The sequence below is a fragment of the Salvelinus alpinus genome, chromosome 8, assembly GCF_045679555.1.
Source record: "Salvelinus alpinus chromosome 8, SLU_Salpinus.1, whole genome shotgun sequence".
NCBI lineage: Eukaryota > Metazoa > Chordata > Actinopteri > Salmoniformes > Salmonidae > Salvelinus > Salvelinus alpinus.
In genome coordinates, this window is record NC_092093.1 from 56,856,900 (window position 1) to 56,928,694 (window position 71,795).

The 71,795-nt window shown below is 44.4% G+C and overlaps 2 protein-coding genes and 1 long non-coding RNA gene across 8 annotated transcripts; all 3 read left to right on the forward strand.

Annotated features, from left to right (window-relative positions):
• The first annotated feature begins 9,173 nt into the window (after positions 1 to 9,173).
• Positions 9,174 to 15,737, forward strand: LOC139583324 (uncharacterized). The gene is made up of 2 exons (XR_011676525.1): positions 9,174 to 9,222; positions 15,305 to 15,737. It is a non-coding gene; the product is annotated as an uncharacterized lncRNA (long non-coding RNA).
• A 2,058-nt stretch (positions 15,738 to 17,795) lies between these two features.
• pdcd6 (programmed cell death 6) lies at positions 17,796 to 29,930 on the forward strand. Of its 2 annotated transcripts, XM_071414281.1 has the most exons (6): positions 17,796 to 18,002; positions 20,408 to 20,469; positions 25,540 to 25,584; positions 26,609 to 26,767; positions 27,274 to 27,383; positions 28,881 to 29,930. In XM_071414281.1, the coding sequence occupies exons 1-6, from the start codon at positions 17,893 to 17,895 to the stop codon at positions 28,977 to 28,979; spliced, it is 585 nt and encodes a 194-aa protein (XP_071270382.1). In that variant the 5' UTR covers positions 17,796 to 17,892; the 3' UTR covers positions 28,980 to 29,930. The 2 variants fall into 2 exon arrangements, with proteins under 2 accessions (XP_071270382.1, XP_071270384.1); XM_071414283.1 differs by lacking the exon at positions 20,408 to 20,469 and having other exon boundaries at positions 17,821 to 18,002.
• A 2,330-nt stretch (positions 29,931 to 32,260) lies between these two features.
• Positions 32,261 to 35,364, forward strand: LOC139583323 (putative nuclease HARBI1). Of its 5 annotated transcripts, none has more exons than XM_071414280.1 (10): positions 32,261 to 32,379; positions 32,467 to 32,643; positions 32,734 to 32,795; positions 32,878 to 32,964; positions 33,052 to 33,093; positions 33,162 to 33,335; positions 33,415 to 33,451; positions 33,550 to 34,104; positions 34,386 to 34,497; positions 34,592 to 35,364. In XM_071414280.1, the coding sequence occupies exons 1-8, from the start codon at positions 32,316 to 32,318 to the stop codon at positions 33,576 to 33,578; spliced, it is 672 nt and encodes a 223-aa protein (XP_071270381.1). In that variant the 5' UTR covers positions 32,261 to 32,315; the 3' UTR covers positions 33,579 to 34,104; positions 34,386 to 34,497; positions 34,592 to 35,364. The 5 variants fall into 5 exon arrangements, with proteins under 5 accessions (XP_071270381.1, XP_071270378.1, XP_071270379.1 ...); XM_071414277.1 differs by adding an exon at positions 34,174 to 34,289 and having other exon boundaries at positions 32,265 to 32,379; positions 33,052 to 33,335; XM_071414278.1 differs by adding an exon at positions 34,174 to 34,289 and having other exon boundaries at positions 32,265 to 32,379; positions 33,162 to 33,451.
• Positions 35,365 to 71,795: the final 36,431 nt, after the last annotated feature.

Below are 71,795 nucleotides of genomic sequence, written 5' to 3' on the forward strand. Positions count from 1 at the left end.
AGATAGAGCAGTACAGTAATAGATCAGAGATAGATATAGAATAGATGGAGCAGTACATTAATGGGCGAGATAGATATAGAATAGATAGAGCAGTACAGTAATAGATGAGAGATAGATATAGAATAGATGGAGCAGTACAGTAATGGGCGAGATAGATATAGAATAGATAGAGCAGTACAGTAATAGATGAGAGATAGATATAGAATAGATAGAGCAGTACAGTAATAGATGAGAGATAGATATAGAATAGATGGAGCAGTACAGCAATGGGTGAGATAGATAGATATAGAATAGATGGAGCAGTACAGTAATGGGTGAGATAGATAGATATAGAATAGATGGAGCAGTAAAGTAATGGGTGAGTTAGATAGATATAGAATAGATAGAGCAGTAAAGTAATGGGTGAGATAGATATAGAATGGATGGAGCAGTACAGTAATGGGTGAGTTAGATAGATATAGAATAGATAGAGCAGTAAAGTAATGGGTGAGATAGATAGATATAGAGCAGATAGTAATTCAGTGACTAGAGGGGTAATTATAAACACCTTATCTCAACAGCCCCTCAGCAGTGACCTCTCTAGTCGGTCTCCTGTTCTCTGTCTGGTAGAGCCACATGTTCCTCCACTATAGCCTCCACAGGCACTGGGGCTTCTTCCATATGAGACTTGAAAAGAGCAGACACTGAGCTATCTAACCAAGACAACTACTACTACAAACAGTTATACAAATATATCTTCTTCTTCTCTTCCTCCCACTTTCTGTCCCTCTTTCCGTGTCTCTGCTTTGATCTTGGGAGAGATTCCCAGCATCTGTTTCTCTCTTTTTCTCTCTATTCCTCACAGTCTGCTCACAGGAGAGATCTGCTCTAGGGATCTGTCCTCTTTGGACATGTCCAGAAGAACCTCAGTTGAAAACAGAGAACACATAACAGATGCAATGGTGTCATCATAGAAATCAAATCTAATTCTAGTTCTTTTGGTGTCATCATAGAAATCAAACTTCCGGCGCCGAAAAGAGATGGCTGCCTCGCTTCGTGTTCCTTGGAAAATATGCAGTATTTTGTTTTTTTACGTGTTATTTCTTACATCGGTACCCCGGGTAATCTTAGGTTTCATTACATACAGTCGGGAGGAACTACTGAACATACGATTAACGTCAACTCATCATCGTTCCTACCAGGAATATGACTTTCCCGAAACGGATCCAGTGTTTTGCCTTCCACACAATACAATGGATCTGATCCCAGCCGGCGACCCTGTGCGACGCCGAAAAAGGGGAAAACGTGGCGGTCTCGTGGTCAGGCTTCGGAGACGGGCACATCGCGCTCCACTCCCTAGCATACTACTCGCCAATGTCCAGTCTCTTGACAATAAGGTTGATGAAATCCGAGCACGGGTAGCATTCCAGAGAGACATCAGGGATTGCAACGTGCTCTGCTTCACGGAAACATGGCTAACTCAAGGGACGCTAACGGAGTCGGTGCAGCCAGCTGGTTTCTTCATGCATCGCGCCGACAGAAACAAACATCTTTCCGGTAAGAAGAGGGGCGGGGGGGTATGCCTTATGATTAACGAGAAGTGGTGTGATCATCATAACAACACACAAGAACTCAAGTCGTTCTGTTCACCTGATCTAGAACTCCTCACAATCAAATGTCGACCGCATTATCTACCAAGGGAATTCTCGTCAATCATAATCACAGCCGTATACATTCCCCCCCAAGCAGACACATCGATGGCCCTGAACGAACTTTATCTGACTCTTTGTAAACTGGAAACCACACACCCTGAGGCTGCATTCATCGTAGCTGGGGATTTTAACAAGGCTAATCTAAAAACAAAACTCCCTAAATTCTATCAGCATATCGATTGTGCTACCAGGGCTGGAAAAACACTAGACCATTGTTATACTAATTTCCGCGACGCTTATAAGGCCCTCCCCCGCCCCCCTTTCGGAAAAGCTGACCACGACTCCATTTTGTTGATTCCAGCCTACAAACAAAAACTCAAACAACAAGCTCCCGCGCTCAGGTCTGTTCAACGCTGGTCCGACCAATCTGAATCCACGCTTCAAGACTGCTTCGATCACGCGGATTGGAATATGTTCCGCATCGCGTCCAACAACAATATTGACGAATATGCTGATTCGGTGAGCGAGTTCATTAGGAAGTGCATTGACGATGTCGTACCCACAGCAACGATAAAAACATTCCCAAACCAGAAACCGTGGATTGACGGCAGCATTCGCGTGAAACTGAAAGCGCGAACCACTGCTTTTAACCAGGGCAAGGTGACCGGAAGCATGACCGAATACAAACAGTGTAGCTATTCTCTCCGCAAGGCAATCAAACAGGCTAAGTCTCAGTACAGAGACAAAATCGAGTCGAAATTCAACAGCTCAGACACAAGAGGTATGTGGCAGGGTCTACAGTCAATCACGGATTACAAAAAGAAAACCAGCCCCGTCGAGGACCAGGATGTCTTGCTCCCAGACAGGCTAAACAACTTTTTTGCCCGCTTTGAGGACAATACAGTGCCACTGACACGGCCCCCTACCAAAACCTGCGGGCTCTCCTTCACTGCAGCCGAGGTGAGTAAAACATTTAAACGTGTTAACCCTCGCAAGGCTGCAGGCCCAGACGGCATTCCCAGCCGCGTCCTCAGAGCATGCGCAGACCAGCTGGCTGGTGTGTTTACGGACATATTCAATCAATCCTTATCCCAGTCTGCTGTTCCCACATGCTTCAAGAGGGCCACCATTGTTCCTGTTCCCAAGAAAGCTAAGGTAACTGAGCTAAACGACTACCGCCCCGTAGCACTCACTTCCGTCATCATGAAGTGCTTTGAGAGACTAGTCAAGGACCATATCACCTCCACCCTACCGGACACCCTAGACCCACTCCAATTTGCTTACCGACCCAATAGGTCCACAGACGACGCAATCGCAACCACACTGCACACTGCCCTAACCCATCTGGACAAGAGGAATACCCATGTGAGAATGCTGTTCATCGATTACAGCTCAGCATTTAACACCATAGTACCCTCCAAACTCGTCATCAAGCTCGAGACCCTGGGTCTCGACCCCGCCCTGTGCAACTGGGTCCTGGACTTCCTGACGGGCCGCCCCCAGGTGGTGAGGGTAGGTAACAACATCTCCACCCCGCTGATCCTCAACACTGGGGCCCCACAAGGGTGCGTTCTGAGCCCTCTCCTGTACTCCCTGTTCACCCACGACTGCGTGGCCATGCACGCCTCCAACTCAATCATCAAGTTTGCGGATGACACTACAGTGGTAGGCTTGATCACCAACAACGACGAGACGGCCTACAGGGAGGAGGTGAGGGCCCTCGGAGTGTGGTGTCAGGAAAATAACCTCATACTCAACGTCAACAAAACAAAGGAGATGATTGTGGACTTCAGGAAACAGCAGAGGGAGCACCCCCCTATCCACATTGACGGGTCAGTAGTGGAGAAGGTGGAAAGTTTTAAGTTCCTCGGTGTACACATCACGGACAAACTGAACTGGTCCACCCACACAGACAGCGTTGTGAAGAAGGCGCAGCAGCGCCTCTTCAACCTCAGGAGGCTGAAGAAATTCGGCTTGTCACCAAAAGCACTCACAAACTTCTACAGATGCACAATCGAGAGCATCCTGTCGGGCTGTATCACCGCCTGGTACGGCAACTGCTCCGCCCACAACCGTAAGGCTCTCCAGAGGGTAGTGAGGTCTGCAGAACGCATCACCAGGGGCAAACTACCTGCCCTCCAGGACACCTACACCACCCGATGTCACAGGAAGGCCATAAAGATCATCAAGGACAACAACCACCCAAGCCACTGCCTGTTCACCCCGCTATCATCCAGAAGGCGAGGTCAGTACAGGTGCATCAAAGCAGGGACCGAGAGACTGAAAAACAGCTTCTATCTCAAGGCCATCAGACTGTTAAACAGCCACCACTAACATTTAGCGGCCGCTGCCAACATACTGACCCAACTCCAGCCACTTTAAAAATGGGAATTGATGGAAATTATGTAAAAATGTACCACTAGCCACTTTAAGCAATGCCACTTAATACAATGTTTACATACCCTACATTACCCATCTCATATGTATATATACTGTACTCTATATCATCTACTGCATCTTGCCATCTTTATGCAATACATGTACCACTAGCCACTTTAAACTATGCCACTTATGTTTACATACCCTACAGTACTCATCTCATATGTATATACCGTACTCTATACCATCTACTGCATCTGCCATGCCGTTCTGTACCACCACTCATTCATATATCTTTATGTACATATTCTTTATCCCTTTACACTTGTGTGTGTGTGTAAGGTAGTAGTGTGGAATTGTTAGGTTAGATTACTGTTGGTTATTACTGCATTGTCGGAACTAGAAGCACAAGCATTTCGCTACACTCGCATTAACATCTGCTAACCATGTGTATGTGACTAATAAAATTTGATTTGATTTGATTTGAAATCTAATTCTAGTTCTGTTGATGTCATTCTAGAAATCAAATCTAATTCTAGTTCCGTGGGTGTCATTCTAGAAATCAAATCTAATTCTAGTTCCGTTGGTGTCATTCTAGAAATCAAATCTAATTCTAGTTCTGTGGGTGTCATTCTAGAAATCAAATCGAATTCTAGTTCCGCGGGTGTCATTCTAGAAATAAAATCGAATTCTAGTTCCGTGGGTGTCATTCTAGAAATAAAATCGAATTCTAGTTCCGCGGGTGTCATTCTAGAAATAAAATCTAATTCTAGTTCCGTGGGTGTCATTCTAGAAATAAAATCTAATTCTAGTTCCGCGGGTGTCATTCTAGAAATAAAAGCTCATTCTAGTTCCACGGGTGTCATTCTAGAAATAAAATCGAATTCTAGTTCCGCGGGTGTCATTCTAGAAATAAAATTGAATTCTAGTTCCGCGGGTGTCATTCTAGAAATAAAATCGCATTCTAGTTCCGCGGGTGTCATTCTAGAAATAAAATCGAATTCTAGTTCCGTGGGTGTCATTCTAGAAATCGAATTCTAGTTCCGTTGGTGTCATTCTAGAAATCAAATCAAATTCTGGTTCCGTGGGTGTCATTCTAGAAATAAAATCTAATTCTGGTTCCGTGGGTGTCATTCTAGAAATAAAATGTATTTCTAGTTCCGTTGGTGTCATTCTAGAAATAAAATGTAATTCTAGTTCCGTTGGTGTCATTCTAGAAATAAAATCGAATTCTAGTTCCGCGGGTGTCATTATATAAATATAATCTAATTCTGGTTCCGTGGGTGTCATTCTAGAAATAAATTATAATTCTAGTTCTGTGGGTGTCATTCTAGAAATCAAATCTAATTCTAGTTCCGTGAGTGTCATTCTAGAAATCAAATTCTAGTTCCGTCGGTGTCATTCTAGAAATCAAATCTAATTCTAGTTCCGTCGGTGTCATTCTAGAAATAAAATCTAATTCTAGTACCGTTGGTGTCTTTCTAGAAATAAAATCTAATTCTAGTTTCGCGGGTGTCATTCTATAAATAAAATCTAATTCTAGTTCCGTGGGTGTCATTCTAGAATTTGAAGTAACTGTGACAGTGAAACAATGTCCGACCTGATGCTTCAGATGGAGGGGCTGCTGCTGACTCCAGCAACTGTTCTGGGATCTGGGGATACAGGAGAGAAAGACTTCAGACATCTACAGTGTCAGTATGACAAACTAAGCAGTGTAGACTAGATGCTGTATTAATATGTGAATATCCATCATCCATTTCATATGATATGTTACAAATTGCAATTCGTACAATATGGTTAGGGTTAGCTAACATGTTAAGTAGTTGCTAATTAGCTAAAATACTAAAGTTGTCAATGATGAAATTTGAACACACAACCTTTGGGTTGCTAGACGTTCACGTTATACGCCCACTCATCCACCCCGATAACATATACTAATTTGAGTGTCCCGGATTTTCGATTACTATGTTACGTCTAGTCTATGAGACCAGGCTGGAGCTATATGAACATTATCAGTATGCCTTGTCCTTCTGTTCAACTCCTCCCTTGGGTATGTTAGAATTCCCCGTCAAGTCTTTATTATGTAAACTAATGTTTACAAATTCCTGCACAAGTGTCCCCTGGTGGCATTGGTAATATAGAGAACACGGTGTCAAATTACCTCATTTGTTTTAAAGGACACGGAATATGTTACAGCTTCAATTGTTTTATTGTTCATCGATTGATAACCAGAATGAAAACAAATGCAGAAAGTTACATAGCAAATATAGACCTGTTCACCTCTTGCATGCCAGAGTCCCTCTTCTTCCTCTCCATCTCTCTGTCCAGCTCGGAGCTTCCCTCCTCCTCCGTTTCCTCTCCTTTGCGTCTCTCCCCGGAGCGAGTGAGGATTGTGAGGGCAGCGCACTGTTTCCGTAGCGACAAGAGGTCAGGGTACAGGAGAGCTGCGTTGGGGCAAAGAGTTAGAAAAAATACTCACTGTGATATCTTCATCATGCTCACGGTGTGGCAGTTCTGAGGTGGCTCAGTTGGTTGGAGCACGGTGCTGACAACATCAGGGTTATGGGTTTGATTCCCAGATGGAGCACGGTGCTGACAACATCAGGGTTATGGGTTTGAATCCCAGATGGAGCACGGTGCTGACAACATCAGGGTTATGGGTTTGATTCCCAGATGGAGCACGGTGCAGACAACATCAGGGTTATGGGTTTGATTCCCAGATGGAGCACGGTGCAGACAACATCAGGGTTATGGGTTTGAATCCCAGATGGAGCACGGTGCTGACAACATCAGGGTTATGGGTTTGATTCCCACGTGGAGCACGGTACTGACAACATCAGGGTTATAGGTTTGATTCCCAGATGGAGCACAGTGCTGACAACATTAGGGTTATGGGTTTGATTCCCAGATGGACCACGGTGCTGACAACATCAGATTTATGGTGCTTCTACACTGTGCTTCTACACCTGCATTGCTTGCTAGCCAAGCTAGTTAACATTACATTTAGTTGTTTTGTGCAATATGGTTAAGAGCAGGTCTCTTACCGTGTAAATACGGCCTACAGTACTCTAGGTAGTTTGTGTAGTTTGTCCTTCTACACCTGCATTGCTAGCTGTTTGGGGTTTTAGGCTGGGTTTCTGTACAGCACTTTGAGATATCAGCTGATGTAAGAAGGGCTATATAAATACATTTGATTTGATTTATGGGCTTGATTCCCACGTGGAGCACAGTGCTGACAACATTAGGGTTATGGGTTTGATTCCCACGTGGAGCAAGGTGCTGACAACATCAGGGTTATGGGTTTGATTCCCACGTGGAGCAAGGTGCTGACAACATCAGGGTTATGGGTTTGATTCCCACGTGGAGCAAGGTGCTGACAACATCAGGGTTATGGGTTTGATTCCCACGTGGAGCAAGGTGCTGACAACATCAGGGTTATGGGTTTGATTCCCACGTGGAGCAAGGTGCTGACAACATTAGGGTTATGGGTTTGATTCCCACGTGGAGCACACATACAATACTACGATATAAGAACTATGAGCTGTTTAGAATTAAAGCATATTACAGTATTACTACTATCTGCAGAGGAGCTATAATACTCACAGCCAGAGGGGGTGCTGTAGAGAGGAGCTATAATACTCACAGCCAGAGGGGGCACTGTAGAGAGGAGCTATAAAACTCACAGCCAGAGGGGGTGCTGTAGAGAGGAGCTATAATACTCACAGCCAGAGGGGGCACTGTAGAGAGGAGCTATAATACCCACCGCCAGAGGGGGTGCTGTAGAGAGGAGCTATAATACTCACAGCCAGAGGGGGCGCTGTAGAGAGGAGCTATAATACTCACAGCCAGAGGGGGCACTGTAGCGAGGAGCTATAATACTCACAGCCAGAGGGGGCACTGTAGAGAGGAGCTATAATACCCACCGCCAGAGGGGGTGCTGTAGAGAGGAGCTATAATACTCACAGCCAGAGGGGGTGCTGTAGAGAGGAGCTATAATACTCACAGGCGAGGGGGTGCTGTAGAGAGGAGTTTCTGGGTAGGGAGATTTATCAACACCTGAGGCTGAAGAAGAGGCACAGACAAGGCAATGAGAACAGAGACTGTCCTGTTCCAACACTTGTAACGTATCCTCCCTTCCTTCTTAGAAGTAATCACTAATCTCTTCGCTCTCAGTGAAGTAGTGGAAAACTTGAGTCCTACCAAGGAGAGGGAAGGAGAGAGGGATAGAGAGAGGTAAATGAGCAGATGAGGAAGTTACAGATAGATAAGTCCGGGGAGGCTGTTCTGTGACTGTATATACTGTGTCTGTACATACTGTGACTGTACATACCCACACACATTTGTCAGAAGAAAATATAGGACCCAAATATCTTGGAATTCATGCGGATAGTTGGATTCGTAGTTCCTCATGAGTCAAACACAGAACAGCGTGAACACACAGACACCTTTCCACAGGAGCTTTCCAGTGCTTTCTCCGTGCCCCTCTCGGACTGACTCCCTGACTCCCCCTCTCTCTCGGAGACGTCTGGGACACACACCAGTTTACACAAACCTATATTTACTGGCTTATTTCCGTTTCTATAGCTTTTATTATCTGTCCTAACTCTTTACTCTCCCTCTTCTCTCACCATCGTGGAATTGGTCCTGCTGCTCCAGAAGCATGTCAATCTCTTTGCCTGTGGCTTAAGGAAGCCCAGCTTCTTCAAACTGATGGTGAGGGAGACGGAGAGGAAGTTAATAATGAACGACTGAAAGCTCAGGAAAGATCCTTTTGGTTTCACACAGTTGGCTTGGTACGTGTTCACGTGGTTGAATGTCTCTTATTAGGCAAAGTGAGTAACATTCTCAGTTTGTCTAATCCCAACTGTGGTTTCTGTAGAAATATAGCCTTTCTAGGTTTAAACAAATGAGTGAGGTCACCTCTACTGCACTGATGACAAGATGCTCCTTCTCTTTGAGGGTAATGGCATCAGGAGAGGATTTGAAACCTACGAGAGAGAGAGGGAGACAAAGAGCAAGCATTAGTAATGCAGATTTCTTGCTGAGGATTTTCCAACACAAATCGTTCCCTCACCCAGTCTCACCTACGTCCTCTGGTGCGTTTCTAGGACTGGTCCCTAGAGGGCACTCTGGAGTCATTCTCTATATCAGCTGCCATGGCTGTAAGAGAACGAGACACACAGAAGAGTGAGACACATTATCAACTCACAAGGTGATTCAATGAGGGTAAAGTTAAAATTGTGTCGTGAAAAGGCATTTTGTGTGCTATGTGTACATTGGAATTAACTGCGGTTGTTTGGGGGTTATAAATATTTGACGTGACATTACCGTTGAAAATGTGTTAACACGGTTGGTAGAAATGGTTTTACTGTGTTTGTATTATTGACATTGCCTGAGGAATCCTATAGGGATTGGGCAGCTCGTGCTCAAAATGAAAAACACTACATTAATCCAATCCATTAACATTGCCAATATACAATATGTCTGATAGTTATATCGGACAACTCAAGAGGACGTTTGTGTGTGTGTGTGGGAAATACGGGAGACCGTGTGTGTTCTGACATGTCAGGCTCGGCCAGGGCGATGCGTATGTGTCGTGGAGCGCGCCATGCGCTCTATGGCCTGCTGGATCTCCTCTGGAAGAGAGGGGTAAGGTCGCGATGACGTCAAGGAATACATACAATATACTGTACATCTTCCTGATTGGACAGTTGTGGTTCTGTAAAGAAATTCAATAAATCAAATTTAATTTAATTTGTCACATGCACAGAATACAACATGCTTATTTATAAGCCCTTAACCAACAATGCAGTTTTAAGAAAAATAACAGTTATGAACGATATTTACTAAATAAACTAAAGTAAAAAAATAAAATAAGAGAAACAATAAAATAACAATAACGAGGCTATATACAGGGGGTACAGGTTAGTCGAGGTAATATGTACATGTAGGTAGGGGTAAAGTGACTATGCATAGATAATAGATAATAAACAGCGAGTAGAAGCAGCTTTAAAAAAAAGGGGGGGGGGGGTCAATGCAAATAGTCTGGGTAGACATTTGATTAGCTGTTCAGCAGTCTTATGGCTTGGGGGTAGAAGCTGTTAAGAAGCCTTTTAGACCTAGACTTGGCGCTCCAGTGCTGCTTGCCGTGCGATAGCAGAGAGAACAGTCTAGGACTAGGGTGGCTGGAGTGTTTGGCCATTTTTAGGGCCTTCCTCTGACACCGCCTGGTATAGAGGTCCTGGATGGCAGGAAGCTTGGCCCCAGTGATGTACTGGGCCGTACGCATTACCCCCTGTAGCACCTTGCGGTCGGAGACCGAGCAATTGCCATACCAGGCGGTGAAGCAACCAGTTAGGAAGCTCTCATTGGTGCAGCTGTATAACTTTTTGAGGATCTGAAAAACTATGCCAAATCTTTTCATTCTCTTGAGGGGGAATAAGCGTTGTCGTGCCCTCTTCACGACTGTCTTGGTGTGTTTAGACTAGGGTTGCACATTTTGGGGAATATTCAGAGGTGGAAACTTCCCGTGGGAATTAACGGGACTATATGGGAATTAACGGAAATATATGCAAATTAATATTAATACCATTTAAATGTAGATGTTTTTTGCATTGGATATATTTACCATATCATATGGAGACAGAAACATAAACCTTTTACCTTATCATAAGTAGACATAATTGCAAATTATCAAATCCTTCCAATAGAATTTTTTTTAAATAATGTAGTTACGAATTGAACTTTAATTAAATGAGTTGACTCTTCACGTGGGATGATTTCACTGAACAACAAAAGGGAATATTGTATGATCCCCAATGATCCATCGTATCTCCCAAAAACGTTTTCAACATACATCTGTAAAATTATAGTTTATAAACTAAAGTTTATAATATTGAATGATCCCCAATGATCCATCGTATCTCCCAAAAACGTTTTCAACATACATCTGTAAAATTATAGTTTATAAACTAAAGCTTTGGTTGTCTTCCTCTTAGGCTTTCATGTCTTCTCTCTGGACCTCATCAATGTCCACCTCTTGAACATCAGACTCTGAGGCCTCATCTTCACAGTCACTTTCCAACCTTGTTGAGGATGGCTCATTGTAAGGCTCAAAAAGCCTAAAATTTGCCCAGATGGCCACCAATTTTTCAACCATTGTATTGGTCAGCTTGTTGAGTGCTTTGGTGTGTATGTTCCAAAACAAGGACCAGTTGTGCTCTAAGGTGGCTGATGTTGGTGGGATTTGGAGGATGATGGAGGCAACAGGGGAAAGAGCCTCAGATCCACAAAGTCCCTTCCACCAGGTGGCTGATGAGATATGTTGGCAAGTCTGCCATATTGCATCTCCATCCCAAAGCCCTTGCTTGTAAGTGTACTTCGCCAGACTGCCAAGAACCTTGCCCTCATCCAGGCCAAGGTGGTGAGACACGGTAGTGATGACACCATAGGCCTTGTTGATCTCTGCACCAGACAGGATGCTCTTGCCAGCATACTTGGGGTCCAACATGTACACTGCTGCGTGTTTGGGCTTCAGGCAGAAGTCTTCACGCATTTTTATGTATTTCAGTACTGCAGTTTCCTCTGCTTGGAGCAACAGTGAAGTGGGCAGGGCAGTACAGATTTCTTCATCAGACAGGATGGCATTGTCTCCCTCAATCCGTGCAATGGCTACTGCTATAGGTTTCAGGAGTTTCAGGTTGCTTACCACTCTCTCCCAAAATACATCATCCAGGAGGGTCCTCTTGATGGGGCTGTCCATATCGGCAGACTGTGATATGGCCATTTCTTGGAGCGACTCCTTCCCCTCCAGGAGACTGTAAACATGATGAGCGCTGAGGGAACCTTATGCACTTGGCCAGATGATTCTGCATCTTTGTTGCATTCTTCACATATGATTTGTCACAGTATTTGCAAATGTACACAGCTTTTCCTTCTACATTAGCTGCAGTGAAATGTCTCCACACATCAGATAGTGTCAGTGGCAAAATTAGTTTAAAAAATATATATACAATTCCATGTACAGATAAATAGTTAAGCAGTTAGATTAAACAACTCCTTGTAATATAAATGTTTTAAAATTAAACGTATGGAAACAGGTGAATTAACACTCTTCAGTTAGCAGGCTCAAGCAAGCTAAAACCCACATGGTAGCAAAAACTTACTAGAAGAAATTGTTAACAAGTTAGAAATGATTTAAACACACTGATGTAGGCTACTATTTACTAGTTAACAAAAAAATTATGTATGTCATATAAAATATATTCACCCCACCCAGTATTGTAATCAAAACTTATCAGAAAGCATGTAGTCCTTGGCTCAGAAAGTGTAGTAGTGTGGGCTCAATAGCATCTCAGTAGTGTGCAAGATCTTGAGAATCAGCTGTACATGTGATGGACGAATGCACTGTGCATGCAGAGGGTTGCAATTCCATTGAATTGGGGATAGTTTAACCAAAATATGCCACAAGACCTAGAATTGCCTTATGTGTATCCCACAAAAAAAGGTTCACTGTTATTAGCTAACTTTTTTGATGAATTTAAGCAGGCTTAACTTCCCATGGAAAATTTCCAGAAAATTTCCGGAAATTTCCCGGAAAGTTTCCAACCCTAGTTTGGACCATGATAGTTTGTTGGTGATGTGAACACCAAGGAACTTGAAGCTCTCAACCTGCTCCACTACAGCCCCGTCGATGAGAATGGGGGTGTGCTCGGCCCTCCATTTCCTGTAGTCCACGATCATCTCCTTTGTCTTGATCGCGTTGAGGGAGAGGTTGTTGTCCTGGCACCACACTTCCAGGTCTCTGACCTCCTCCCTATAGGTTGTCTCATCTATGTCGGTGATCAGGCCTACCACCGTTTTGTCGTCGGAAAACTTAAAGATGCTATTGGAGTCGTGCTAGGCCACGCAGTCGTAGGTGAACAGGGAGTACAGGAGGGGACTAAACACGCACCCCTGAGGGCCCCCGTGTTGAGGATCAGCATGGCAGATGTGTTGTTGCCTATCCTTACCACCTGGGGGCGGCCCGTCAGGAAGTCCAGAATCCAGTTGCAGAGGGAGGTGTTTAGTCCCAGGGTCCTTAGCTTAGTGATGAGCTTTGAGAGCACTATGGTGTTGAACGCTGAGCTGTAGTCAATGAACAGCATTCTCACGTAGGTGTTCCTTCTGTCCAGGTGGGAAAGGGCAGTGTCGAGTGCGATTGAGATTGCGTCATCTGTGGATCTGTTGGGGCAGTATGATGCTTCAGTGTTTCTTGCCTCGAAGCGTGCATATAAGTAATTTCGCTCGTCTGGTAGGCTTGTGTAACTGGCCAGCTCGTGGCTGGGCTTCCCTTTGTAGTCCGTAATAGTTTACAAGCCTTGCCACATCCGAAGAGCATCGGAGCCGGTGTAGTAGGATTCAATCTTAGTCCTGTATTTACGCTTTGCCTGTTTGATGGTTCGTCTGAGGGCATAGCGGGATTTCTAATAAGCGTCCGGGTTAGAGTCCCGCTCCTTGAAAGCGGCAGATCTACCCTTTAGCTCAGTGCGGATGTTGCCTGTAACCCATGGCTTCTGGGTGGGGTATGTACGTACGGTTACTGTGGGGACAACATTATCGATGCACTTATTGATGAAGCCGGTGACTGATGTGGTATACTCCTCAATGCCATTGGATGAGTCCCGGAACATATTCCAGTCTGTGCTAGTAAAACAGCCCTGTAGCTTAGCATCTGTGTCATCTGACCACTTCTGTATTGATTGAGTCACTGGTACTTCCTGCTTTAGTTTTTGCTTGTAAGCAGGAATCAGGAGAATATAATTATGGTCAGATTTGCCAAATGGAGGGCGAGGGAGAGCTTTGTACGTATCTCTGTGTGTGGAGTAAAGGTGGTCTAGAGTTTTTTTCTCCTCTTGTTGCACATGTAACATGCTGGTAGAAATGAGGTAAAATGGATTTAAGTTTCCCTGCATTAAAGTCCCCGGCCACTAGGAGTGCCGCCTCTGGATGAGCATTTTCTTGTTTGCTTATGGCTTTATACAGCTCGTTGAGTACGGTCTTAGTGCCAGCATCGGTTTGTGGTGGTAAATAGACAGCTATGAAAAATATAGATGAAAACTCTCTTGGTAAATAGTGTGGTCTACAGCTTGAGATAATCTACTTCAGTAGAGCAAAACCTTGAGTCTTCTTTAATATTAGATTTTGCGCACCAGCTGTTATTGACAAACAGACACAGACCGCCATCCCTTGTCTTACCGGAGGCAGCTGTTCTGTCTTGTCGATACACAGAAAACCCAGCCAACTGTACATTATCCATGTCGTCGTTCAGTCACGACTCAGTGAAACACAAGATATTACAGTTTTTAATGTCCCATTGGTAGGATCGTCTTGAGCGGACCTCATCCAGTTTATTCTCCAATGATTGCACGTTGGCCAATAGGATGGATGGTAGAGGCAGGTTACCCACTGGCCGAGAAATTCTCACAAGGCACCCGGACCTGCGTCACCTGTATCGGCGTCTTCTTTTAATGGGAATGACAAGGATTTGGGCCTGGTCGGGTATCTGGAGTAAATCCTTTGCGCCCGACTCGCTAAAGAAAAAATCTTTGTACAGTTCGAGGTAAGTAATCGCCGTTCTGATATCCAGAAGCTATTTTTGGTCATAACAGACGGGGGCAGAAAGATTATGTACAAAATAAGTTACCAACAATGGCACAAAAACACACAAAATAGCATAATTGGTTAGGAGCCCATAAAACGGCAGCCATCTTCTCCTGCACCATTCTCCTCCGGTCAAGCGGTTGACCCTGAACATCTGGTCCTGGATCTGTTAGTCTCCTAAGCAGCCAGACATAAATCATCCTATCAGACTATCAAGCTGCCTGTTATGATAAGCGAGTACATGTCTGAGCATAATCATTCATATAGACCTCTAACTACAATGCGGTTGGTTGTATGGTGTATTGTCTCAGGTTGTATCAATGAGTGTGTGTGGATGGAGAGTATCTGTTATGGCTTTGGCTATGTTTATTTCAGTTCAGTGTCCATTGTTCCTGTGGCCTGTCTTCACATTATACCTGATATATTGTGTCTCTTAATTACGGCTAGGGTTGCAAAGTTTCCAGGTTTTTCAGAAATCCTGGAAAAATTGGTAATTTTGGGAAAGTTACTGGAATTTTGCAACCCGAATTACGACCTTTATCTACAAGCATCTCTTTACATGGTGTTAGTCTGAATGCCATTCATTGTATCTAGTGTCTGAAATGAAGTGTCTGAAATGACCCTTTCCTCTCTCTCCTCTCTTTCTCATCCAGAAGGAAGCTACACTGGCGGTGGTAGACGATGCCCACCCCGTACTGCAGCTGGGAAGACAGATAGAGGGAGAAGCGAGGCCGGGGGAGACCAGGGCAGGACTGAGCCACCTGGACCGTCACGTAGTCCATGATGTCCTCACTGCAAAAGATACACACACACACACACACATACACAACAACTAGCTATGATCAGAGCCATGACACAATACATCTAACTTAGCTAGCTATCCATGTTTCGTCTCGAAGTTTAGGGACCATATAGGTTGGTTAGCATAACATATTCCCCTCTGTCTCTCAGACATAGAAATGAGAGAGGAAGGGTTGTTGTCACCATGTCTGCCCAACGTTGCCCCTCAGAAGCTCTCTGCATGTTATCCTGATCCCTTTGGTTGCTGTCAAAAAGCATGATAATAAATACCAGAATTTGTCTAAATTGAAGGCCTCGGATGATGATGATGACCAATACACACATTACATTGACTGAGATTGACAAGATACAAAATATTAAACTCTGCCAAAGAGAATGTTAGCCTAGCTAAGCTAGCCCACGACTCTCCAAATAGTGGAAAAGGAGCTGGTGTGCCTCTGAAGACTGTTTGGATAGTGTTGATAAAACAAGTTTACTGGAGAACTGAGACGAAGTAGAGACTCTGGACAGGGTGGATTAGGTTTAATTAAAAGCAATTTATTCAGAGGTAAAAATATCTGAAATAGCGTGCACGGACCCTTTCATCAAGCTCAAATGGAACTCTCTGAAAGAAGCCCAGATAACAGAGTGCATATACATTTTATACAGTACAGAAAGTAGGTTGAGTCTGGAAGTTCTGGTCCTCTGGTTGGTTCTGATGAGTTGGGCGAGGTCTCCTTCAGGCCAGTATCACTGTCCCATTGGCTCTGAGTAGAGTTCTTTGTCTTCAGAAATGTTCAGCTAAAACAGGAGATTAGGTGTGTGCGTAGATGTTCCTATTTTGACATTTCTGTGTGTCTCTGTAAAATGTTCATACTGAAGAGGAGTTTTTGTGTGTGCGTAAATGTTCCTGTCTTATCTGTGTTTATGAAAGGTTTACGTCAGCCCTCTGTCCTTGGGTATGTGTGTGTCTCAGTTTCTCGTGATATGCAGTACCAGGCACCCCTTTTCTTATCAGTCTTTATGAAAAGGCCTGTGTCAGCCATCTGTCTCTGGGTGTGTGTGGGTCTCCGTATCTGCTATGAGTTTGTGAGAAACCCTGTTTGGAAAGAAGTTAGTTATAACAATGTATTAGCAAATATGCTTGTGTTATAATAAATGATATTTATTACAATAGTAAAACATATTTCCTCAATTCTTGCAGAATTTTCTTTCTTAGTTTGGTGTCTAGAACTTGCGTATAAGGTAAACAGATCTTGATTAGCTAGCTAGATCAAGAAAAGGGTCATTGTCAGCTGCTAGCTTCAGATTCTCCACAGAGAGCAGCATTGAGCATGACCGAAATTCGCGCCAAACTTAGACTGACAGCGTTTAGGCTTTTGACCAATCACAGAGAGTGATTGCAAATACATAAAAGCAAATACAGGTCAACAGCATTTTGGATCTAAACAGCTGTTTTAGTTCTTAGAAGTGAAAATCATATTTATCATATTGGAAATCATTTAAATCTTAAACGTTTAATTATGTTGCTACTTTCAGATGACTTTACTTTTGTTTTTGGTGTTAAAAAGATTTGTCAAAGTTTAAAACAGCATGGTGTTTTGCTTTTTGTGCTTCTCCAGCAAAAAGGGATTTTGAAATTCACACGAGAATGCATTAAAGGGATTTGAGTTTTTAGTGCATGAAAAGTGTTTGCATTTGTTTTGGAACTGGGCTACCTTCCGAGCGTGAGCCAGGGGCCCCAGCGAAGTTGGCTCAAAACAAAAGTGAGGTAGGTTACACGTGGATTAATGAGAAGGATTTTATTTTCACATGCAAAAGTGATTTATTATGATAAAAATATTTTATCTGGGGCTAGGGCTCCCGAGTGGTGCAGCGGTCTAAGGCACTGCATCTCAGTGCTAGAGGAGGTGTCACTACAGACCTTGGTTCAATTCCAGGCTGTATCACAACCTTCCGTGATTGGGAGTCCTATAGGGCGGCTCACAATTGTCCCAGCGTCGTCCGGGTTAGGGTTTGGCCGGGGTAAATCACTGGACCGGGCAGAAGACCAATCAAAACGTTTTAAAGTAGAGTAATTTCCGAGTAACCCACTCAGGATGGAGCTCTATGGCGTGTCCACGTTTTTTATGGGAAGTGGTTACATGCCACGCCTCTGCGCGAGGAATGTCAGGTTGTCACTAGTTACCACAGCCACAAAGTCAAAATTGGCTCTATTGTAAAATGCCATGAAAACCAACATGTGCTTTTCGGTCTTAATTTATGTTTAGGGTTAGGCATAATGTTAGTAGTGTGGTTAAGGTTAGGTTTACAATCCGATTTTAAGAAGATAAATTGTAGAAATGGGCGGGGTTTAGCCATAGTTATGACTTTGTGGCTGTGGTAATATGTGACGACCGAACGTCAGTGTCAGATTAAAACGAGTATAGGGTAGTGTAGCACAAATTATAAAGGTTTTAAAATGGCATATAATTCCGGTAGTCCGTATAGAGGAGCTCCACAACAACAACAACAATACAACAACGCAGCGCCGGGACCGGATCAAGGTTTTCTTTGGAATATATTTCAGAGGTGAGGGAAAAGACGTCTTTCGTGGCTATCGAAATACTCCGCTTTGGTTTGAGCTTCATTTTGAAAACTGCTGCCACGGCGCATAATTGGCAGAGATAATAATAGCACAATATATGTTCGGTTCGCATACAAAGTTATTGTTTTCATATTACAACCATGGTTCGATGAGGACATGTATTTGACAGACTGGTTTTAGTTTCTTTTTAAAAAATTTGCACAAAAAAATAATATTTTAATGGGATATATTATGCCTGTCATTTGGCTCTAGTAAGCACGTTTTTTTTCTCTCTTCCTATTTTACTCTAACATTATGACATTTTCTTGACACACACATACAAGGCCTTAATGTTGTTCAATGGACTTCTTGGAGTTGATTTAGGCAATGGCATCACATTAAAATAATCGAATAATTTACTATCGGTTTCTATTGTGTCGGGCAGTTATCCGAGGAGAATGGCTTTGAAGGAACTTTATTTTACAAGAACTGACAAGAGAGCGGGCTTGACAACTTGCATACAGTAATAACTGGAAAGAGCTTGGCATAAGGTTGTAGTAGAAAAATAGGAAGTTGCTCTTGTCCCTGGTGGTAGTATTGCGTTATGTAATACTGCAGAGGACCCATGGTGCTTTGCTTTCTCTCAACATTAAAATGCTGGAGGCACGCAAGACCTGAAACACCTTGTTGAATAATTTATAACAGCCAGATAAGACCTAGTTCTCGTTATCTGTATTCCACCACACACTCCACATCCAAGCAACTCACTGTGGCTGGAACTCCCTCCCTAGGTCATATGACTTGAGTGGTCACAGTGTAAATGCATGAGTCACTAGCAAGTTGGTCCTTTCATAGCATATTTTGTTTGGCTTGTGTCATAGAATGTTCCTTTTCCACTCTCCACCTATATGATCATCAGTTTCCATAACACTGGCATGTCAAAAATGTGGGCCACAAAGACAGCCTAGAATAGAACAGCAAAGGATCAGTCTAGGATCTAGGCCCAGGTCAACATCTCTGATATGTGACGATAAAAACGATAAGCTATGGTTTAGGGTCATGTCGGCTGAAAACCGGTCTCCTATTCAGAAGGGCTACTCCTTCCCCCTACCATGAGAGCCAGCATGACATAAGCTGCTAAACCATTTGATTGGAAGACTATGCTCTGCCAGGCCTGTCATAACTTGAATCGCTTCATAGGAAAAACTGAGAAATGTTAAAATTCCAATGGCTGCTGTGCTGTGTACAGATCATTTTTAGGATCTGTACTGAACACCATTCAGCAAATGGGCAGATGGTTCCAACCTCCGCTTCAGGCCAGGAAAATGAATCATAATGATGCTCTCCCACTTCACCTCATTTTATGTAAAACCCAGTGAGGTAAGTTAACCTGAGGTAGAGAGAGGAAAAACAAGAAGTAGACAGTGTGTAGTTGGACACAGCACAGACCCTACTCTAAAAGGGTTTAATGTTAGGTACCCCCTCTGACCAACCTTTTATCTTTTTACAGTCTGTAGGAAGTCACAGCGTGCCTTCATGGAAACAGGTTTTGTCCCGTCTTGCTACGCAAAGACTGCGGTTTAGTTGGTGTGTTGGGTTTGAGAGGTTGCTATGTGAGTCATTCAGGATGGGATGATTGCCCTTCATTTCACAGAGGAGAAGGTTATTCCAGAACTGGAAGGCAAAGCCTCTTATTTCTGTTAATGTTCAACCCACAAAACGTCTCTCACGTCTAAATAGAACGCTTGTACCATTCTTATACTGTTCAATTGGAACACGATTTTACAAATTAGGCTAATTAGTTTGTGATGCAACACTTCTGTGACAGATAGCGCATGGGTATTGTGCTGAAAGGCGCCGGGTTCTGAGATTCTACAATAGAATACGATATTTGTGTTTATTGTAAATTCAAAACGAAAACGTTCCGTGCATCTCATCTATTTTCCCTTAATGAAAAAGCCTCCTTTCTTTGGCATTGCACTCAAAATATAAGAGCTAGCCTGATCCCAGATCTGTTTATGCTACACTGTACCCAACTCCTATGCTTGTTGTCATGCCAAACATTGCTGGCAAGACTGCACAAACAGACCATAATAACCCTCTTGCCAACAATCTGGCTATTACATCACACAGGAGTATAGCACTTGTGTCATCGTGCTGTTTGTATGCTGTTGGTTATTTCTGGTTTCACCTTTCACTGATCTGTGATGGTGGCACGGGCGTCCCTGTAAAACGACACTCGTCACCATCTCCCACAAGCCGTCGTCCCTCCTGTCCCGAGACCAGCCCACACACACTCTCATTGAATGGAGTGTTGAGATTCTGACAAGGGCCTTACAGTGTAGCGTGGCTGTAGGTTTTCAACAGGGCTCTACTGTGTGTTAATACCGTCTGTCTTATTTCCCCCCAGAGTGGACAAGGACAGGAGCGCCGTGATATCAGACACAGAGCTGCAGCAGGCCTTATCGAACGGTACGTTCTTTCTCCTCTCGACCTCAACACTGCTTCCTGCTCTCATTTTAACACCTGGTTAAGGACTGAGAGGTGAGGAAAGTTGGTGGTCTGGACTTGAAATGGACACGCATGTTTTGTTTTTACCTCAAAATGGCCGACCCATCAGGGGAAAAGTTCATCTGATGACACAGGGAGAGTACTTCCTGTATGAGGCAGGAAGTGTCTGACGACAGCTACCACCTGATAATCAACTCAACACCCTCTTGTTGTCGAGATATGACAGAGAGTGGCTTAGCCAACGCCATGAGTGCAACATGACATTAATCTTCCCACCAGGCTGGATGGCAAATATATGCTCAGGATTGAGTCAGTGACATGAATGAACATCGTGTTTACCTTTGGGCACTTGTTCCAGCAAAGCAAACTTTGAGACCATGTTAATAATAACAATTTATTCTGAAACTCAACATTTTGAATCGATCGAGGACTTTGAAAAGGATTGAATGGGTATTCTTCTCTGACTGTTTTTGGACACTGAAAAATAGTCTCAGGAGCGATGAAAGAAGCTGTTATCTGGCAGTAGCCCTGGTTCAGAATACTGATGACTAGGCTGCGTGGAAGGCAGGCAGGAGCTGTGTTCACACAGTCAGTCCAGTTCATTTAGTAGGGCTGTGTCATGATGAGGCTGTGCCAGTGAGACTGTGTGTGACTGTGACCAAGCTGCTGACTTAATGCAAGCTGTGCCCCGTGCTCGGCCGTGCGCTTCACTGACCATGCCCATGGTGTTGTCACTGTCACTCTGATATTCACTCAGACCTCACTGTCAATCTGACCCTCACCCAAACCTCACTGTTCTCTTCCTCGTTCTCTTTTCTTCTTGTAAACTGCTCTTTTCACCTCTTCTCTTATCGATCCTCCCCTCTTTCGACTCCTCTCCTCAATTCTCATCATCCCCTTCCCCCTCGTCTTCCCTTGTTTCCGCTCATCTTCCTCCTTTCCTTTCTTCTTATCGATCCTCTTCTCTTGGCGCCTCTCCCCACTCTCATCGTCCCCTTCCCCCTTGTTTCCTCTTCTCTTCTCAGTGCAACTCCCTGATGAGAAAGTGATAGCCACCCCGCCGTACATCACCAGTCTTTCATTAAAGGGATTATTTTATAGGTGCCGGGGCCTTTTAGCTAGGTCTTCATATTTAACTATCCTCTTAGCACCTGCTCTGTCTGCACCAAGCACATGCTCTGTCTGCACCAAGCATCTGCCAAAATGCACCCAGACTGATATTTATGTTCTTTGATAAATTTTTGTGTTTCGGAACCCACCACTCTAGTAGTTACTGAAATCGGCAGCATTGCATTCACTGTGCTGTGTAGTTTGAATGGCAGGTCTACCTACGTGCCAAGGAAATCTAGACCATCTACTAATAACTAACTCCTGCATTGACTCGTCCTGAATCGCCCCATGAACAGACTGAATAATAACACAGAACAATTAAGTCTGGCTTTGACAGGAAACATGCACAATTAGGCTAAGTCCCATGTGGCTCAATAGGTAGAGCATGGCGCACGCAATGCCAGGGTTGTGGGTTCGATTCCCACGGGGGACCAGTATGAAAGAGTAGGATAAATGTATGCACACTAAGTCGTTCTGGATAAGAGCATCTGCTGAATGACTAAAATGAAATGTTTGGCTAGGGGCAGATTGTCTGGCTTCTGTGGCTCCGTGCTCAGCCCCCTGCCTCCACTAGGTGTCCGAGAGGAAAAGGGGTGACGGGTGATTTGTCTGTCTCAAGGTCGAGCTCAACCTTGCACATGCTGTTTTTAGCCTGCCTAGAGCAGTTCCTAGTAAGTGAGAGTGTTACTATGTTTCAATTCAAACATGTGTGAGTGTCTTTTGATGGGTTTATTATAGAGCTCTCTCACCGATTCTCTCCCGTGGGGAGCTGTTCTCTCACGAGTCTCTCCCGTGGGGAGCTGTTCTCTCACCGAGTCTCTCCCGTGGGGAGCTGTGTTGCAGTCACCCTGTTTTTTTTCTTTTTTTCTTCCATGTCCCTGCTCCTTCTTCATGAGTGAGCACCAGCCAACACAGTGAGAAGGCCCAGTGTTTGTGCTGCACAGAGGAAGCTTTGTCTCACAGGCTGTAAAACCAGTCCAGACCTAGACACAGTCCCTGTCCCACCCAGCTGTAAAACCAGTCCAGACCCAGTCCCTGTCCCAGCCAGTCCCACCCAGCTGTAAAACCAGTCCAGACCCAGTCCCTGTCCCACCCAGCTGTAAAACCAGTCCAGACCCAGTCCCTGTCCCAGCCAGTCACACCCAGCTGTAAAACCAGTCCAGAACCAGTCCCACCCAGCTGTAAAACCAGAGTGGTCCCAGCCCAGACCCAGTCCAGCTGCATTACCAGACTGGTCACTGACCCAGTCCAGCTGTTTTACCAGACTGGTCCCTGATCCAGACCCAATCCAGCTGTTTTACCAGACTGGTCCCTGATCCAGACCCAATCCAGCTGTATTACCAGACTGGTCCCTGATCCAGCCCCAGTCCAGCTGTATTACCAGACTGGTCCCTGATCCAGACCCAATCCAGCTGTATTACCAGACTGGTCCCAGCCCAGACCCAGTCCAGCTGTATTACCAGACTGGTCACTGACCCAATCCAGCTGTATTACCAGACTGGTCCCTGATCCAGACCCAGTCCAGCTATATTACCAGACTGGTCCCTGATCCAGACCCAGTTCAGCTGTATTACCAGACTGGTCCCAGACCCAATCCAGCTGTATTACCAGACTGGTCCCTGACCCAGTCCAGCTGTATTACCAGACTGGTCACTGACCCAGTCCAGCTCTATTACCTGACTGGTCCCTGATCCAGCCCCAGTCCAGCTGTATTACCAGACTGGTCCCTGATCCAGACCCAGTCCAGCTGTATTACCAGACTGGTCCCTGATCCAGACCCAGTTCAGCTGTATTACCAGACTGGTCCCTGATCCAGCCCCAGTCCAGCTGCATTACCAGACTGGTCACTGACCCAGTCCAGCTGTTTTACCAGACTGGTCCCTGATCCAGACCCAATCCAGCTGTTTTACCAGACTGGTCCCTGATCCAGACCCAATCCAGCTGTATTACCAGACTGGTCCCTGATCCAGCCCCAGTCCAGCTGTATTACCAGACTGGTCCCTGATCCAGACCCAATCCAGCTGTATTACTAGACTGGTCCCTGATCCTGACCCAGTCCCTGTCCCAGCCAGTCCCACCCAGCTGTAAAACCAATCCAGACCCAGTCCCCATCCCACCCAGCTGTAAAACCAGTCCAGACCCAGTCCCTGTCCCAGCCAGTCCCACCCAGCTGTAAAACCAGAGTGGTCGCTGCCCAGACCAGCTGTATTACCAGACTGGTCACTGACCCAGTCCAGCTCTATTACCTGACTGGTCCCTGATCCAGCCCCAGTCCAGCTGTATTACCAGACTGGTCCCTGATCCAGACCCAGTCCAGCTGTATTACCAGACTGGTCCCTGATCCAGCCCCAGTCCAGCTCTATTACCTGACTGGTCCCTGATCCAGCCCCAGTCCAGCTGTATTACCAGACTGGTCCCTGATCCAGACCCAATCCAGCTGTATTACCAGACTGGTCCCTGATCCAGACCCAGTCCCTGTCCCAGCCAGCTGTAAAACCAGTCCAGACCCAGTCCCTGTCCCAACCAGTCCCACCCAGCTGTAAAACCAGAGTGGTCCCTGCCCAGACCAGCTGTATTACCAGACTGGTCACTGACCCAGTCCAGCTCTATTACCTGACTGGTCCCTGATCCAGCCCCAGTCCAGCTGTATTAACAGACTGGTCCCTGATCCAGACCCAATCCAGCTGTATTACCAGACTGGTCCCAGCCCAGACCCAGTCCAGCTGTATTACCAGACTGGTCACTGACCCAATCCAGCTGTATTACCAGACTGGTCCCTGATCCAGACCCAGTCCAGCTATATTACCAGACTGGTCCCTGATCCAGACCCAGTTCAGCTGTATTACCAGACTGGTCCCAGACCCAATCCAGCTGTATTACCAGACTGGTCCCTGACCCAGTCCAGCTGTATTACCAGACTGGTCACTGACCCAGTCCAGCTCTATTACCTGACTGGTCCCTGATCCAGCCCCAGTCCAGCTGTATTACCAGACTGGTCCCTGATCCAGACCCAGTCCAGCTGTATTACCAGACTGGTCCCTGATCCAGACCCAGTCCAGCTGTATTACCAGACTGGTCCCTGATCCAGACCCAGTTCAGCTGTATTACCAGACTGGTCCCTGATCCAGCCCCAGTCCAGCTGTATTACCAGACTGGTCACTGACCCAGTCCAGCTCTATTACCTGACTGGTCCCTGATCCAGCCCCAGTCCAGCTGTATTACCTGACTGGTCCCTGACCCAGTCCAGCTGTATTACCAGACTGGTCCCTGATCCAGACCCAGTCCAGCTGTATTACCAGACTGGTCCCTGATCCAGCCCCAGTCCAGCTGTATTACCAGACTGGTCCCTGATCCAGACCCAGTCCAGCTGTATTACCAGACTGGTCCCTGATCCAGACCCAGTCCAGCTGTATTACCAGACTGGTCCCTGATCCAGACCAGCTGTATTACCCGACTGGTCCTTGTCGTTGCAGAGGAAAGGCTTAATGAGAAGCTGTTCAGTTTACTTCACTGCAAAGCTTTCTCTCTCTTTAAACTATTTAAAAGCTGTGAACTCTTTGGCTTGTCTAAATCCTGGTGAGGACCTGGGATGATCTTTCCTCTCTCTCTCTCTCTCTCTGAGCAGTGAGGGTGAGGCAGCAAGCTTTAGGGAACCCTGATAAATCTCCAGCTCTTTCTCCGGGGTAGCAGTTCTGCTGTTACCCAAAGCATACCCAAGATAAGAACATAACGGTTGCTTAATAAGCCACCAGAGTTCTCCACTACTAACTCTTGGCCTAATTCCCTCTTCTGGTTGTTCTGTTATGAATGGCCTGGTTGATTGAAGTCCAAAGCTATTAACCTGGCAGTCATCCTGTACGATTTAACTCTTAGTGGCCGAATGTCCTCATTTGTTTCACCTATCTTATCTTCTCTCTCTAGGTACATGGACACCGTTCAACCCAGTGACGGTCCGATCAATCATATGTGAGTAGTTGTCTCTCATTGACCCTTGACACACAAACAAACTTGCACAACGACAAGCCTATATTGTCCTGTTGGACTAGCATTGTTGATATGTTTTGCCCATAGCAACCAACAAACCTTAACGTTTATGTGCAGTGACATATTTCAACCCAGCTCCCCAGTTAATTGGACGCATGCAGCCAGTGGAGGCTGCTGGGGGGAGAACGGCTCATAATAAGGGCGGGAACGGAGTGAATGGAATGGCATCAAATACATGGAAACCATGGAAACCATGTGTTTGTCTTTGATACCATTCTGCTCCAGCCATTACCACGAGCCCATCCTCCCCAATTAAGGTGCCACCAACCTCCTGTGCATGCAACCATCAGCAAAAGGGAGTATTTCCTTCCCACAAACAGGAGGTGTTTGTTTGTCTCAAAAGGCATATCCGTCTATAATCACCCACTGACCGTTTTGATTGGTTAACAAACTTGATTACACCTTCACCAACTGGATCATTCTGGAGTCTGAGAAGTGTAGCGGAATGTGAATTTTATATGTACTAAGAAAATACAACTAGTTTTCTATTAAGTTATTTTAAAGCTCACAATCTCCCACTGTACTGGAGCCTACTGTGTAAATCTGTTGTATTCAAATGGCCACCCCAGACCTTCCATGTGATGAAGCTCTTTGTTAGGATGTAATTGGATTAAACCGCAGGGGAGAGTTCAAACAGGCAAGATTTCTATAACTCTGTGTCATAATACATCATGCGAAACCTTAGTCCATTGTGTTAGTGTTCCAGCATTGAACTACACTTCCCAGCTGCTCTTTTTTAGTTGTAGTTCTCAGGGGTCTAGACCTATTCAGGATGTTTTAGATAGAAATGTAATGAATAAAGATGACATGGTGCCTGATTCTATAAGACAGAAAAAAAACTATTCTACAAAGTGCATTTCTATCAGAATGTTATTTTATAACGTTGCACTGTACTGACCCCTACTTGCTGTCACTCATGTCTCCTCTATTGGCTTCCCTCTCACAGCCATGTTTGACAGGGAGAACAAAGGAGGGGTGAACTTCAATGAGTTTGCGGGCGTGTGGAAGTACATCACGGACTGGCAGAACATCTTCCGCACCTACGACAGAGACAACTCAGGCTTCATCGACAAGAACGAGCTGAAGCAGGCACTGACTGGATTCGGTGAGCAGTATGCTTTCCCTATTTGACCATACTGATGGAGGGCCTACCGCTGCATGTATGTGGTTCACAAGGTCAGCCCCGATATTCTAATGCCCTTCCGTAAGGTCAACATGCATGAGTCTGGATAAAGCTACTGTATGTGCCAAAATAGTTGTGTAGATCAGTGGCGGCCTGCTGAGGGGAGAACGGCTCATAAAAATGTCTGGAACGGAGAGAATAGAAGGGTATCATCACATGGAAACCATGAGTTTCATGTATTTGATATCATCCCACTGATTCCGCTCCAGCCATTACCACAAGCCTGTCCTCCCTAATTAAGATGCCACCAACCTCCTGTGGTGTAGATATTAGACATGCATTGTTATTCTTTTGTCCTTGTATTATTAAAATGAAGTAGTGCTCTGTGAAATGAGCAGGATAAAGCCCTATGGATGTTACACATTGGGTAAGGGTTGTTGAACAAGGATGTGTTTCTGTGATGTTGACTGTTCTGTCCTCCTCCCCAGGGTATCGTCTCTCAGACCAGTTCTACAACACTCTCATAGAGAAGTTTGATCGGCAGAGGAAGGGACAAGTGGCCTTCGATGACTTCATCCAGTGTTGTATTGTTCTACAGGTAACCGTTTTAATGGGCTTACTGTGCACATACCACAGGTTGTGTAGCGCTGTAGAATGTACCGCTGGTTGTGTAGCGCCCCGTAGAATGGACCGCTGGTTGTGTAGCACCCCGTAGAATGGACCGCTGGGGTTTTAGCAGTCTGGAATGTACCGCTGGTTGTGTATCGCCCCGGAATGTACCACTGGTTGCGTAGCGCCCTGTAGAATGTACCGCTGGGGGTTTAGCAGTCCGGAATGGACCGCTGGTTGTGTAGCGCCCTGGAATGGACCGCTGGTTGTGTAGCGCCCTGGAATGGACCGCTGGTTGTGTAGCGCCCTGGAATGGACCGCTGGTTGTGTAGCGCCCTGGAATGGACCGCTGGTTGTGTAGCGCCCTGGAATGGACCGCTGGTTGTGTAGCGCCCTGGAATGGACCGCTGGTTGTGTAGCGCTCCGCTGGGGGTTTAGCGCTCCGCTGGAGGTTTAGCGCTCCGCTGGGGGTTTAGCGCTCCGCTGGGGGTTTAGCGCTCCGCTGGGGGTTTAGCGCTCCGCTGGGGGTTTAGCGCTCCGCTGGGGGTTTAGCGCTCCGCTGGAGGTTTAGCGCTCCGCTGGGGGTTTAGCGCTCCGCTGGGGGTTTAGCGCTCCGCTGGGGGTTTAGCCCTCCGCTGGGGGTTTAACCCTCCGCTGGGGGTTTAGCGCTCCGCTGGGGGTTTAACCCCGCTGGGGGTTTAGCGCTCCGCTGGAGGTTTAGCGCTCCGCTGGAGGTTTAGCGCTCCGCTGGGGGTTTAGCGCTCCGCTGGAGGTTTAGCGCTCCGCTAGGGGTTTAGCGCTCCGCTGGAGGTTTAGCGCTCCGCTGGAGGTTTAGCGCTCCGCTGGGGGTTTAGCGCTCCGCTGGGGGTTTAGCGCTCCGCTGGAGGTTTAGCGCTCCGCTGGAGGTTTAGCGCTCCGCTGGGGGTTTAGCGCTCCGCTGGGGGTTTAGCGCTCCGCTGGGGGTTTAGCGCTCCGCTGGGGGTTTAGCGCTCCGCTGGGGGTTTAGTGCTCCGCTGGAGGTTTAGCGCTTCAGAATGTACCACTGGGTGTGTAGTCTACATTGTTTTGTCAGCCCAGTATATACAGCCCATATTGAGATTGGACTTTGGGTTGGTTCAACATGGCATCTGTTCATTTATGTACATGACATTTTCGAGACTCTTTTCAAATTAGATTTCTAACCTTGGTCAGTGGTTTTTCCTGGCCATACTGTTGTCTGTAAATGAAAATAAGATGTTTTTGGCTGGTTTCCCAGACACAGATTAAGCCTAGTCCTGGACTAAACTCTTTCAATGGATAATCTCCATTTTGAATGTTTTTTTAGTTCTGGACTCAGCTTAATCTGTCTGGGAAAGGTTTATTAACAGAAATGGCATCTGTACTCGCTAGTATGTTAAAAGTCAAGATCTACGGCTCTCTAGATCCACTGTAATATTATCTTAAATTACTATTTTTTTTATTATTCTTTTTCATTTGTCACTTTCAGAGGTTGACCGATGTGTTCAGGAGGTACGACACGGACCAAGACGGCTGGATCCAGGTTTCCTATGAACAGTATCTATCCATGGTTTTCAACGTTGTATAGTAAAGCCAAGAGCACAACTGGACACAATTGTGCCAAAGCCAAATCCTTCCCACCTCCACAACATGTCTTCCTGGATAAAGATGACCAAAACACAAGTGGACTGGGACTCTGGGTTAGGATATAACAACATTACGTACTGTCTGTCATTGTTCATAATGTTTGTTTAATATCTGAATCTTATCTTGATAATCGTTAAAGGCCTGAATATCTGTGTTAAGGTAAACCTGCATTGTACATATCATTTAGGACAAATAACTGCATGCTTCCGGGGGAATCCTGCCAATGTTCAAAGCATGCCCTCTATCTCAGATCTATTTTGCTGAAGCCATGTTTACAAACACTGTGACAGCAGGTTATGGTGGGGCACAAAGCCTGCTTTTAGATTCACTGACATGCCAGCTAACGCCATATTTCTATAGTCTTATTTTTAACCAGCAAATCCATTTAAAAAAAAGTTAGCCTATTAGGATTTTAGGTAAAATAAGCGTATGCTTTTGTATCGCTTTTTTGTGTGTACATGATGCCTTAAACTGTATAAATGCAAGATTAACATCTTTTGTTAAAAAAGAAACCTGAAAAAAGTTGTGAGCTCTGAATTGAATGTGTGGTGGACAAAAACAGTATAACTTATTACTGTATACAATTATTGACGGAAGATGGTCAATATAGTCCTCTGTAGCTCGGGTTAGCAGAGCGTGGTGCTTGCAACGCCAGGATGTGAGTTTGATTCCCGGGACCACCTATACAATATGTTAAATATATGCATGACTAAGTTTCTTTGGATGAAAGCCTGTTCTAAACGGCATATTATAAGATGCATAGATAAAATTGTCATGATTTATCGTATGGTACAAATCTTTGAAAGATTTGTGAAGAGGTAGATTTAGTCTGAGAGGAGTAGAGCGCCACAGTGTTGTAATAGCCATAAAACCTAATGGTGAAACAGGGAAATGGTTCCAATCGTTTTTCCACCATTCATTTTTCCCCATAGGGGATTTTAAGAAACTGGTACATTTAGCTAACATTAGATAGTTAATCCACAGATTCTTACCTTTGCCTAGATTCGGCAGTCTCGTCCAGATCGTCATGGCATCATCATGGGCTCCCGAGTGGTGCAGCGGTCTAAGGCACTGCATCTCAGTGCAAGAGGCATCCAGGTTGAATCACATCCGGCTGTGATTGGGAGTCCCATAGGGCGGCGCACAATTGGCTCAGCATCATCCGGGTTAGGGTTTGGCCGGGGTAGGCAGTCATTGTAAAAAATGATTTGTTCTTAACTGATTTGGCTAGTTAAATAAAAAACAAAAAAATACATTTGTAGTTCTTTATGATAGCCACATTAGCAGCTAATTAGCATTTCATTTGTTGGGGGAAAATCCAGATGAATATATTGATAAAAGTCACCATGTCCGAGAGAGATTTAGAAGGTTATCAAAACATCACACCAGGGTAAGCCTACATGAAACAAAGCCCTTATTTTAAGTGCTTCTAAAATCCCCTATGGGAGAAATGAATGGTGGAGCAACAATTGGAACCATTTCCCTGTTTGACTGCTAGGTTTTATGGGTATTGTTGTACTCTATAGGTGGTTAAGCCAAAAGTACTTATAACGCCTATTCACGTGTGGTTATTCACTTCATTTTTCTACAGAAAATGAACCTCTGTACAGCAATGTGCACTGCAGTGCAAGAAATGGCGCAACTTTGCCCTCTCTTGTCTGCTTTGGTGTACTTACACCAGTGCATGCTCCAATTATGTGCAGTACCTTCCTTCCACGTTTGCGAAGTTTCTGGGGGAACTTGCGAGGTGTTGCACATTATTAGTAAACATTTGAAAGTTTGCCATTTTAATATCTTTTGTTTGTAGATATGCACAAGGAACATTAACTTTAAATGAATTTAGCTTCTGTGAGCTCAGCAGTTTGAGTTTTAATTTTTGCTTATCAAGCACATTTGGGGCGGCAGGTAGCCTAGTGGTTAGAGCGTTGGACTAGTAACAAAAAGGTGGCTAGATCGAATCCCCGAGCTGACAAGGTAAAAATGTCGTTCTGCCCCTGAATAAGGCAGTTAACCCACTGTTCCTAGGCATTCATTGAAAATAAGAATGTGTTCTTAACGGACTTGCCTAGTTAAATAAATAAAAATGTATGGACCGTTAGCGTGTCAGAGAACGACACGTGTTTTATCAGCTAGAAATCTGAGCTGTCAAGCTGCAACTGCCCTAGGCTGGTTACTTGGCAAGAAGTCTTCTGAGACACTTCAACCGGAGAGGAATCAGGGAAAGGTAGCTACGTTGAACAACACAGCTGTCTCATATATGCAATGACATGTCTCTGGCAGAAGAGGGCAGCAAATACTTGCTTTCAGACCAGATGACATGGGGCAGTGGCATGTTTGTTCATTGCGCTGACTAAGGAGCCTAGTATAATATTTTAGACATCCTCAAAATAGCTGCCACTATGTATCACAACATGCATATTAGATATGATGTGGGTTGAGTTCTGCACTCAATTTACTGACCCTGACTTGGAATATGAAATTGCAGTCAATATTGAACAACAACAGACATGTAGTCTTCTACTTCAAATCCTATACAACACTACATGATTGTATTATGTGGAAATGTGTTTTGGCTCAAACTTTTTTATTTTACCAGGGGCCTGTTGCACAAAAGTAGAATTAAGACATCCGGGATAAATGACTCAGCTGAGCTCAATGAAGCCAAAACATGTGCGTCCAGGCTTAATTGGTTGCACAAAGACCAAGCCAGGATGAGCAGACACGGATTCATTAAGCCAGGTGAAACCAATCCTGGATAGGTGCGCGCTCACGGCTCACTCAAATAGACCCCGCCACAGATCACAGATTAACTGATTTACCATGGCAACTAGAGCCGCGTACTTTTCCCCGTCGGAAGCACAAATCCTCATGGAGGCATACGAGGAGGTAAAAGATATAATTAAGAAGAAAGGCAACACCGCCACAGTGATAAAGCAAAGAGAAAAAGCGTGGCAAAGTATTGCAGACCGCCTGAATGCGTAAGTAGTGCAGAATTACACACTCACCGCTCCGCTGAAACATCACAATTACAATTCAAATATTTAATTCACATCTCCAAAAATGCAGTTGTACTGTAATTATGAAACGGTTAAATTTTTAATTGAAATGCACTGCAGATATGAGTGAAATTGTGTAAAGTAACTCCATCACACTGTATAAAGCTATGATAAATTTTTTGATATCTCTACTGAAAACAAGACAAAAAGACCAAGTAATTTTTTGCAGTGTGACTCCATTAAATGTGTGGTGTGTGTGTGTGTGTGTGTGTAGATTAAACATGAACGGGCCAAAACGGACATGGCAGCAGGTCAAAATCAAATACAAGAACATTCTGCAGAATGGTATGGTCCCTGACTAATATTTAACAAAGCACAAGCATATATTGTACCCAGAAGGTGCCTGCTCACACATTGTCTGTACTGTTTTAGCAGTGAAAAAGAATACCCACAGACAAGGCACGGGTGGTGGGTCACCAAAGGCTGACCTTACCCCAGCAGAGGACATGGCCTTGGAGCTAAATAAAGGCAGGCCCGTCTTAGAGGGGATCCCTGGGGGGAAAGAGACGAGCATAGGTTCCTCCCAAGATGCCACCCGCTTCATTCAAGGTATGTCCTTCCATCTCTACATGGGATACAACCACATTCATATTGAATCAATTTGGACTGTCTGACTTTGGTTTACCTATTGCCTTGCAGTGTCTGGCAGCACTGTGTTCCTGTTAGAGCCACCAGCACAAGCACCAGACGATGCTGATCCAGTGAGTACTCCATCAAAGGCATACTGTAGGCCTGGCATGTCTTGTCTACTAGCTTCAATATGAATCCGATTAAATGTGATAGGGTGAAGGCCCCAGTGCAGCAGCAACAGCACATGATGGAGACGATGATGAGGAGGAGACCATCTCTCTGGATTCCAGAAGGCATGAGGTATCATGTTAAGACTGTGAAAGTACTATTTACTCTACAATGGTGAGGAGTCCTCATCAAAATCAAAAAATCTAATTTCTTTTACAGGACCCAGATGCTATACAGTGGGAAAACCAGCCTGGCAACATAGTGCGTATTAATAAAAGGACACCACATCCTGCCAAATTCCAGCTGCGCTAATTGTATTGTGTTCACAGAGCTCACAAGCTATCAGAAAGTTGTATGGCAATCACCTCCGGCGCCAAATAGAACTGGCAGACATAGACATTCAGTACAAGAAGAAAAAGATGGAAAATCTTGCACTGGAGTCCGAAATAAAAAAGAGGACAATTAGGAAACTGGACCTTGAAATAAAAAAACTTGAGAGGGAGGTGAGATATGCCTTCAATGTACACTGTATGCTAACTGTAACACAAATGTATTAATCATTATTTTTCTTTCCTCCCCCAGCTCCAAGAAGATGACACAGCTCAAAATAAAAAATTAGGTATATTCTCGTAAAGTCAAGTGAGCCATGACATATGAGCTCTTATTGTGAGCACACAGGACGGTGGCATCTTTCTAAGTTTTTTTTTATTTTCCCAGCAATCAGTACAACCAAGTCATCGTTATAAGGCATCGCCCTCTTTTGCCCACCCCCCCAGCACCAGGTGTGGCCACTAGCCTATATGAAGGCCCAAAATTGTGTGTTCCTTTCTGCTCTGACAATGGCATGCCCATTCGTGCGAGATGTGGTGGATGAAGAAGCACTTGTGCTGAGGAGAGCCTTCAGGCGAGAAAGGGTCTTCAGGGACCGGTTGGACCCACTGGCCTTCCCTGATGACCATCTATATGAAAGATACAGGTTTTCTGCAGATGGCATCAGGTATCTATGCAGACTACTGGGTCCCAGGATTAAGCACCGCACTGCACGGAGCCATGCACTGAGTGTGGAGCAAATGGTTTGTGTGGCCTTGCGCTTTTTTGCTAGTGGAGCCTTCCTGTACTCAGTGGGGGATGCAGAACAGCTGAACAAGGCCACAATTTGCCGCACAATAAGGAGTGTGTGTCTGGCTATCAAAGCATTAGCAGATGTCTTCATCTCCTTCCCTGGCCACAGAAGACTCTGTGACATCAAAGAGGAGTTCTATAGGATTGCAGGTAAGAGGATCTACAAATTACAGGACAACTGTTAACACATAGTAGGATACTCATTACTTTGTGTGACAGGTTTCCCCAATGTCATTGGTGCAGTGGACTGCACACACATAAGGATAAAAGCCCCCTCAGGTGCCCATGAGGCCGATTTTGTGAATAGGAAATCCTTTCACAGCATTAATGTTCAGGTGAACATAACTTTTTGATATTGTCCATTGACGAACACTCTGCATTGCCAGTGATGTGCATTGATTGGTGTAATATTCCTCATCTTATGATTTCAGATGGTCTGCAATGCTGACTGTGTGATCAGCAATGTTGTGGCAAAATGGCCTGGCTCAGTCCATGACTCCAGAATCTTTCGGGCCTCTGAAATCTATCAGTGCCTATCACAAGGTAAGCCACACAACCCCTATTTATAACCATCATGGCTGTGTCAAGAATATCACTGTGTTTATGAGGTAGTAATGATGAGATTTTGTGTTGACAGGTGAATTCTCTGGTGTGTTGCTGGGAGACAGGGGGTATGGCTGCCAGCCTTTTCTCCTGACACCTTTCACAGACCCCCAGGAAGCACAGCAGGCCTACAACCATGCCCATGCCAGGACCAGGGCCAGAGTTGAAATGACCTTTGGCCTCCTGAAGGCACGCTTTCACTGCCTTCACAAATTAAGGGTCAGCCCTGTTAGGGCATGTGATATTACTGTGGCTTGTGCTGTCCTCCACAATGTGGCCTGCCTGAGGAAGGAGAGGGCCCCCAGAGTGCCACCAGCCATGGACTGGGACAATCCGGCAATCTTCCCTGATGACGACAGTGGTCGGCTGCTGAGGGACCAATATGTGTTGAATTATTTTAGTTAGTATGTGTGCTTTCAATTTTGGTTAAATATGTCCTGCGGTGGCAGAGGAATTTGGGTTTTTTTGGGGTCGTTTTTTGACGAATTTGGCCTCTTATGATGTTTGTGCGGTATACTGTGTGTAATACAAGGCTGCAGGGAGGCTACTGCATCCATTCATTTGTCTGTTCAGTTGATGTGTATGGATTTGTCCTGCATTTATTTTAGTGTGCAGACATGCAGGGTGTGTTATATACAGACCTTTGAATGTGTATGTATCATTTTGTATAATATGCTTGGATTCTGTGCTTTCCATCTTGTAGAGTCACTGTGACTTCAGTTTCGAAAGGAGCTGATGGTTTACCTGCTTTGTTTTGTCCTTATTCAATAAAGGAACATAATGTTACACATTGTGTTTTTATATTCATATGGAATGTGTATTTGTTTATATGACAGAGTACTAGGGCCACATTGTGTTTTTATATTCATATGGAATGTGTATTTGTTTATATGACAGAGTACTAGGGCCACACTGAAGAAAAAGGATAAAGTCATAAATTTATGAGGCTGGTTCTTTCTGCAGAAAAGCTACATATTGTTTTTACAGTTTTGATACTTATGACAATGTGATACTTAATATTCTGGCACATCAGCATGTCTTTGTTTATGAAACCATACTGAAGTACAATTTCACGAAATGCCCCACATCTGTCATTTTAACAACTGTCCTCCTTTAAAACAACTGGTTACAATATTATGACTTGTGTTTTTTCCCCCTCTGTGGCCCTAATATTCTATCATTTTATATATAGCCTTATAGTCTATGGGAAACTGTAAATTATCTAATGATAGCAACATCATCTAAAAATCATTTTTTATCCAAAATCATTGAAATTAATGATCACAAACGTTTAAATAATAACAGTGGGTCTAGTTATATGTGATAACAATGTATAGTGAGCAGTGAAATAACTATTGGTTTCCATTTGTGGTGACTGCTGACTGACATTAGGGATGAGATTAAATAGATCCTGGAATTTAGCCTGGTCTGGAGCAGGCTAGATCCACAGAATAAATCTCCATGGTAATTTATACCATAACATATCCTCCTGCCCCCTATCCATCTTTAGTGCAACCGGATTACGGATCAATTGAGCCAGGATCACCAAGATATCCTGGCTTAATCCCTTATCCTAGTTTTGTGCAACAGGCCCCAGGTAAGTTGACTGAGAACACATTCTCATTTACAGCAACAACCTGGGGAATAGTTACAGGGGAGAGGGATGAATGAGCCAATTGTACGCTGGGGATGATTAGGTGACTGTGATGGTATGAAGGCCAGATTGGGAGTTTAGCCAGGACATTGGAGTTAACACCCCTACTCTTACAATAAGTGCCATGGGATCTTTAGTGACCACAGAGAGTCAGGACACCTGTTTAACATCCCATCTGAAAGACAGCACCCTACACAGAGCAATGTCCCCAATCACTACCCTGAGGCATTGGGATATTTTTTTAGACCAGAGGAAAGGGGGCCTCCTACTGGCCTCCCAACACCACTTCTAGCAGCATCTGGTCTCCCCTCCACAGACCAACCAGAACCAACTCTGCTTAGCTTTAGAAGTAAGCCAGCAGTGGGATGCAGGGTGGTATGCTGCTGGCTAACTGTTGAGGTTATGATTGTTGTGCAGTGGCCGTGTGGACTGTGATGGCAGAGGGGTTCAGTGGTCACCGTGGCGATCGACCGGCCCATAACACTGCTGGACGAGCTGACGGCCTTCGACAGCGACACCAACCTGACTGTAGCTGTGCTCCATGGCAACGGTGAGACACCCTGGACCCTGCACAGACAGGAGACTACAGACAGGAGATCAACTAATTCTGACAGAGGGTCAGCAGGTCAGTAATCTGATCTAATTGCTCAAAAGACCAATTACATTTACATTTACATTTAAGTCATTTAGCAGACTATCTTATCCAGAGCGACTTACAAATTGGTGCATTCACCTTATGATATCCAGTGGAACAACCACTTTACAATAGTGCATCTAACTCTTTTAAGGGGGGGGGGGGGTTAGAAGGATTACTTTATCCTATCCTAGGTATTCCTTAAAGAGGTGGGGTTTCAGGTGTCTCCGGAAGGTGGTGATTGACTCCGCTGACCTGGCGTCGTGAGGGAGTTTGTTCCACCATTGGGGTGCCAGAGCAGCGAACAGTTTTGACTGGGCTGAGCGGGAACTGTACTTCCTCAGAGGTAGGGAGGCGAGCAGGCCAGAGGTGGATGAACGCAGTGCCCTTGTTTGGGTGTAGGGCCTGATCAGAGCCTGAAGGTACGGAGGTGCCGTTCCCCTCACAGCTCCGTAGGCAAGCACCATGGTCTTGTAGCGGATGCGAGCTTCAACTGGAAGCCAGTGGAGAGAGCGGAGGAGCGGGGTGACGTGAGAGAACTTGGGAAGGTTGAACACCAGACGGGCTGCGGCGTTCTGGATGAGTTGTAGGGGTTTAATGGCACAGGCAGGGAGCCCAGCCAACAGCGAGTTGCAGTAATCCAGACGGGAGATGACAAGTGCCTGGATTAGGACCTGCGCCGCTTCCTGTGTGAGGCAGGGTCGTACTCTGCGAATGTTGTAGAGCATGAACCTACAGGAACGGGTCACCGCCTTGATGTTAGTTGAGAACGACAGGGTGTTGTCCAGGATCACGCCAAGGTTCTTAGCACTCTGGGAGGAGGACACAATGGAGTTGTCAACCGTGATGGCGAGATCATGGAACGGGCAGTCCTTCCCCGGGAGGAAGAGCAGCTCTGTCTTGCCGAGGTTCAGCTTGAGGTGGTGATCCGTCATCCACACTGATATGTCTGCCAGACATGCAGAGATGCGATTCGCCACCTGGTTATCAGAAGGGGGAAAGGAGAAGATTAATTGTGTGTCGTCTGCATAGCAATGATAGGAGAGACCATGTGAGGATATGACAGAGCCAAGTGACTTGGTGTATAGCGAGAATAGGAGAGGGCCTAGAACAGAGCCCTGGGGGACACCAGTGGTGAGAGCACGTGGTGCGGAGACAGATTCTCGCCACGCCACCTGGTAGGAGCGACCTGTCAGGTAGGACGCAATCCAAGCGTGGGCCGCGCCGGAGATGCCCAACTCGGAGAGGGTGGAGAGGAGGATCTGATGGTTCACAGTATCAAAGGCAGCCGATAGGTCTAGAAGGATGAGAGCAGAGGAGAGAGAGTTAGCTTTAGCAGTGCGGAGCGCCTCCGTGACACAGAGAAGAGCAGTCTCAGTTGAATGACTAGTCTTGAAACCTGACTGATTTGGATCAAGAAGGTCATTCTGAGAGAGATAGCAGGAGAGCTGGCCAAGGACGGCACGTTCAAGAGTTTTGGAGAGAAAAGAAAGAAGGGATACTGGTCTGTAGTTGTTGACATCAGAGGGATCGAGTGTAGGTTTTTTCAGAAGGGGTGCAACTCTCGCTCTCTTGAAGACGGAAGGGACGTAGCCAGCGGTCAAGGATGAGTTGATGAGCGAGGTGAGGTAAGGGAGAAGGTCTCCGGAAATGGTCTGGAGAAGAGAGGAGGGGATAGGGTCAAGCGGGCAGGTTGTTGGGCGGCCGGCCGTCACAAGACGCGAGATTTCATCTGGAGAGAGAGGGGAGAAAGAGGTCAAAGCACAGGGTAGGGCAGTGTGAGCAGAACCAGCGGTGTCGTTTGACTTAGCAAACGAGGATCGGATGTCGTCGACCTTCTTTTCAAAATGGTTGACGAAGTCATCCGCAGAGAGGGAGGAGGGGGGGGAGGGGGAGGAGGATTCAGGAGGGAGGAGAAGGTGGCAAAGAGCTTCCTAGGGTTAGAGGCAGATGCTTGGAATTTAGAGTGGTAGAAAGTGGCTTTAGCAGCAGAGACAGAAGAGGAGAATGTAGAGAGGAGGGAGTGAAAGGATGCCAGGTCCGCAGGGAGGCGAGTTTTCCTCCATTTCCGCTCGGCTGCCCGGAGCCCGGTTCTGTGAGCTCGCAATGAGTCGTCGAGCCACGGAGCAGGAGGGGAGGACCGAGCCGGCCTGGAGGATAGGGGACATAGAGAGTCAAAGGATGCAGAAAGGGAGGAGAGGAGGGTTGAGGAGGCAGAATCAGGAGATAGGTTGGAGAAGGTTTGAGCAGAGGGAAGAGATGATAGGATGGAAGAGGAGAGAGTAGCGGGGGAGAGAGAGCGAAGGTTGGGACGGCGCGATACCATCCGAGTGGGGGTAGTGTGGGAAGTGTTGGATGAGAGCGAGAGGGAGAAGGATACAAGGTAGTGGTCGGAGACTTGGAGGGGAGTTGCAATGAGATTAGTGGAAGAACAGCATCTAGTAAAGATGAGGTCAAGCGTATTGCCTGCCTTGTGAGTAGGGGGGGAAGGTGAGAGGGTGAGGTCAAAAGAGGAGAGGAGTGGAAAGAAGGAGGCAGAGAGGAATGAGTCAAAGGTAGACGTGGGGAGGTTAAAGTCACCCAGAACTGTGAGAGGTGAGCCATCCTCAGGAAAGGAACTTATCAAGGCGTCAAGCTCATTGATGAACTCTCCAAGGGAACCTGGAGGGCGATAAATGATAAGGATGTTAAGCTTGAAAGGGCTGGTAACTGTGACAGCATGGAATTCAAAGGAGGCGATAGACAGATGGGTCAGGGGAGAAAGAGAGAATGTCCACTTGGGAGAGATGAGGATCCCAGTGCCACCACCCCGCTGACCAGAAGCTCTCGGGGTGTGCGAGAACACGTGGGCAGACGAGGAGAGAGCAGTAGGAGTAGCAGTGTTATCTGTGGTAATCCATGTTTCCGTCAGTGCCAAGAAGTCGAGGGACTGGAGGGAAGCATAGGCTGAGATGAACTCTGCCTTAGTGGCAATTAGTGGCAACAATATCATAATTGGGCTTCCTGTGTAAACACAGCCTATGACAACACCTGATGATGAGGATGTGTTGTCTTTCCACAGCTCCCCTACAGTTATACATACAAAACATGACATTCACCACTCCATCCCAGACATACAGACCAGTAGACAGCATTGCTCTCCTCCAGACATATAGACCAGTATACAGCATCACTCTCCTCCAGAAATACAGAACAGTAGACAGCATCACCCTTTCCCAGACATACAAAACAGTAGACAGCATCACTCTTTCCCAGACATACAAAACAGTAGACAGCATCACTCTCCTCCAGACATACAGAACAGTAGACAGCATCACTCTCCTCCTGACATACAGAACAGTAGACAGCATCACTCTCCTCCTGACATACAGAACAGTAGACAGCATCACTCTATCCCAGACATACAGAACAGTAGACAGCAAATTAGCAGGGAGGCAATGGTCACTCTCCAATTGTCCACATCACTAATGAACTGTCATGGTCCAAACACACCAAGACAGTCGTGAAGAGGGCACCACAACACCTTTTCTCCCTCAGGATACTGAAAAGATTTGGTATGGGTCCCCATATCCTCAAAAAGTTCTACAGCTGCATCGAGAGCATCCTGACCGGATGCATCATCGCCTGGTATGGCAACTGCTCGGCATCTGACCGTAAGGCGCTACAGAGGGTAGTGTGTATGGCCCAGTACATCACTGGAACCAAGCTTCCTGCCATCCAGGTCCTATATACTAGGCTGTGTCCGAGGAAAGCCCAAAGAATTGTCAAAGACTCCAGTCACCCAAGTCATAGGCTGTGCTCTCTGCTACCGCACGGCAAGCGGTACTGGCACGCCAAGTATAGGACCAAAAGGCTCCTTAACAGCTTCTACCCCCAAGCCATAAGACTGCTGAACAATTATTCAAATGGCCACCCGGACTGTTTACATTGACCCCCCTCCCTCCATTTGTTTTTAGACTGCTGCTACTCGCTGTTTATTTTCTATGCATAGTCACTTTACCCCTACCTATATGTACAAATTACATAGACTAACCTGTGCCCCCGCACATTGACTCGGTACCGGTACCCCCTGTATATAGCCTCGTTGTTATTTTATTGTGTTACTTTTGATAATTTTTTACTTGAGTTTATTTAGTAAATATTTTCTTAACTCTATTTCTTGAACTGCATTGTTGATTAAGGGCTTGTAAGTAAGCATTTCACGCTAAGTTCTACACCTGTTGTGTTCGGCGCGTGTGACAAATAACGTTTGATTTAATTTGAATTAAACCCCTTGGGGGGGTGTGGGGGGGGGGGGGGGGGTAGGACTGTCATTGACAACAGAATAATAATTCCGGTTTTGATATACAGTTGAAGTCGGAAGTTTACATACACCTTAGCCAAATACATTTATACTCAGTTTTTCACAATTCCTGACATTTAATCCTAGGAAAATTTCCTGTGTTAGGTCAGTCAGGATCACCACTTTATTTTAAGAATGTGAAATGTCAGAATAATAGTAGAGAGAATGATTTACTTTAGCTTTTATTTGTTTCATCACATTCCCAGTGGGTCAGAAGTTTACATACACTCAATTAGTATTTGGTAGCATTGCCTTTAAATTGTTTAACTTTGGTCAAACGTTTCAGGTAGCCTTCCACAAGCTTCCCACAATAAGTTGGGTGAGGTCAGGGCTTTGTGATGGCCACTCCAATACCTTGACTTTGTTGTCCTTAAGCCATTTTGCCACAACTTTGGAAGTATGCTTGGGGTCATTGTCCATTTGGAAGACCCATTTGCGACCAAGCTTTAACTTCCTGACTGATGTCTTGAGATGTTGCTTCAATATATCCACATAATTTTCCTACCTCATGATGCCATCTATTTTGTGAAGTGCACCAGTCCCTCCTGCAGCAAAGCACCCCCACAACATGATGCTGCCACCCCCGTGCTTCACGGTTGGGATGGTGTTCTTCGGCTTGCAAGTCCCCCCCTTTTTCCTCAAACATAACGATGGTCATAATGGCCAAACAGTTCTATTTTTGTTTCATCAGACCAGAGGACATTTCACCAAAAAGTACGATCTTTGTACCCATGTGCAGTTGGAAACCGTAGTCTGGCTTTTTTATGGTGGTTTTGGAGCAGTGGCTTCTTCCTTGCTGAGCGGCCTTTCAGGTTATGTCGATATAGGACTTGTTTTACTGTGGATATAGATACTTGTGTATCTGTTCCCTCCAGCATCTTCACAAGGTCCTTTGCTGTTGTTCTGGGATTGATTTGCACTTTTCGCATCAAAGTACGTTCTTCTCTAGGAGACAGAACGCGTCTCCTTCTTGAGCAGTATGACGGCTGCGTGATCCCATGGTGTTCATACTTGCATACTATTGTTTGTACAGATGACCGTGGTACCTTCAGGCGTTTGGAAATTGCTCCCAAGGATGAACCAGACTTGTGGAGGTCTACAATTGTATTTCTGAGGTCTTGGCTGATTTCTTTTGATTTTCCCATGATGTAAAGCAGAGGCACTGTGTTTGAAGGTAGGCCTTGAAATACATCCACAGGTACAACTCCAATTGACTCAAATTATGTCAATTAGCCTATCAGAAGATTCTAAAGCAATGACATCATTTTCTGGAATTTTCCAAGCTGTTTAAAGGCACAGTCAACTTAGTGTATGTAAACTTCTGACCCACTGGAATTGTGATACAGTGAATTATAAGTTAAATAATCTGTCTGTACACAATTGTTGGAAAAATGACTTGTGTCATGCACAAAGTAGATGTCCTACCGACTTGCCAAAACTATAGTTTGTTAACAAGACATTTGTGGAGTGGTTGAAAAACCTAAGTGTATGTAAACTTCCGACTTCAACTATATATATCTTATTCCTCCCAAGCAAGGTGTTGATAATCACACCTTCAACGTGATATCCTTTTAATTTCATCAGAATATAATTATGGGGGTAGGCTCCCCATAACACACTATACCAGTCACCAATTATTTAGATTCTTAATTATGCATGTAGAAAGAAACACAGGGGCCCAATCAGCTGAGGCGAGAGATCAAACAGTCTTTGAAGCGTTTCGCCGGGCTGACTGCAGGCACTAGAAGATTAGAGTGGGAAACACATCCTCCGTTCCTCCTCCTCCTTATCCCCCTCTCACACTGCCTAATTAGCCCTCATTTAACAGGATCCGGAAGATGGGCTTCACCAGGGTCCTGAGAGCCAGCCGTGGCAGGCCTCTGCGCTGCCTTTATTAACGTATGTATGCTCACAGCTTCCAGAGCTCTGCACTATGTCAACCAGGGGGCGAGAATTATACCCACTTCATAATATCTCTCCCCCTTCCAAATTAACTCCTTCAATTGAAATCATTTGTTCGACCTGGATCAACTCTCCCCCTCTAGGAGTGTAGCATTGTCCCGAAAGGCTTTACTTGAATGCCTCTACACTTCAAAGCTGGATCCCGGCCAAATGCAGGCTGCTAAATGTTGCTCGCTTTCAACACTGAACTGAAAACCGTGTGTGGGTAAATAGGTTACCTTTGACCAGTGTTAAAGGACATATCTGGCAAAGTGCACTGGGATTCCTTCATTGCTGACCACAGATATGATTAGTAATCTCTCTACTTGTGGAGACGACAGCTAGACATGTACACAAACTATTTAATTGATCCTTTATTTAACTAGGCAAGTCAGTTAATTAAAAACAAATTCTTATTTACAATGACAGCCTAGGATTAGGGTTAACTGCCTTGTTCAGGGGCAGAACGACAGATTTTTACCTTGTCAGTTTAGGGATTCGATCTAGCAACTTCTCGATTACTGGCCCAATGCTCTAACCACTAGACTACCTGCCACCCCAAAATTACACAGCCATAAGGAAGCCATTTTGTAAAAATAAGGAAGCCATTTTTGTAAAATCTCCATTTTGGAAGAATTGTTTCAGTACTTTCCACGAAATTATGAGTAATTACAGCGCATTCGGAAAGTATTCTGACCTCTTCACTTTTTCCACATTTTGTTGCGTTACAACCTTATTCTGAAATGGATTAAATGAACAGTTTTCCTCATCAGTCTACACACAATATCCCATAATGACAAAGCAAAAACAGGTTTTTGAAGTGTTTGCAAATGTATGTATATATACACCTCTTTGGAGGGAGCTGAAAGTCCGTATGGCCTAGCGACAGCCCCGAAACCGAACTACAGGAAACGTATGATCTCTGTAATTGCAAACAAAGGTTTCTGTACCAAATATTAAGTTCTGCTTTTCTGATGTATCAAATACTTATGTCATGCAATAAAATGCAAATTAATTACTTAAAAATCATACAATGTGATTTTCTCGATTTTTGTTTTAGATTCCGTCTCTCACAGTTGAAGTGTACCTATGATAAAATTTACAGACCTCTACATGCTTTGTAAGTAGGAAAACCTGCAAAATCGGCAGTGTATCAAATACTTGTTCTCCACACTGTATATATATACATACAAATTGTAAAAAAAAAAAAAAAAAATATTTAAGTATTCAAACCCTTTCCTATGAGATTCAAAATTGAGCTCAGGTGCATCCTATTTCCATTGATCATCCTGTTTCCAATGGTGTTTCCACAACCTGGAGTCCACCTGTGGTGAATTAATTTGATTGGACATGATTTGGAAAGGCACACACCTGTCTATATAAGGTCTAACAGTTGACAGTGCATGTCAGAGCAAAACCAAGCCATGAGGTTGAAGGAATTGTCCATAGAGCTCTGAGACAGGAATGTGTCGAGGCACAGATCTGGGGAAGGGTACCAAAACATTTCCGCAGCATTGAAGGTCATCAAGAACACAGTGGTCTCCATCATTCTTAAATGGAAGATGTTTGGAACCACCAAGACTAACTAGAACCACCCGGCCAAACTGAGCAATCGGGGGAGAAGGGCCTTGGTCAGGGAGGTGACCAAGAACCAGATGAACCAGATGGAACCAGTTGTCCTTCCAGAAGGACAACCATCTCTGCATCACTCAACCAATCAGACCATTATGGTAGAGTGGCTATTTTTTTTTAAATATTAAAAGCAAAAATGTTTTTGGGGAAATCGTATTTCTATGTTTTTGTGGTAAGGGGATGGGGGAATCTGAAGGTTTGCAAACAGTTTAAATAACTGCTACGGTCACTTTTGTAGCACTTTCAATGAGGCCTTATTATCCCCATAGTAGAGAACATACAGTACCAGTCAAAAGTTTGGACACACCTACTCATTCAGTGGGTTTTCTTTATTTTTACTGTTTTCTACATTGTAGAATAATAGTGAAGACAAACTATGACACAACACATATGGAATCACGTAGTAACCAAAAAAGTGTTAAACAAATCAAAATATATTTATATTTGAGATTTTTCAAAGTAGCCACCCTTTGCCTTGATGACAGCTTTGCACACTCTTGGCATTCTCTCAACCAGCTTCATGAGCAATGTATTTCCAACAGTCTTGAAGGAGTTCCCACATGTGATGAGCACTTATTGGCTGCTTTTCCTTCACTCTGCAGTCCAACTCATTCCAAACCATCTCGATTGGGTTGAGTTTTGGTGATTTTGGATTCCAGGTCATCTGATGCAGCACTCCATCACTCTCCTTGGTCAAATAGCCCTTACACAGCCTGTAGGTGTGTTTTGGGTCATTGTCCTGTTGAAAAACAAATGATAGTCCCACTAATTGCAAACCAGATGGGATGGCGTATCGCTGCAGAATGCTGTGGCAGCCATGCTGGTTAAGTGTGCATTGAATTCTAAATAAATCACAGTCAGCGTCACCAGCAAAGCACCATCACACCTCCTCCTCCATGCTTCATGGTGGGAACTACACATGCGGAGATCTTCAGTTCACCTACTCTACGTATGACAAAGACAAGGCGGTTGGAACCAAAAATCTCAAATTTGGACTCATCAGAACAAAGGCCTGATTTCCACCGGTCTAATGTCCATTGCTCGTGTTTCTTGGCCCAAGCAAGTCTTTTCTTCTTATTGGTGTCCTTTAGTTGTGGTTTCTTTGCAGCAATTCGTCCATGAAGACCTAATTCATGAAGTCTCCTCTGAACAGTTGAGATGTGTCTGTTACTTGGACTCTGTGAAGCATTTATTTGGTCTGCAATCTGAGGTGCAGTTAATTCTGAACTTATTCTCTGCAGCAGAGGTAACTCTGGGTCTTCCTTTCCCGTGGTGGTCCTCATGAGAGCCAGTTTCGTCATAGCGCTTGATGGTTTTTGCGACTGCACTTGAAGAAACTTTCAAAGTTCTTAATTTTTCAGATTGACTGACCTTCATGTAATGATGGACTGTCGTTTCTCTTTTCTTATTTGAGCTGTTCTTGCCATAATATGGACTTGGTCTTTTACCAAACAGGGCTATCTTCTGTATACCACCCCTACCTTGTCACAACATAACTGATTGGCTCAAACGCATTAAGAAGGAAAGAAATTCCACAAATTAACTTTTAACAAGGCACACCTGTTAATTGAAATGCATTCCAAGTGACTACCTCATGAAGCTGGTTGAGAGAATGTCAAGAGTGTGCAAAGCTCTCATGAAGGCAAAGGATGGCTACTTTAAAGAACCTCAATAAAATCGATTTTGATTTGTTTAACACTTTTTTGGTTACTACATGATTCCATATGTGTTATTTCATAGTTTTAATGTCTTCACTATTATTCTACAATGTAGAAAATAGTAAAAAATTAAGAAAACCCTTGAATGAGTAGGCCAAACTTTTGACTGGTACTGTATGATAAAGTGTAGTTGAGTGGGGCCATGAGATATGGCCATGTATCTTCAACTTTCTCACAGGTTTTCCATTTATATCAGTAATACATGTATTTGTAAGTGCTTTTTAAAACAACCAAATAGACCTGTGTGCTCAATTTGAACATTGATTCCAGCTTGTTTCTCTGATTCAGCCTTTAAACTCACCATGAAGTCACAATAAGGTGTTCTAATCAGTTTTAAAAACAGTAATATTACCGTATGTCTCCTGAGATGTAGTCCTTTTACAATATGTCATCATTCAGCTTCATTCAAACCCAGGAGGCTCCAAGACATAATCACACAGATACAGCCTTGTACAGATGGTGGTATTGCTTTTCTCATCCTTAATCTCATTACAGTCAGAAAGAGAGAGGTCACACCGTTTCACAGCCCTCCTCCTCAGCGTCTGTGACATAGTGTTTGTAGGGCTCATGGGAAATGTTGTAATTACCAAATTAATCCAACGGAAGGGGCTTAGGTCAGGGTGCGTTATTCTACCATTTAATGAGAGCATTGTGCAGTAAAGACAGACTGAGCCCACTCCAAGAGCAGAAAACCATTTGTGTGCCAGCAAGCCAGAGTTCCTCCTTCCAGTTCTGTTTTGCGGCCCTGCCTCTTAAATAAATAAAAAACTATCCTCGTCATTTTCCCTTCCTCTTCAGTTGCCAGCTGCTATACTTTGTCATTTTGTGGTCTCTTCCAGGATGGAATTTCTGTGCTGGTTACAATCTGAAAGAGCTGGTCCATCACACTGCCTCTGTGAGATTGGAGCAAGATGTTTCCAAAAGTCCTGCTCCTATGCTACGTGCATCTAAATAAAAAACGTATCCGGCTTTACATCAGCCTCACATGCTATCAGTGATGACTGATAACACACAACCTTTCAATGCATCTGTTTGTCATTATTGACCCCTCTCTATGTACATGTACATGCATCAGGGGTTTGTCTTTCATACAATATATCATCCCTAATCTCTAATACCAGTCTTTCTCAAGGTTGTGTTTTTTTTTTAAATGCCAAGGTCCTTCCTTGTTGTGGGCGTATGTTTGTGCAGGAAGTTTTGTTGCAACCTTGTTTAGTGAGTGTTTTTCTTTCATGCCTCACTCAGGGTGTGTGTGTCGTGTCCTTCTCCGGGATCCCTCCCGGCTGATGCTGTCCAAGCCGTTGATACAGTGGATTGTGTAAGTATTCATCCCCCTTGGCATTTTTCCTATTTTGTTGCCTTACAACCTGGAATTAAAAGGGATTTTTGGGGGGTTGTTATCATTTGATTTACACAACAAGCCTACCACTTTGAAGATGCAAAATATTTTTTCTTGTGAAACAAACAAACTATTCACCCCCCCAAAGTCAATACTTTGTAGACCCACCTTTTGCAGCAATTACAGCTGCAAGTTTCTTGGGGTATGTCTCTATAAGCTTGGCACATCTAGCCGCTGGGATTTTTGCCTATTCTTCAAGGCAAAACTGCTCCAGCTCCTTCAAGTTGGATGGGTTCCGCTGGTGTACAGCAATCTTTAAGTCATACCACAGATTCTCAATTGGATTGAGGTATGGGCTTTGACTTAACCATTCCAAGACATTTAAATGTTTCCCCTTAAACCACTCAAGTGTTGCTTTAGCAGTATGCTTAGGGTCATTGTCCTGCTGGAAGGTGAACCTCCGTCCCAGTCTCAAATCTCTGGAAGACTGAAACAGATTTCCCTCAAGAATTTCCCTGTATTTAGCTCCGTCCATCATTCCTTCAATTCTGACCAGTTTCCCAGTCCCTGACGATGAAAAACATCCCCACAGCATGATGCTGCCATGGTGTTCTCGGATGTATGTATGGTGTTCTCGGGGTGATGAGTGTTGGGTTTGCGCCAGACAAAGCGTTTTCGTTGATGGCCAAAAAGCTCAATTTTAGTCTCATCTGACCAGAGTACCTTCTTCCATATGTTTGGGGAGTCTCCCACATGCCTTTTGGCGAACACAAAACATGTTAGCTTGTTTTTTTCTGGCCACTCTTCCGTAAAGCCCAGCTCTGTAGAGTGTACGGCTTACTCCAATCTCCGCTATGGAGCTTTGCAGCTCCTTCAGGGTTATCTTTGGTCTCTTTGTTGCCTCTGATTTAATGCTCTCTTTGCCTGGTTTGTGAGTTTTGGTGGGCGGCCCTCTTTTGGCAGGTTTGTTGTGGTGCCATATTCTTTCCATTTTTTAATAATGGATTTAATGGTTCTTTGTGGGATGTTCAAAGTTTCAGATTTTTTTATAACCCAACTCTGATCTGTATTTCTCCACAACTTTGTCCCTGACCTGTTTGGAGAGCTCCTTGGTCTTCATAGTGCCGCTTGCTTGGTGGTGCCCCTTGCTTAGTGGTGTTGCAGCCTCTGTGGCCTTTCAGAACAGGCATATATATACTGAGATCATGTGACAATTAGATTGCACACAGGTGGACTTTATTTAACTAATGATGTGACTTCTGAAGGTAATTGGTTGCACTATATCTTATTTAGGGTGTTCCTAGCAAAGGGGGTGAATACATATGCACGTACCACTTTTTTTTTTTTTTTTTTTCACTTTACAAATGTGGACTATTTTGTGTATGTCCATTACATGAAATCCAAATAAACATCAATTTAAATTACAGGTTGTAAAGCTACAAAATAGGAAAAACGCCAAGGGGGATGAATATTTTTGCAAGGCACTGGCGGTCAGGGGCTACGCTGGGACAGGAGGGCTGGAGCTGGCTCTGTTGGCTGACCTGTCATGGGGGTCTTCTAACGCAGAGATGGTATGTGCATTCCACCTACTAGATGACCAGGGGCCACCTTCCTGAGCCTGTCCACCTCCCACTATTACCTAGTGTGTGACATGTAATCTTGTAAGGCTGCAGCCGTCACCCAACCAGCGGAAGTCCATATCGTTACAAAGTGCCTGTTTCATTTTCCTTTCAACAGCTACGTAGCCTTACAAGCCTCTGTCACTTTAGCTTTCTCCTGTTTGGATTTCGAGTAACTCTGCGATAGCAGCAATGACCGTGGCCTTTAAAAGCATTGCATGTACATGCTGCACTCCCTGACGACCAGAAGGAGAGGAAACTAATGTAGCATCTCCCATCTCCACACCAGTCTGCCTCCGGGGCAAAAAATAGGACCTCTGTGTTTATAAATAGTACCGGCTGTACTATAATTACTGGCTGCGGGTAGATCCTGAGTCTCTTTTCTCTAAACAGGGCTTATCATTGTGGTTCTGTAACTTAACAGAGCATCCTGGCAGTGCCCTTGTCTGACTCGCGCCAGGGCCACCCTCCAGACTGTCTGGTGGCAGGGGCATGGCCACCGCGTCTCGCCTTCGTCACCCCCTCTATCATACTGACTCCTGCTGAGTCCGTGAGAGATACATCTCAGTTGTCTTAAGTGGCTTCAACAAGCTTCTTACATTGTCTACTATCCTTCATCTGCATTGATCTGAAATAATTGTATTGCTGAAAGGGGAATGACTACGCGTCTACCTCAGATCTCCTTTAGCAGCCCAGACTGGAGCATGTGAGTGTTTCGAAGGTTTTGACACCGTTGGCAGCGGAGGTACATTTCCTGCCCGCTGCTTATGTTCAGCCACCCCATCATGTTGGCTCTGCCTCATTCCACAAACCTCGGTTGTTTGGCAACACATTTTTCAGTCGTTTCCTCAGCTTAGTTTGGCCACTGTGGCTCATTTTACCATGGGATGTGAGTTTAGCACTGTAATTGTTATTTTGACTGATCCGTTCTTATCCCAACCAACAGACCATACCCATTTATCAGCTGTGTACAACACGTTGTTTTCCTTTTGCCTGGAGTGTGCGTCAGGAAGGCGCTTGTCATCAAAATTACCGCTACTCCTTCGGAGTCAAGTTTTATTTTCAGATCTCTCTGGTAGGGAGGTTTGCTGTATCTCTTCAGTTTTGATGAGAGAAATCTGTAAGCGTTTTTTTGGTGGAGAAACACATGGGAACAGCAGCCTGAGGGAATCCATGGTGGTTTGAATGAAAAACTCAAATCCTACCATGTCTATGTGATGTGGCCTAATGGAAGCCACAAGTGAGTGACAGCTTCCTGTCACATCACTCACCCGAGCCCCCGCCTTGTGCGGAAATATCAGGAAGGCCAAAGCTGACATCAGGTTGGCCCATTCAAACAATTCTCCAATAACTTTTTTTTTTTATTGATGACATGCCAATGATGACATGAGTATACCATATCAGAACCCTCTGGGTGAAGCTGCAAGGCTGAACACCTGCTCCTCTAAGCAGTGTGAATGGCACAGTTAGTCCAACTCCCTATAGGGAGTCCTATGCAGAACCTTAACGGCCACTGTCCAGTTCCGACATCCTAGGTGTCATTGGACCATGGTGTGGAGAACCTCTGGACCTTGGCTCCGGATGGTTCCGGCTATGCTCAAAGACCCAATTAATAAGATGGATGGGGTGGTAGGGAGAGAGGCGGCTGCCAGAGACTGTGTGATATTGGACTGGACCTGCCCCCAAAGTCTGAAGAGAGAGCAGAGAGAGACTACACCCAAGCCCTAAGACTGGAGGATCTGGCTTTAGTGGCTAGAGAGGCACCTGCAGCACTGTGTGTCTCTGTGGTTCACTGGATGTGATTTAAACTAGCTCTCCGAACGTCCTTTGCTTTCTTCAGAGCCTATAGGGAGGCCTTCATCAAAACAATGAAGTCACAAAACACCCCAAAAAACGTCATCATATTTATATGATGTGCTGGAAAAAGACCAAAATATTTCTCCAAGTTGGAGAGTGTCGGAGAGTGTTTGAACGTTAACCCGCCTTTTTAGGTTCACGTTCTCATCTGTGTATCAGTTCGTCCGGATATGGCTGGAAATCTCGAATCTGCATCGAAGTTAATCGCATTAACCCTCATGAGAGTCCATTATGGACAACTTTGCTTTGAAGTAGTGCAGATGCCTGTATGGCCAGTACAGCTCAGTTCAGACTGGAAACAATCAGTCTACTCTGCTCAAGTTGTTTCATAGAGTTCAATACTTCACTGTTTTACTGGCCATTGTTCTGACCAACATAGATACAAATTCTACGTACATAGTAGTGGCCCATCTCCCCAGTATAGCTGCATTTAAGAAGAATCTGTTGTTTCTAAGTTAGTCATCCATCATCATGCACTTGTTTTTTTGTTTTGAAAACTCTGTTTATTACGTTTTACACACACACACACAGACAAGACAACACAAAGCAATATAAATAATATACTCAACTAGAAAAAATACAAATAATACATAAAAAAAAAAATTGCTTTAAAGATACCATACTTTAGACAAGTTAAACACACCAGGCAGAAGGCTGCAAAGGTTAAAGGGCAATCTATAGTACAGGGACAGAGCAAACACCTCACCATTGTTCCTGTAAACAGTCAAGGGATGGGGTGGAGAAATGCAACCACTCACAGACAGTCAAGGCCACAGACCGACCATCCACTGGACCAAACATAAAAAGTTTACAATGCTTTAAAATTAAAATAAAGAATAATAATCATTTTATGTAGGCGTGAACAAAAATGAGGAGAGAAAAAACACAAAGAAATGCTCATCCAACCCTTAAGTCACAGGGGAGTCAAATACAGACTTATTTTGGTTTTAATAGGAATGCCATCAGAGGATGGACTGTTTAAAGTAAGACCGGAATGGAGCCCAAGCCTCATTAAACAGTTTGGGGTTCCCACGTGAATTTAATGACATTTTTTCTAGTTTCAGAGAGCACAACACATCTCTCACCCAATATTTATAAGATGGGGGAGCTGCCATCTTCCAGTTCTGTAGTATTAGCCGTCTAGCTAAAAGAGTTTTTGGATTCTTGACAGGGGGGTACCTATGGGCAGTACTCCAAAAAGGGCTGCAAGGGGAGACGGATCTATAACAGTGTCATATATATCAGAGAAACATTTAAATATTCATTCCCAGAAACCTGACAGTTTATGACAGCCCCAGAACATATGCAACAGTGTGGCTGGTTCCATTTTACATCTGACACAGGTAGGATCAAAATCAGAGAATATTCTTCCAAGTTTGGCCCCAGACCAGTGGATACGGTGAACCACCTTGAATTGAATGAGGCTGTGTCTAGTGCTAAAAGAGGACGAATGCACCCTGTGCAGCACAGATTCCCAGGTGTCTTCCCCAAGTTCCTCCCCCAAATCCTTTTCCCATCGAGTCTTTAAAGGCACCAAAGAAGGGTTCTGTAAGTCATGAAGGATTGCATATACATCTGAAATTGCGCCCCTAGGAAGCTTGTTCAGCTCCAAGATGATCTCTATACCTGTATTCGCAGGCCTATGGGGAAATTCAGGTGTGTTAGCTCTGACAAAGTTCCTAGTCTGGAGATAGTGGGATTGGGGGAGGTTGAACTTTTCCTGTAGCTGAGCAAAAGAGGCAAATGTATCATCAAAGAATAATTGGGCTAGTGAGGAAGAGGCCTAGTGAGTGCCAGATGCCAAAAGCCCCATCATTCAAAGATGGAGGAAATAAAATGTTCTGATTGATTGGGCCTGATAGAGAAAAGCCTCGTAGGCTAAAGGCTAAACGGAACTGATTCCAAATTTTAAGAGACTGCTTTACAATTGGGTTGACACACCTTTTGCCTAGGGACACTGGGAGAGACGAGCACAACACAGAAGAAAGTGCAGCAGGTTTACACGATTCAGACTCCATCTGGACCCAGAGTGGTCTAGGGCCAGTAGGATCAGTCTGCAGCCAGTACAGAAGGGCTCTGAAATTTGCAGCCCAATAGAATGTCTGAAAACTTGGTAGAGCTAAACCCCCCAATGACTTAGGCTTCTGTAAATGTTTTCTACCAATCCGTGGTCCCTTGCCATCCCAAATAAAATGCATGAATGTTTGATCCAGTGAAATAAAAAAAGATTTTGGAATATAAATGGGTAAACATTGAAATAAATCTAAAAATTTGCGCAACACACTCATTTTAATGACATTAATCCTTCCGATAAGAGAAAGAGGTAGCGAATTCCAAAAAGTAAAAGATTGTTTTAAACTGTCTGCTAGAGCAACAAAGTTTTCCTGAAACAAATTTGAATATTTCCTTGTCGCTTTAACTCCCAAGTAGGTGAATTGATCCCGGACAATCCTAAACTGAGAACTTGTAAAAGAGCACTTTAAAGCAGCCTTGTTTACAGGAAAAAGCTCACTCTTGCCTAGATTCAGCTTGTACCCTGAGATTGATCCAAACTTTTTAAGAACAGATAAGGCACGTGGCAATGAGGTATCAGGGTTAGAGATAAACAAAAGGAGGTCGTCCGCATATAGCGAGACTTTCTGCTCTAAGCCCGTCCTGATTATTCCTTGAATGGCATCATTAGAGCGTAGTGCAATGGCGAGAGGCTCGATTGCCAAAGCAAACAACAAGGGGGAGAGTGGACAACCCTGTCTGGATCCGCGGTGCAAGGGAAAATAGTCAGAGGACAAGTTGTTAGTCCGTACCGAAGCCATGGAGGAAGAAATAAAGAATCTTTATCCACGCAATGAATTTGGGGCCAAAGCCAAATCTATAAAGGGCAGCTGTTAGGTAATCCCACTCAACGCGGTCAAACGCTTTTCCCGCATCAAGTGAGACCACCACCTCCGGGTCCTCCGACGCTGGGGAGTACAGTATATTCATAAGGCGCCTAATATTGAAAAACAAATGCCTATTTCTCACAAAGCCAGTCTGGTCAGAGTGTATTACTTGGTGCCGCGAGCCTTGTATACAGATGGCTAAAAGCTTGGCTAGGATTTTGTAACCACAGTTTAAAAGCGAGATTGGGCGATAGGATCCACATTCCAGGGGGTCTTTGTTTTTCTTTAATAGTAATGAAATTGAAGCCTGATAAAGACTAGGCGGTAGCTTTGAGGTATTAAGGCACTCTGCAAATAGTCGAGACAAGAATGGGCAAAGCAGACCAGAAAACGTCCTGTTAAATTCGGTTGGAAAACCGTCCGGACTCGGTGATTTACCACTTTTCATTGCGGACACTGCTGTTGCAATCTCCTCGGGTGTAAATTCTTCTTCTAGACAGTCATGGGAGTCTGTATCAATTGAAGGCATATTCAAGCCATTAAAGAATGAATCAATCAGCAAAGGGTCTTGAGGGGATTCAGAGGTGTATAGCGCAGAGTCAAATTGTTTGAATTGATCATTGATCTCTTTATGTATAACTGTGGTGGCACCAGACGGGGTCCTTATTTGTGGGATTAAACGTGAGGCCTCAGATTTACGGATCTGATGTGCAAGGAGTTTACTGGCCTTGTCGCCTTGTTCATACACTCTGTACCGAGCTCGCAAGAGTAACTGTTCAGCTTGCCTGGTAGAAAGCTCATCAAATTCAGATTGGAGTAGTTGGCGCTCTTTATGCAGATCAGAGGAAGGATCCGTAGCATACTTCTCATCCAATGTGGCTATGGACTCGCTCAGGTCCCGAAGTCGCTGAGAGCGAACTCTGTTTTGGTTGGCTGTATAAGAAATAATTTGGCCACGTAGGTATGCTTTGAGAGACTCCCATATGGTAGAGCAGGACATACCTGGTGTTGAATTAGTTTCTAGGAATAAGGTGATTTCAGAAGAAATGAAATTGACAAACTCCTTATCTGAGAGTAAAATGGGGTTAAGACGCCATTGATAACACATAGGAGGTCGCTGGGTAAACTCTAGTTCAAGCACTAATGGTGAATGGTCAGAAATAACAATACTCTTGTAAGTACACTGCCGAAGGTTAGGCAGAGGTTTTTTGTCCAAAAATAAGTAATCAATGCGGGAGTATGTTTGATGAACATGAGAATACTGTCTATCTGTAGGATGTAGGAAACACCAGGCCTCAAACATAGCATATTTCTGAAGAAAAGATTGAATGAGTAGGTCACATTTAGATGGGCCTGTAGTTCTTCGTGAGGACTTGTCAAGAACTGGGGACATTTTACAGTTGAAATCCCCCCCTAAAATCAACAAATGAGAATCTAAATTGGGTATAGCAGACAAAAAGGAAGAAATTAAACTTGTGTCATCCCAATTGGGAGCATAAACACTAGCCAAAACAAGAGGGGTAGAAAACAGTTTACCTGTTACTATGACGTATCGTCCCTTAGGATCAGCAATAACCTCAGATGCTACAAAGGGAGTAGCTTTATCAACCAAAATGGCAGCACCTCTTGTTTTACTATGAAAGTTAGAGTGGAACACTTGACCAACCCAGTCCCTACGCATCCTAAAATGCTCACCAGTCCTCAAGTGAGTCTCTTGTAGAAATGCAACATTTGCATTCAAACCCTTTAAGTGTGTCAACACCCTCTTACGCTTCACCGGGTTATTAACCCCTTTGATGTTCCACGAAATGTACTTGATCGCATTATTTCGGCCCCTTTGGGCATTCCCGTTATACAACCCTGTCATTAGAGCATAGAATGGAAAAGCAATGATCGCCCAAAAACCCCAGAATAACTTGTCTCATAGTAATAATGTACGGTGGTAGATGTTTGGAAAAAGTACAGAAAAAAAAACTAAAAAGACAGAATGACAACATTAGAACTGAACAATTCAACCCCCCCTCCCTCGATCCCAGACAATACCTCCCCAAACGAGGTACAAGCCTAAATAGAACATGTTCTCTTCGCACAGTTTGTCTGTGAGAGTGCGGTCTTAAACCTAAACCCACAGTCCCGCTCTTTAAAGTTGCGTTTTGCATGACACAAGTAATTTTTCCAACAATTGTTTACAGACAGATTATTTAACTTACAATTCACTGTATCACAATTCCAGTGGGTCAGAAGTTTACATACACTAAGTTGACTTTGCCTTTAAACAGCTTGGAAAATTCCAGAAAATGATGTCATGGCTTAAGAAGCTTCTGATAGGAAAATTGACATAATTTCAATCAATTGGAGGTGTACCTGTGTATTTCAAGGCCTACCTTCAAACCCAGTGCCTCTTTGCTTGACATCATGGGAACATCGAAAGAAATCAGCCAAGACCTCAGAAAAAAATTGTAGACCTCCACAAGTCTGGTTCATCTTTGGGAGCAATTTCCAAACGCCTGAAGGTACCACGGTCATCTGTACAAACAACAGTACGCAAGTATAAACACCATGGGACCACGCAGCCGTCATACCGCTCAGGAAGGAGATGCGTTCTGTCTCCTAGAGATGAACGTACTTCGGTGCGAAAAATGCAAATCAATCCCAGAACAACAGCAAAGGACCTTGTGAAGATGCTGGAGGAAACAGGTACAAAAGTATCTATATCCACAGTAAAACGAGTCCTATATCGACATAACCTGAATGGCCGCTCAGCAAGGAAGAAGCCACTGCTCCAAAACCACCATAAAAAAGCCAGACTACAGTTTGCAACTGCACATGGGAACTTTTTGGAGAATTATCCTCTGGTCTGATGAAACAAAAATATAACTGTTTGGCCATTATGACCATCGTTATGTTTGGAGGAAAAAGGGGGAGGCTTGCAAGCCGAAGAACACCATCCCAACCCTGAAGCACGGGGGTGGCAGCATCATGTTGTGGGGGTGCTTTGCTGCAGGAGGGACTGGTGCACTTCACAAAATAAATGGCATCATGAGGAAGGAAAATTATGTGGATATATTGAAGCAACATCTCAAGACATCAGTCAGGAAGTTAAAGCTTGGTCGCAAATGGGTCTTCCAAAGGGACAATGACCCCAAGCATACTTCCAAAGTTGTGGCAAAATGGACAACAAAGTCAAGGTATTGGAGTGGCCATCACAAAGCCCCGACCTCAAAAAAAGCGTGTGCGAGCAAGGCCTACAAACCTGACTCAGTTACACCAGCTCTGTCAGGAGGAATGGGCCAAAATTCACCCAACTTATTGTGGGAAGCTTGTGGAAGGCTACCCGAAACGTTTGACCCAAGTTAAACAATGTAAAGACAATGCTACCAAATACTAATTGAGTCTATGTAAACTTCTGACCCACTGGGAATGTGATGAAACAAATAAAAGCTGAAATAAATCATTCTCTCTACTATTATTCTGACATTTCACATTCTTAAAATAAAGTGGTGATCCTAACTGACGTAAGACAGGGGATTTTTACTTGGAATAAATGTCAGGAATTGGGAAAAACTGAGTTTAAATGTATTTGGCTAAGGTGTATGTAAACCTCCGACTTCAACTGTATATCTATTATTGGACGATAGGCTCTGCTGACTCAGACATCCCCAGCTAAAACTGGGTGTGGCTCTTTGGAAAATGGAATGATCTTCTTGGAATAGATGAGAAACGAAGTGAACATGGCCTTTCTCAGTTTTAGATCTTCCCAGTCAAACCTCCAAAGTGTCCTTTTTGTTTGAGACTATTTTTAAGGGGACGTTGTATTGCCCAACACACCGGCTTCCATTCAAACGGGAACAAAGGATGGGCTGGTGTGTTCATGCAAACAGGACTCGTTTGAGACAGGGAGAGAATCAGCAGGCTTTGAGACGGGTGCTGGATAAGAGAGGACCCTTCCGGGCGACTGATAGCACTGTGCCAACAGCACTAAAGACATTCTGGCCCAACCTGCATGGATCATCTCTCTCTCTCCAATCTGTCCAGATAGAGCTGGACATGGGCTGAAGAGGCTCTCTGCACCGCAATCTAATCTAGCCTCCAGCCCTGAGGGAAGCTAGGGGGGTCTGTCTGTCTGTCAGTCTGTCTGTCTGTCTGTCTGTCTGTCTGTCTGTCTGTCTGTCTGTCTGTCTGTCTGTCTGTCTGTCTGTCTGTCTGTCTGTCTGTCTGTCTGTCTGTCTGTCTGTCTGTCTGTGTCTGTCTGTCTGTCTTGATATAGGGACTTCCCATTAGTATTTGAGGTGGAATTGCTCAAACCTAAAACTGGCCACCCTGCTCAAGAATATCTAATAAACGGACTTAAAAAGCTGTCTGTAATGTGACTTAATTATTGTGATGCCTTTTGTAAAAAAAAAACTAAAAAAGATTTTAATAGATTTATGTCTCATTTCATTACCTGGAGCTATTGACAGAACACTGTCATTGGACGATGTTCACCAGACCAGACCTGACCGGTGGAGACAGGGAGAGATGTGTTCGCTGACAAAGAGCTTCCTCCCAAAGAGCTGTCTTCTGTCAGGCTGTCATATGTGCTGACTGTCAGACCCTAGGCCTCTCGATTGGTTGCAGATGTATTAACGTTGGTATTCAATATATTCAAATGTGATTTATTTGAAGGAGTCGATAATGTAGTGGGGATTAGGAATAGAATTACGGTGTTTCCCGAAAACCCAGAGATACAGCATGATTTCAGTTTATGAAAATGTGTTAGACTTATGCTCTTAATAATGGGTGGTCAAGCAGAATCTTTGACTGGGAGGATTTGAGGAGACAAGTGTTAATGCGTGCAGACATTCCTCCTCGGTATGATGTCATTCATGTATGATTCCCTTGTCTCCTCAGGCGTCCCCATGATTGATGAGGGGTACAGTCCGACTCCCACGTCTCTGGTCTGTCCCAGGCTCTGGACCTGATTCTGACTGGACGCCCCATTGGGTCACAGGAGGCCTATTGGGTCACTGGGCGTTCAAGGTAAAGCCCTCCCTTAGTTTTTGTCTGTAAGTTCTTCGGTGCATTTTGAAACCTCATCTGTTTCACTGAAATGGCTGTGTTAGAGGAGGCAGATTTATGTGAGCCATTTTAATCAGGGTTATCAGATCTGTATGCCATTCCATTGGTTGGATCAAACCTTTCCAATAACTAATTCATAAAATGAAGTGAGAAACGATAGTTAAATTGGACTATGTACTGTGTCATTTCCCAAATGGCGTTTTCTGTGTCAACTCCTACATCCACATGAAAAACACTTTCCATGTGCTCTCTCTGTTAAAATTCCTCAAAAGACCTTAGAAGGTTAAGTTACTGTAAGTCTTTTGGGAAGTCATTCCCACAGCCAAGTCCGGCTAATTGGACTCCGAGGCTGATCACTGGTTAGAGATACAGTGAGGGAAAAAAGTATTTGATCCCCTGCTGATTTTGTACGTTTGCCTACTGACAAAGAAATTATCAGTCTATAATTTTAATGGTAGGTTTATTTGAACAGTGAGAGACAGAATAACAACAAAAATATCCAGAAAAACGCATGTCAAAAATGTTATAAATTGATTTGCATTTTAATGAGGGAAATAAGTATTTGACCCCTCTGCAAAACATGACTTAGTACTTGGTGGCAAAACCCTTGTTGGCTATCACAGAGGTCAGACGTTTCTTGTAGTTGGCCACCAGGTTTGCACACATCTCAGGAGGGATTTTGTCCCACTCCTCTTTGCAGATCTTCTTCAAGTCATTAAGGTTTCGAGGCTGACGTTTGGCAACTCGAACCTTCAGCTCCCTCCACAGATTTTCTATGGGATTAAGGTCTGGAGACGTCCAAAGACGTAGGCAGTGTCGGTTTCTTCATAGCATTCACTGTCGCCTTAAAAACAGACTCCAGATCAGGGGTAAAAATTTCTGAAAACTGACCCCTGTCATGAAAAGTGCTGTAGATATTGTTCTGTACCACTCAGAGACAAAATTGGACACGTTTTGGGGTCCCGTTCGATCGTTAGTGGATATTTCGAAGGACAGAGGACGTCTATCGACCAAAAGACGTTTATAACATAGAAAGGATACATTGCCCAAGAATATGATGGAAGAACAGCTCAAAGTAAGCAATATTTAATATGATAAATTGTTGTTCTGTCGAAATATTTTAAACGCATATTTCGCCATTTTGTTTGGTATAGCTTCACTTGGCGAACCCTGTATTGAAAAGTAAGGATAATTTTAAAAATGTAAATCAGCGGTTGCATTAAGAACTAATTTGTCTTTCGATTCCTGTCAACCCTGTATTTTTTAGTCAAGTATATGATTAGCTTTCGATTAAACTAGATCACTCTGAAAGCTGACGTTCCTCATTTTGAGGCTATGAGTTGTGACTATTTCCATTGTATAACCACGGTTTTGTATGGCTAAATATGCACCTTTTCGAACAAACTGTATATGTATGTTGTAAAATGATGTTACAGGAGTGTCATCGGAAGAATTCTGAGAAGGTTAGTGAAAAAATTAATATATTTTGGCGGTGATTACGTTATAGCGCTCTTTGGCTGGAATCGATGCTCTGGTAACGTTTGCACATGTGGTATGCTAACTTATCGATTTATTGTGTTTTCGCTGAAAAACGCTTAGAAAATCTCAAATATGGTCTGAAATCACAAGAACTGGGTCTTTCCATTGCTATGCTTTGTCTATTTTTATGAAATGTTTTATGATGAGTAAATTGGTCATACACGTTGCTCTATCTAGTAATTCTAGTGGATTTGTGATGGTCGGTGCAATTGTAAACTGTGATTTCTACCTGAAATATGCACTTTTTTCTAACAAAAACTATCCTATACCATGAATATGTTATCAGACTGTCATCTGATGGTTTTTTTTATAGGTTATTGGCTATCAATATCTTAGTTGAGCCGAATTGGTGATAGCACCTGAAGGAGTAAGAAACTGATGGAGTTAGAATAGTGGTGTATTTTGCTAACGTGTTTAGCTAATAGATTTACATATTTTGTCTTCCCTGTAAAACATTTTAAAAATCTGAAATGTTGGCTTTATTCACAAGATCTGTATCTTTCATCTGGTGTCTTGGACTTGTGATTTAATGATATTTAGATGCTACTATCTACTTGTGAAGCTATGCTAGCTATGCTAATCAGTGTGTGGGGGGGGTGGGGGGTGATCCCGGACCCGGGGTAGAGGCTCGTGAAAGGTTAACTAACATGGTTCCAGGTTGGAGTTGGTGGTACTATGCTTTTACATATAGAAGCATAGCATTGATTTTCACTGTTACTCGATACACAACTTTACATTTGTGTGTCACCAGAGGATTTTTAGCTCCACAAATAAATTATTAGACTATATTAGTGATTTAAATACTTGGATGGCTCACTACTTTCTCCAGCTAAATCAAGACAAGACCGATGTACTTATTGTTGGAGCCAAATCACAGAGAGAGAATCTAGAGCGCACATTTGAATTCACGGGCAATAAAGATAAAACATCAGGTAAAAAAACCTAGGTCTCATTTTAGATTCTGAACTCAATTTCGACCAAGATTTTACCACCTGAGGGACATTGCCAAGGTGCGGCTGTTTCTCTCTCAGGCTGATACAGAGAGACTCATCCATGCTTTTATTACAAGCAGGCTTTACTACTGTAATGCTCTCCTGTCTGGTCTACCCAAGAAAGCCATTGGTCAACTCCAAAACATACAGAATGCTGCAGCACGGGTACTGACCAAGACCAGACGGAGAGAACACATTACACCGGTTTAAAGGTCTCTGCACTGGCTACCTGTGAGTTTAAGAATTAATTTTAAGATTCTTCTATTGGTTTTTAAATCAATCCACAATTGTGCACCCCAATAAATATCAGATATGCTTTTAAGTTATGTACCCGGTTGGTCCCTCAGGTCCTCTGATAATGGCCTTTTAACTATCCCAAAGCCTCTGGAATAGCCTGCTAGAGAACCTATCCAGGTCTGTGCCCAAACAATTCGAGCTTCTACTTTAAAAAATCCACCTTTCCAGAAACAAGTCTCTCACCGTTGCCGCTTGTCATAGACTCCCTTCAGCCCTCAGCTGTGCCATGGACACCATATGTGAATTGATCATCCCCCATCTATCTTCAGAGTTCGGACTGTTAGGTGACCTAAACTAGGACATGCTTAATAACACCCCGGCCGTACTACAATCTAAGCGAGATGCCCTCAATCTCACACAAATTATCAAGGAACCTACCAGGTACAACCCTAAATCCGTAAACATGGGCGCCCTCTTAGATATCATCCTGTCTTCAACAGGGATCTCAGCAATCACTGCCTCATTGCCTGCGTGCGTAATGGGTCCGCGGTCAAACGACCACCCCTCATCACTGGCAAACGACCACCCCTCATCACTGTCAAACACTCCCTAAAACACTCCAGGGAGCAGGCCTGGTTCGGGTATCCTGGAAGGATATTGACCTCATCCCGTCAGTAGAGGATGTCTGGTTGCTCTTTAAAAGTGCTTTCCTCTCCATCTTAAATAAGCATGCCCCATTCAAAAAAATGTAGAACTAAGAACAGATATATCCCTTGGTTCACCCCAGACTTGACTGCCCTTGACCAGCACAAAAACATCCTGTGGCGTTCTGCATTAGCATCGAATAGCCCCCGCGATATGCAACTTTTCAGGGAAGTCAGGAACCAATATACATAGTCAGTTAGGAAAGCTAAGGCTAGCTTTTTCAAAACAGAAATTTGCTTTCTGTAGCACTAATTCCAAAAAGTTTTGGGACACTAAGTCCATGGAGAATAAGAGCACCTCCTGGCTCCACCTGGCTACCCCTATCCCGGCCAACATCTCAGCACACCCTGCAACAACTTGCCCATACCACCCCCCCACTTCTCCTTCACCCAAATCCAGACAGCTGATGTTCTGAAAGAGTTGCAAAATTTGGATCCCTACAAATCAGCTGGGCTAGACAATCTGGACCCTCTCTTTCTAACATGATCAGCCGAAATTGTTGCAACCCCAATTACTAGCCTATTCAAACTCTCTTTTGTATCGTCTGAGATTCCCAAAGATTGGAAAGCTGCCGCAGTCATCCCCCTCTTCAAAGGGGGAGACACTCTAGACCCAAACTGTTATAGACCTATTTCTATCCTGCCCTGCCTTTCTAAAATCTTTGAAAGCCAAGTTAATAAACAGATCACCGACCATTTCGAATCCCACCGTACCTTCTCCACTATGCAATCTGGTTTCCGAGCTGGTCATGGGTGCACCTCAGCCACACTCAAGGTCCTAAACTATATCATAACCTCCACAGTACTGTGCAGCCGTCTTCATCAACCTGGCCAAGGCATTCGACTCTGTCAATCTCCGCATTCTTATCGGCAGACTCAATAGCCTTGGCTTCTCAAATGACTGCCTCGCCTGGTTCACCAACTACTCCTCAGATAGAGTTCAGTGTGTCAAATCGGAGGGCCTGTTGTCCGAACCTTTGGCAGTCTCTATGGGGGTGCCACAGGGTTCAATTCTCGGGCCGACTCTTTTCTCTGTATATATCAATGATGTCGCTCTTGCTGCTGGTGATTCTCTGATCCACCTCTACGCAGACGACACCATTCTGTATACATCTGACCCTTCTTTGGACACTGTGCTAACAAACCTCCAAACGAGCTTCAACACCATACAACACTCCTTTCGTGGCCTCCAACTGCTTTTAAATGCTAGTAAAACTAAGTGCATGCTCTTCAACCGATTGCTGCCCGCACCCTCCCGCCCGACTAGCATCACTACTCTGGACGGTTCTGACCTTGAATACGTGGACAACTACAAATACCTAGGTGTCTGGGTAGACTCCTTCCAGACTCACAAGCATCTCCAATCCAAAATTAAGAATCGGCTTCCTATTTCGCAACGAAGCCTCCTTTACTCATGCCACTAAACATACCCTCATAAAACTGACTATCCTACCGATCCTTGACTTCGGCGATGTCATTTACAAAATATCTCCCAACACTCTACTCGGCAAACTGGATGTAGTCTATCACAGTGCCATCCGTTTTATCACCAAAGCCCCTTATACTACCTACCACTGCAACCTGTATGCTCTCGTTGGCTGGCCCTCACTACATATCCGTCGCCAAACCCACTGGCTCCAGGTCATCTATAAGTATCTGCTAGGTAAAGCCCCGCCTTATCTCAGCTCGCTGGTCACCATAGCAGCACCCACCTGTAGCACACGCTCCAGCAGGTATATTTCACTGGTCACCCCCAAAGCCAATTCCTCCTTTGGCTGCCTTTCCTTCCAGTTCTCTGCTGCCAATGACTGTAACGAATTGCAAAAATCACTGAAGCTGGAGTCTTATATCTCCCTCTAACTTTAAGCATCAGCTGTCAGAGCAGCTTATTGATCACTGTACCTGTACACAGCCAATCTGTAAATAGCACACCCAACTACCTCAACCCCATATTATTACTTTCCCCCTTGCTCTTTTGCACCCCAGTATCTCTACTTGCACATCATCATCTGCACATCTATCACTCCAGTGTTAATGCTAAATTGTAATTATTTAGCCTCTATGGCCTATTTATTGCCTACCTCCCTACTCTTCTACATTTGCACACACAGTATATAGATTTTTAAATCTTTCAGTTTTTCTATTGTGTTATTGACTGTACATTTGTTTATGTGTAACGCTGTATTGTTGTTTTTGTCGCATTGCTTTGCTTTATCTTAGCCAGGTTGCAGTTGTAAATGAGAACTTGTTCTCAACTGGCCTACCTGGTTAAATAAAGGTGAAATATATATATATATTTTTAAACCCTGAGGGGGGCTGAAACTGTGGACATATTTAAAAGAGATCTTAAAACACACCTTTTTAGCTTTGCTTTCCCTCAGGGTGCTTTTTCAGTCGTTCAGTTTTTATTGTTATTCTTGAGTTTAAAATCATTTTATGTTTGTTATTTCAGTTTTTATTTTCAATTTTTTTATTAGTTTGTTTTCCTGTGAAGCACATTGTGTTGCATTCCATGTCTGAAATGTGCTGTAGAAATAAAGCTTGATTTTATTATAGTCTCTGAGCTCTCTGTGTGAATATGTGAATGAGAGACACCAGTCTCTCTCCTCAGGTTGTGTGTGTGTGCGCGTGCGTGCGTGGAGAGGCTCTGTCTAGACACCATGGTAACAGGACACAACCCCTTATTAGCGTGTCTTTCCTCTGCCTCCTCACCCATGGCCAATACACACACACACTGTTCTATCCTATTCAGTTTCTATACCCCTCGAAGTGGACGTTTTAGGTTGAATACTTGTCAATAGCCAGACACTAATTGTCTATTACAATTATTTAATAAAGTTCATATTGAAACTGCTGCTCTAGAACAGTTTATTATTTGTGTCATCCTGTTTTATTTTTACTTGCAAATAATGCAAAGTTATTTCTTTATTGCCAAATGGTTCTTGGTTAAAGGCTTATTTAAGCAATAAGGCCTGAGTGGGTGAGGCCAATGTACCACAGCAAAGGGATGTTTTTTTATTTATTTAACTAGGCAATGACGGCCTACCCCGGACAAACCCGGACGATGCAGGGTCAATTGTGCGCTTCCCTATGGGACTCCCAATCACAGCCGGTTGGGATACAGCCTGGAATCAAACCAGGGTCTGTTATGATGCCTCTAGCACTGAGATGCAGTGCCTTAGACTGCTGCGCCACTCGGGAGCTGTTCTTATGCACGACGAAACAGGGTTTAAAATGAACTATATACTTCCTTTTTCATACTTCCTTTTCCAAAAGGTCATTCTACAAGGCTGCAGACAAGTTACAGACGAGTTGAATCAGACGAGTTGAATCAGACGAGTTGAAAGAGAGAGATGGAGTTATCTCTAAGATGAAAGGAAAGGAGAGCAGGTACCAGTCTATACAGTTGAAGTCGGAAGTTTACATACACCTTAGCCAAATACATTTAAACTCAGTTTTTCACAATTTCTGACATTTAATCCTAGTAAAAATTCCATGTCTTACGTCAGTTAGGATCACCACTTTATTTTAAGAATGTGAAATGTCAGAATAATAGTAGAGAGAATGATATATTTCAGCTTTTATTTGTTTCATCACATTCCCAGTGGGTCAGAAGTTTACATACACTCAATTAGTATTTGGTAGCATTGCCTTTAAATTGTTTAACTTGGGTCAAACGTTTCGGGTAGTCTTCCACAAGCTTCCCACAATCAGTTGGGTGAATTTTGGCTCATTCCTCCTGACAGAGCTGGTGTAACTGAGTCAGGTTTGTAGGCCTCCTTGCTCGCACACGCTTTTTCAGTTCTGCCCACACATTTTGTATAGGATTGAGGTCAGGGCTTTGTGATGGCCACTCCAATACCTTGACTTTGTTGTCCTTAAGCCATTTCGCCACAACTTTGGAAGTACGCTTGGGGTCATTGTCCATTTGGAAGACCCATTTGTGACCACATTTTAACTTCCTGACTGATGTCTTGAGATGTTGCTTCAATATATTCGCATAATTTTCCTCCCTCATGATGCCATCTATTTTGTGAAGTGCACCATTCCCTCCTGCAGCAAAACACCCCCACAACATGATGCTGCCACACCTGTGCTTCATGGTTGGCATGGTGTTCTTCTGCTTGCAAGCGTCCCCCTTTTTCCTCCAAACATAACGATGGTCATAATGGCCAAACAGTTATATTTTTGTTTCATCAGACCAGAGGACATTTCTCCAAAAAGTACGATCTTTGTCCCCATGTGCAGTTGCAAACTGTAGTCTGGCTTTTTTATGGTGGTTTTGGAGCAGTGGCTTCTTCCTTGCTGAGCGGCCATTCGGGTTATGTCGATATAGGACTCGTTTTACTGTGGATATAGATACTTTTGTACCTGTTTCCTCCAGTATCTTCACAAGGTCCTCTGCTGTTGTTCTGGGATTGATTTGCATTTTTCGCACCAAAGTACGTTCATCTCTAGAAGACAGAATGCATCTCCTTCCTGAGTGGTATGACGGCTGCGTGGTCCCATGGTGTTTATACTTGTGTACTATTGTTTGTACAGATGAACGTGGTACGTTCAGGCGTTTGGAAATTGCTCCCAAGGATGAACCAGACTTGTGGAGCTCTACAATTTCTTTCTGAGGTCTTGGCTGATTTCGTTCGATTTTCCCAAAGATGCACTGAGTTTGAAGGTAGGCCTTGAAATACATCGACAGGTACACCTCCAATTGACTCAAATGATGTCAATTTTGCTATCAGAAGCTTCTAAAGCCATGACATCATTTTCTGGAATTTTCCAAGCTGTTTAAAGGCAAAGTCAACTTAGTGTATTTAAACTTCTGACCCACTGGAATTGTAATATAGTGAATTATAAATTAAATAATCTGTCTGTAAACAATTGTTGGAAAAATTACTTGTGTCATGCACAAAGTAGATGTCCTAATCGACTAGCCAAAACTATAGTTTGTTAACAATACATTTGTGGGGTGGTTGAAAAAATAGTTTTAATGTTAAACTTCTGACTTCAACTGTGAAACTGCAAGACCTCTTTTACTTTTCCCCGCTGACTATCTTTCTGTCTGTCTCTTCCTCCTCGTCCTATAGACAGTTGTGTGGAATCTCCTTCTTCTATTTCGTCTGTACAGCAGCCAGCGGATGAGGTGGGGAAGGAGGAAGAGAAGGGGGTAGGGGAGGTAGGATCTGAGGCTTTGATTCTGCTTCGCTCTTCAAGCTTCCAACAGATAAGATAGGCTGCAGAGAGATAAGGACAGCCTGCCTTCCTATCAGAGAGATAAGGACTCCCTGCCTTCCTATCAGTGGGATCTGGGCACACAGACAGACACAACATGCAGGGGGGGGGGGGGGGTCTCTCTCTCGGTTATCTCTCCAAAGGCAGGGTAAACATTAGTGAACACCCCACACTCCAAGACAATACCTGATCTTATGACTGTTGAGTCTGGGATTTAGGTTGATAACTTGTCCTTGCATGTTTTGTCATTTGTAGAAGGGTCTCTTGTATAATTGTATTAAGTTGACATGGTGCTCAGTTACATAATGCAAATGAATGATAGAGTTTGCGTTTAAGCAATAAGGCACAAAAGGCAATACTGTATCATGAATACAGTCACAGGTAAGGGGCGTTGTTCAGCCTGACGCAATAGCAGAGGGCCAGTCAACCCATTTACCCGTGACTGTATTCATGATACATGTGTGCCTAATTGCTTTTATAAAACTGTTACCAACATATTTACATAACAATGAATTACATATTTTCATTTAAACGTTAATTTGATAAGTCAATACATACAATTTTATTCTTCTTATTGACCTTATTTGCGATTTCATTTTTTCGACTGGCATTTACACTGAACAAAAAAAACACAACATGTAAAGTTGTTCCATACGCCAAGATAATCCATTCACCTGACAGGTGTGGCATATCAAGAAGCTGATTAAACAGCATGATCATTACACAGGTGCACCTTGTGCTGGGGGACAATAAAAGGCCACTCTAAAATCTGCAGTTTTGTCACACAACACAGTCACAGATGTCTAAAGTTTTGAGGGAGCATGCGATTGGCATGCTAAATGCAGGAATGTTTTGGTATGGGCAGGCATAAGCTACGGACAACGAACACAATTGCATTTTATCTACATTTACATTTAACATTTAAGTCATTTAGCAGACGCTCTTATCCAGAGCGACTTACAAATTACAATTTGAATGCACAGAGATACTGTGCCATTCATCTGCCGCCATCACCTCATGTTTCAGCATGATAATGCACAGCCCCATGACGCAAGGCTCTGTACACAATTCCTGGAAGCTGAAAATGTTCCAGTTCTTCTATGGCCTACATACTCAGCAGACTTGTCACCCATTGAGCATGTTTGGGTTGCTCTGGATCAACGTGTATGACAGTGTGTTCCAGTTCCCGCCAATATCCAGCAACTTCTCACAGCCATTGAAGAGGAGTGGGACAACATTCCACAGGCCACAATCAACAGCCTGATCAACTCTATGTGAAGGAGATGTGTCGCACTGCATGAGGCAAATGGTGGTCACACCAGATACTGATTGGTTTTCTGATCCACGCCCCTACTTTTATTTTTAAAGTTTTCTGTGACAAACAAACACGTATCTGTATTCCCAGTCATGTGAAATCCATAGATTAGTGTCTATTTTATTTATTTAATGATTTCCTTATATGAAGTGTAACTCATAAAATCTTTGAAATTGTTGCATGTTGCGTTTATATTTTTGTTCAGTATACTTGGATATGTCCATGATAATGACATTGATGTGTGATTTCGACTAGCTCAGAAAAAGTATTCTGGGCACCATCCACTCTAACTATGGTTCTAAGATCGAAATTCAAAAGTGAAACATTGATTCCGAGGTCAGGCAGGCAAACAGCTAGGCTTATATTAACCCTCGCTGTACCAGACTAAATGCTTATATTAACCCCCGCTGTACCAAACGAAATGCTAGGCTTACATTAACCCCCCCGCTGTACCAAACTAAATGCTAGGCTTATATTAACCCTCGCTGTACCAAACTAAATGCTTATATTAACCCTCGCTGTACCAGACTAAATGCTTATGTTAACCACCGCTGTACCAAACTAAATGCTTATATTAACCCCCGCTGTACCAAACTAAATGCTAGGCTTACATTAACCCCCCCCCCCGCTGTATCAAACTAAATGCTAGGCTTATATTAACCCACGCTGTACCAAACTAAATGCTAGGCTTACATTAACCCCCCCGCTGTACCAAACTAAATGCTAGGCTTACATTAACCCTCGCTGTACCAGACTAAATGCTTATATTAACCACCCCGCTGTACCAAACTACATGCTTATATTAACCCCCGCTGTACCAAACTAAATGCTTACATTAACCCCCCCCGCTGTACCAAACTAAATGCTAGGCTTATATTAACCCCCGCTGTACCAAACTAAATGCTAGGCTTTCATTAACCCCCCCCGCTGTACCAAACTAAATGCTTATATTAACCCCCGCTGTACCAGACTACATGCTTATATTAACCCCCGCTGTACCAAACTAAATGCTTATATTAACCCCCGCTGTACCAAACTAAATGCTAGGTTTATATTAACCCCTGCTGTACCAAACTAAATGCTTATATTAACCCCCGCTGTACCAAACTAAATGCTTATATTAACCCCCGCTGTACCAAACTAAATGCTTATATTAACCCCCGCTGTACCAGACTAAATGCTTATATTAACCCCCGCTGTACCAAACTAAATGCTTATATTAACCCCCACTGTACCAAACTAAATGCTAGGCTTACATTAACCCCCCCCGCTGTACCAAACTAAATGCTTATATTAACCCCCGCTGTACCAGACTAAATGCTTATATTAATGAATGCACAGAGATACTGTGCCATTCATCTGCCGCCATCACCTCATGTTTCAGCATGATAATGCACGGCCCCATGACGCAAGGCTCTGTACACAATTCCTGGAAGCTGAAAATGTACCAAACGAAATGCTTATATTAACCCCCGCTGTACCAGACTACATTCTTGGGTTGATCAGATCCTCCTCTCCACCCTCTCCGAGCTGGGCATCTCCGGCAAGGTCCACGCTTGGATTGCGTCCTACCTGACAGGTCGCTCCTACCAGGTGGCGTGGCGAGAATCTGTCTCCGCACCACGTGCTCTCACCACTGGTGTCCCCCAGGGCTCTGTTCTAGGCCCTCTCCTATTCTCGCTATACACCAAGTCACTTGGCTCTGTCATATCCTCACATGGTCTCTCCTATCATTGCTATGCAGACGACACACAATTAATCTTCTCCTTTCCCCCCTCTGATAACCAGGTGGTGAATCGCATCTCTGCATGTCTGGCAGACATATCAGTGTGGATGACGGATCACCACCTCAAGCTGAACCTCGGCAAGACGGAGCTGCTCTTCCTCCCGGGGAAGGACTGCCCGTTCCATGATCTCGCCATCACGGTTGACAACTCCATTGTGTCCTCCTCCCAGAGTGCTAAGAACCTTGGCGTGATCCTGGACAACACCCTGTCGTTCTCAACTAACATCAAGGCGGTGACCCGTTCCTGTAGGTTCATGCTCTACAACATTCGCAGAGTACGACCCTGCCTCACGCAGGAAGCGGCGCAGGTCCTAATCCAGGCACTTGTCATCTCCCGTCTGGATTACTGCAACTCGCTGTTGGCTGGGCTCCCTGCCTGTGCCATTAAACCCCTACAACTCATCCAGAACGCCGCAGCCCGTCTGGTGTTCAACTTTCCCAAGTTCTCTCACGTCACCCCGCTCCTCCGCTCTCTCCACTGGCTTCCAGTTGAAGCTCGCATCCGCTACAAGACCATGGTGCTTGCCTACGGAGCTGTGAGGGGAACGGCACCTCCGTACCTTCAGGCTCTGATCAGGCCCTACACCCAAACAAGGGCACTGCGTTCATCCACCTCTGGCCTGCTCGCCTCCCTACCTCTGAGGAAGTACAGTTCCCGCTCAGCCCAGTCAAAACTGTTCGCTGCTCTGGCACCCCAATGGTGGAACAAACTCTCTCACGACGCCAGGTCAGCGGAGTCAATCACCACCTTCCGGAGACACCT

What these genes read in the sequence shown, in the direction of transcription:
- pdcd6 (XM_071414281.1), top strand. Translation starts at nt 17,893, where the DNA reads ATGGCATATAATTCCGGTAGTCCGTATAGAGGAGCTCCACAACAACAA. An exon ending in GCAGGCACTGACTGGATTCG is followed by an intron (nt 26,768 to 27,273) that starts GTGAGCAGTATG and finishes CCTCCTCCCCAG; the next exon opens with GGTATCGTCTCTCAGACCAG. An exon ending in AGTGTTGTATTGTTCTACAG is followed by an intron (nt 27,384 to 28,880) that starts GTAACCGTTTTA and finishes TGTCACTTTCAG; the next exon opens with AGGTTGACCGATGTGTTCAG.
- LOC139583323 (XM_071414276.1), top strand. Translation starts at nt 33,633, where the DNA reads ATGAAGGCCCAAAATTGTGTGTTCCTTTCTGCTCTGACAATGGCATGC. An exon ending in GGAGTTCTATAGGATTGCAG is followed by an intron (nt 34,105 to 34,173) that starts GTAAGAGGATCT and finishes TTTGTGTGACAG; the next exon opens with GTTTCCCCAATGTCATTGGT. An exon ending in TTCACAGCATTAATGTTCAG is followed by an intron (nt 34,290 to 34,385) that starts GTGAACATAACT and finishes TTATGATTTCAG; the next exon opens with ATGGTCTGCAATGCTGACTG.